This window comes from Rattus rattus, chromosome 3 (genome assembly GCF_011064425.1).
Source record: "Rattus rattus isolate New Zealand chromosome 3, Rrattus_CSIRO_v1, whole genome shotgun sequence".
In the NCBI taxonomy this organism is placed as follows: domain Eukaryota; kingdom Metazoa; phylum Chordata; class Mammalia; order Rodentia; family Muridae; genus Rattus; species Rattus rattus.
In genome coordinates, this window is record NC_046156.1 from 85,699,258 (window position 1) to 85,771,346 (window position 72,089).

The window sequence follows — 72,089 nt, forward strand, 5'->3', positions numbered from 1 at the left end:
CAACATCCATAGAGATGGCATTGACTCTTTCATTGCCATACAGGGCAGCATTGGCCTTCTGCTGCTGAACCCAGTAGATCTGAGAGAATTTCCTGTGGGTGAGGAACTTGGGAGACCTTAGCAAGGCAAAGAGGGGTAAGTCAATTCTCCAGTGTCCTGCTTGTCCACAGTTTAGTCAGGGTCCTGGGAGTGAGCAAGGCTTGGGGCAGGTTTTCCCAGTGGTTAGCATTACAATCTAGGTGGAGTTGTCATCTTTAGAGAAGGCTGTGACATTTTGTCTATCATGGGAAGCCTCTTTAATTAAATAATTTAAAACACTATATTCAGTAGAACTTCGAAGAGTTCTGAGGGCCATCTATTAAGTATATCTGTTTTAAAATAAACTTTTCTTGTTTTTAGTTTCCTGCTTCAGGCTTAACCTTGAAAACACACACAGAAAGGTAAAAAGCTTGCCCCTGTAAATAAATTACGTTTGTACTTAGTATGCCTACAAGCAAAGTCCTAAGCACATTAAAGAATTTGATCTTTACAGTTTACTAGTAGCTTTTAGTAAGATTAGGATTTTTACAGTTTTATCCCTATTAAGTTTGAGCCTTAAAAAACACATTTCTTGAGTTGAAGTTCTGTTAGTGTCACAACAAAACTTTACATTTTAAGTGTGGGTTTCAGAGAGATCGGGAACCTTATTTTCTCTATCCTTTCATATTGTACGTTATGGAATGTAAGGTTCAGTTTATATACGTAACTGGAGTTTAACAAAGGTATTAAAGACATAAAGACAACATACATTTTCAGGTCAGTTTCTGCAGCCCTAAAACGGCCTCAGGTAGGGAGAAGAGGTCTATAGGTTTTTTTTACCAGACTCTTGGGCCATTGTCTTGCTCAGAGGAGAAAGAGCTCAGTTTCTGGTGCTTATGACTGTGGCTCTAACTCTTTAGCTTCTCATCTTGCCCCTCACATGTCATCCTTTCTCATCCCAGGTCATTCACCCATTACCTTGAACTTTTGTTATCCTATATCTATGACAATTTCTGCCATCTTAGGCTAACCCCAGAGGATTCCATCTCATGACATCAAACCTCTGATGGTCATTTCAAAGTTTTATGTAAGATATATAAAGGCTGGCCTTGAACTTATGAAGATCCGCCTGCCTCTGCCTCCCATGTGCTGGGATTAAAGGTATGTGCCACCACTACCAGGCACCTAAGTTATATTTTCAATCAGAAGACCCATCTAGGGATGCTGGTCTCCGATAGTGACTGTCAGGACAGAGTCAAAACCTGGCCAGAGGCCAGGAGGTGACCTAGGCTGATTTAGTCCATGACATAGTTTCTTTCATCTCCTTTCTTACTTAATTCTGCTTCTGGCAGTATTTTCTGCCTGGGCCTGTTAAAATGGATTCCTCAGGTCTGGTTATCTGGATCTTGAGCTGATGTATTATTCTCTTAGCTCAGGTGTGTATTCTAGAAATGGTAATATTACTGGAAGAATCTTTGCAGATATAAAAGCAGTGATGTTTGCAGATAGGAGATTTTGAGGATATTCAAGGACAATCATTTTGGTTCAGTCTATGACATTGTTTTGAGACAAAGCTGATACCCAGAAGACCTGTTATTTAGTCTTAGAAAAAAAAAGCAAAGTTACTGAGCATAGCAAACAAAGCCTTATAATTGTTGCCTCGATTGAGGAATAAAAATTATTAAAGGTCTTATTTACATCTCACTCAGGCATCATATTAAAGGACACTACAAAGATAAGTGCTTATATTTCCCCAACTACAAGGTTTTTATTTTTAATTATTGTATATAAATGCATGTAGGTGAAGCCTTAATATATTATTTATCAAACATGTTATCTTTATATTCTATTTTTCATTAGTCTTGTTTTTATTCTTGGGATAAGAATTAACATCCTTCTTAATCCAGAATATCCTGGAGTGTTGTGGTTTGCCCTGAAGTTATCTGTATTTTGATGCTAATTCCACTGCCAGGAGGACAGCTGCCTAGTCTTATACTCAGAACTCAGGTGACTTCTCCAGAGCCACCTCCCCATTGAATTTGTAAAGTACAGGTGAGGGGCAGGTACAGGATAGAAGGAGGCCTGTCATTGGAGGAGAAGGAAGGGTGGGCGGGAGAGAAGTTTGAAGGAAGAGGAGGAGACTAGAAGAGAAAGGAGACTGGAGAGAGGAGAGGGTGAGAAGCCATGGCAGGTGATGTTAAGATTCTGCTCTGTGTATTTACAGGTTGTTATTAATGTTTCTAAGGGATGGATGGTACCAGGCTTTGTATTTTTAAGTGGGCAATTATATCTTTATATCTTATCAATTGGATCTAAAAAATAAATAAATAAATAAATAAAGCATAGTTGTCTTTCACCCTGCTTCCCCTGTTTCTTTGTTTGAATTCGGGAAACACATTCCAGCCGCACATTTTCCTACACTCAAACCGTCACTTAAAAGAACACACAACACAATAATCTTTGACCCAATTGATAAGATACAATTGCCCACTGAGATATCCTTAGGGGTAGGGGGTAGGACGAATGAAGCAAATGCTGTAGCTGATGTGTCCTGACTGGACCCAGCTGAAAGTCCTTGAGACCAGGATTCCAAGTAGGCACACTCTGCAAAATACAACTCTCAAGACAAAAGTTTAGAATAATCAAGATATCTTTTTGTTTGATTCTCCTGAATCTAATTTTCAGGCGGTCTACCTCGATCAAATCTGATCAGTATGACTCTGTGAGGTTTCCAGAACCTAATCACACTTTTTAAAAACACAAAGACAAAATCTTTATCCCAAAATACTGTGTTCCTTAGTCTGTAACCAGAAAAGCTTGTATCTTGCACTCTCTCCCAGAGTAATAATATAACCATAAAACTCAAAGTCATACCTATTATGAAGTAAGCTAAACAATGAGCCTGATCGGCTTTTTTACTTTGTGATATCAGGAAATTAACCCGAAATTCCCGTGGAGCCCACGTTAAGAGACTTCGAGCTTCCTGTTGTGGTAAATATCAAAGTAACCACAAACCCTCACTAGCCAGCATCAATGAGCCATATAGCCTTTAGCGGGGTAATTCATAAAACAAACCAAATACTTTCTATCAATTCCAATATCAATGAGCAACATATCAAACCAGGACTTTAGCCCAAAATATCTCAATTTGTTAAGCTCTCTACCCAGAGCCACAGATTTTTATTTAACCTTAATAACTTCTATAATATATGTCTGCATTTACTCTCCCTGGTGTTACAGACATTTATCACAACTCTCTACTTGGAGTTAGTGACCAATTTTTCCTTAAGTTCCGAACCATAGATGAAAATCACCAAGTGATTCAGGTAATCTCTTTATTCTCTTCTTTCTAAAAACAAACTCAATCACCTTTCAATAATACCTGTAATTAAGAAGTACTTGTCTAACTAGGATTTCGACCCAAAATTCCCGTGGAGCCCACGTTAAAAAGAATATGAGTATCCTGAAAGACTTTCTAAACAACTTTCTTTAAAAAGCAGCTTTTAATCTCTAACTCTCTGAGCTGCCATTATTTATCACACAGCAGGGGACCTACAGCCTGCCAGCCCAGGCGGCTTCCCAGTTTCTTTGTTTGAATTTCCTCGATTAAGATATCACATGACTTAACATGGCACCAGCCTCTTTAATTGATGGTCATCTTAACCAAGATGGTGGCGAAGTGTCAGGGTTCTTATTTAAAAACATCTATTTTTTTTAATGCAGTAAACAACTTTATTCAGAGTGTCAGACAACTTATACTCCGAGGGTTAAGAAGAATCACGCAAGTAAAGTGTACAATGACAAGGACGAGCCGCAGGTGGCAAACCCATGTTTGTCCACAGAGGCAGCAAGCGAGTCACACTAGCCAGCTGTAATGAGTAATGCAAAGTCAACTCACTCCTATCCGCTATACCTGGGAGTATCAGGAAAACACTCCCATAATAAGTCCATGTTTTGAGGAAACTGAGACCACAAGACTCTTCTCTTGTTTTCCTGAAGTTTTCTCGAAAGCTCTCAGAATTCTCATGACTCCCTTCATGGACTGTGTGCTGATATCTCCCCCCTCCTCAGTTTTTATTGAACATATTTTTTCATACAATGTATCCTGATTACAGTTTCCCATCCCTCTACTCCTCCCATTTGCTCCCTGCTTTCTCTCCCCTCTGGATCCACTCCCTGCCTCTCATTAGAAAACAAGAGGCTTCTAAGAGATAAAACCAAACATGAAAAGATAAAATAGAGTCAGATAAAGCAAAAGTTATCATTTTGAAGACAAACAAAGTCACCTAGCAGAAGGAAGAGAATCCCAAGAGCATGCACAAGAATCAGAGACCCGCTTGTTCTCAGACCCAGGAGACCCATACAAAGACTAAGACAAAAGCTCTAATGCTATGCAGAGGACCTGGTGCAGACCCGTGCTGTTCCCGGGCTTGCTGCTTCAGGCCCTGGGAGCTCAAATGCGCTTTGCCTAGTTGATTCAGAGGACTTGTTCTCCAGTGTCCTCCATTCCCTCTGGTTCTTGCTCTCTTTTCACCTCCTCTTTTGTGGGGTTCCCTCGGCTCCGAGGGAAAAGGATTTGATGGGGACATCCCGTTTAGAGATTCGTGTTCCCAGGACTCCCTAAGTAATGTCTAGATGGGTCTCCGCATCTGTCTCCATCTGCTGCAGAAGGAAGCTTCTCTGATGACTGGATAAGCACTGGTCTATGAGCAGACCTGAATATCACTGGGAGTCATTTTATTAATACATCTACTTTTAAGTCCAGTAGTGACTGGCTTTACCCTAGGTCTCTGGCCTATCTAGTTTCTGGTTCTTGCTTACCCAAGTGTCAGGTACAGGTTCTGTCTTGTGGAATGGGCTTTAAGTCAAATCAGATGTGGTTTGGCTGCTCCCAAAAGTCTCCCAAAGTCTGTGCTATCATTGCCCTAGCATATCTTGAGGGCAGGACAGACTCTAATGAAAGAGTCAGAATGGGAAAATTCCCACCTCACACCTTCCAGCACAAGGACCCCCCCCTTCCAGGAAGAAGAAACTGGTTTAGTTCCTGGAACAGCTACAAGACAAACTGTCACACAAAGCTACCCGTGGCTTCCAACTGACCCTGCCTTGGGAAAGTCTTGAACAGTACACTGAGTCCCATCTGAAAGTTGTTTTGCTCCACCAAATTGTGCAAATTCTGCCCCAATTGTTTGCGAGGTATATAACTCCCTGTTAGAATCTGCTCAGGGTTGTCTCCCCTTGAAGTGTGAAGATCCCGGCATGTCAGAATGATTAAGCTCCTCTTGCTTTTATATCCATCGCCGCCGCTGTGAATCTCATTCAAGAGATCCTGGAAGGGGTTTGGGGATTTGGCTCAGTGGTAGAGCACAAGGCCCTGGGTTCGGTCCCCACCTCCGAAAAAAAAGAATAGGAAGAAAAAAAAAGAAAAAGAGGTCCTGGAAGAGGTTCAATTCGGACCTCACAGTAGGTCAAAGGTTTTTGTGGCTGAATTGGTGTTTATATTTCTCTTTTAGTGCCTGCTGAGCATTTTCCAACACCAGTGACGCTAGAACGTAGAGGACCAACTTCTCCATGCTCAATTAGTTGTGTGGGTGTTGTCTCAGCAATAGGTCCCCACTGTCAACTTGCAGATAGTAACCCACTGTCTTAGCAAAAGCCTGGGTTGTTTAGGGATCTCCATAGGATCCCCTTGGCCAACAATTCAGCTAAATGTAACCTGGTCCTGATACTGAAGACCCACAGTAACGAGAGGTGTCCAGTTGAAACTCTGCATCCCTACTCTTAGGAGACCTCGTGACAGTCACTTTCGTATACTGTAGAATGGTTGCACTGCACTAGATTGACATATCACCTTCAAATGCTCAGTTCCAGCTGTCTCTGCTTTTTCTCCCTCTACCTCCCTCTCCCCTATCTCCCCTCCCACTTCCCGCCCGATCCTCCCATTCCTTTCCCCACCCAGTTCATCTGCAAAATCTATTCCACTTCCTCCTCTCAGGAGTATCCATGTGTTCCCCAAGGCCCTTCCTTCATATCCAACCTCTCTTAGTCTATGGATCATAAATTGGTTATCATTTACTTAACAGCTAATATCCACATATAAGTGAATACATACCATATTTATCTTTCTGGGGTCAGGGTTACCTCACTTGGGATTTTTTTTTTTTTTTTTTAGTTCCATCTATTTACCTACAACTTTCATGATGTCTTTTTTTTAATAGCTGAGTAATACGCCACTGTATAAATGTATCAAATGTTCTTTATCTATTCTTATGTTGAGGGACATCTAGGTTGTTTCCAGCTTCTGGCTATTACAAATAGAGCAGCAATGAACATGGTTGAGCAAGTGTCCTTATGGTAGGATAGTGTGTCCTTTGGGTATATGTCCAAGAGTGGAATAGGTGAATCTTGAGGCACATTGATTCCCTTTCTGAGGAACAACCATATTGATTTCCACTGTGGCTATACAAATCTGCACTCCTACCAGCAATGGAAGAGTTATCCTTATTCCACATCTTTGCTAGCACCACTTGTCTCTTGTGTCGTTGATCTTAGCCATTCTAACAGGTCTAATATGGAATCTTAGAGTAGTTTTGATTTGCATTTCCCCAGTGGCTAAGGATAGTGAACATTTCTTAAATGAGAAGTATCTATTTTCAAACAGGAGTTCGTCCCAGTTGCATATGCAGTATGATGTAGTAAGTTAAGATTACCTATGCAATCTTTTCAATTATCAACCTTTTGTTGTTAGTTTTAAGCTATCTTTTTAACCTACAGTTTTTGCAAGTTTATTAACCAAACCCAAAGAACTTAAAAATCTTGAGGTATAGAAAGTTTACATAACAGACTTACAAATCTTAAGATAAAGTGTATACTTTAGAAAACATTTTATATTTAAATAAAGCCAAAAAAAAAAAAAAAGACAATAATCCCCATTGGGAATTGTGCTTTCGTAGCTATTTTGTTTTTCCTTTCTCTGTCATAGGTTAGGTGTCCATAGCACAACTACAGAGCCAGCTTTTAATAAAGTAGACCAGCATACATAAAACAATGCTTTATACATACATAAAAACAATCCACACCTAAAAGACAGTCATGGACCAGGGGCTGGCCCCCAATGAGGTGGAAGGGCATAAGGCCAACAGCAGTCGGGTTTTTGTGCCTTTGGGATGGCATACTGGGAGTACCCGCCTTGCTCCAGCTTGGTGGTACAGAGCTGGTAGCAGGCAGAATTACAGAGAGAGCCTTGGCTAGAAATAGAGGACCCTGAAGGAGGGAGCTATGAACTAGCAGGGAGCATGCCCTGTAGTTGAGCTTGCTCTTTTATTCTCCCCAAGCTTGCTTGGTTGGGCTCCCAAGTCTGCAACAATAGGTTCACCAGAAAACAGATCATCTAACAGTAACTTACAAAGAAGAGTGTTCATGTAGTCAGAGGAGACCAGACAGACAAGCATACAATGGCTACTTTCACTCACATACTCAATAGTTCCTAACCAAGGGAACAAGAGAATATCTCTTTTTCTGCCCAGAAGCAGATTAATGATGATGTCCCATCCACCTTATGACTTCTCCATATTGTCCAGACTGTAACACAGAACAAAACAACTCACCAATTGATCTGAATTTCAGATGTCTTTGGCTGGCATTTCTAAGTTTCAATTTGCAAATTTGTGACACAGTCTGAACTCCTGACCAGATTCTGTCAAGGCCACCTGGGCTGGCTCCCATCTGAGGCCTTTTTCTGGGCTAGTGAATTAATTTGTAGCAGCCAAAGACTTAGACGTCAAAGTCCACCAGGGCTTCTCCCAGTTGCAGGTTCCCTAGGCTCCTAAGTCTTGGGATTTCTCCTGAACCCCTGGCCCTGAGTCTGGGGTCTCCTAGGGATCTTACTGGGGCCTCAAAAATGTTACAGAGGTTGAAACAGACTGCCAGAGAAAGAACCCCAAACAAAACAAAATAAAATTTAAATGTAAAAGATTTAAATTTAAGCAAGTTTGTTTTACTTACAGCAACATTGTGACAAACAGCCTTCTTTGCCATTCTGAGAACTGCTGCAAAAGGGGAAAGGCAGTGGCTAGAGTTGTTAAAGGGGCAACCACATTGACTCAACTCAGGGGAGTTTTGTTACCAGAGTCATTATCATGGTTCTTTCCTGAGCAAGCAGTGGTAAGTTGTGATAGTTGACATTACATTTAAGGTTTTAGTGACTATGCTTAAGACTATATAGATATATAGATATATAGCCTCTAGCATGTAAGCCCCCAGCTTTTACAGGTTGTATCTTATTGGCTTGCTTCCCCTTTTTCCCGACATTGAAGACTCTTCTTAAATTGACTGATTTTAACAAATTTCTTGCAAGATAATATAGGTCATAATACTAATTACTATTTCTGCTTTTTTGCAGTCAAACTTATTTACTCTGCTCCAAAAAACAATTACAAGATCCAAAATTGTAACTTTGTGGGGTTTTTGCCATTATAAACCCTGTGCTGATATGGCTAGACGCTGCTTCTTGAGTCTTGGGGGGCGCTCTCCTCTTAGTCAGTCCTGATACCTTATTAAAGTTTATTCATGTCATGGTGAATCTCTGAGTGGCCCCCAGACCCATATCAAAATGAGATTACAGAAGCAGAATGAGCATCTGGTTACTATTTTAGATAGCAGTTACACAATAAGGGGAAATGACACAGGTGCCTCTGACATCAGTGTCCTCTTTAAATTGCTGTCAAAACTCAGCTGCTGATGGGGTTGACCTTGGGTTAATGACCTAAACATCCATGGTTAACAGTTCTTAGGCTAAGCATAAAGTCCTGCTGACTCTCTGGTCTGTCTGTCTTTCTTTCCTTCCTTCCTCTCTCTTTTTCTTTCTTCCACAGTAACTTAGTTTCTAACCATGATCATGAAAGTGGCAAACAGCTGCCGAGGAGAGGAGATTCTTCCATTAAACTGATTATAATAGGGAGCTTAAGGAATCCAGCTTCTATGAGCTGTCACCCATGTTATGGTGAGCATTTTGATAACAGCTGCTTTTGAGTCACCCACACTCTTCTATGTAAACCCTCAACCATGTCCCCGTAAGTAACCCCAATAAACTCATTAGTATGTCAAATTAAACTTAAGTACAATCATTGGGGGGTGTTTTTTAGGGATACCCTGTCTGAGGTACACTGATGTACCTCATTGCTCTCATTTCTTCAGGAAACATGTAAGATGTGGCTTTCTGGTGGGGGGTGCTCATGGTGTAAGGAAAAGGATATACTTTTTTTTTTTTTTTTAAAGCACAGCCTCAAGTAGTCCAGGCTGGAACTTTTGATACAGGAGGAATAGGAAGACCTTGAATGATCCTCCTGTCTCTACTTTCTAAGTGCTGGAATTACAGGTTTGTGCCAACATTCCTACATTTTTATGGCACTGGAGATGAAATCCAAGGCAAGCATTCTACTAAATGCACCTACAGCCCAGCTCTGAGAATCCCATGGTCACATGCTGTTTTCTGAAACTCTCCAGAACGGTTTAATCTCTACTCTATACCTCTTCCCTTTACTGATTTTGCAGTCTTACAGGACACACACACACACACACACACACACACACACACACACACACACACAATTATGTCAAATGTCTTCATTTACCAAATGGCAAGGATGGTATCTATCAAATCCGGTTGATTCATTGATAATCGACGGTTGCCATGCATGTGGACGTTTGCTAATGGTTCGGTGCCAGGTCCATGTTAGTATCATTCCTGCTATTTTGTCATCTAAAAGGAGGAGGTAAGGGAGAAACTGAAGACATTGCCCGCATTTGCATAGTGCGTCGCCATCCATCAGTTCAGCAGGACAGGAGGCGCTGGAGGAAAATGCTCAAGAGAATGAAAGATGTACAAGCCAAGGAAGAAATACAAGACAGAAAGTCATCAATTAGGAGTACATCCCAGCTGCTTCTAGGAATAATAAACTGTCAGACTTTTCCATTAAGTGAAGTAAGACAGGGTTACAGTGAGAATCTGTAAAAACACATGTTGAATAATTCAACCAAGCAAGTAGCAGCAGCATTCACTGTAGATTAGAAACCTTCTCCAGAACCCATCCGGGCACGCGACACAGACGACACAGATTTAAAAACTGTTACATTTTTACCTGCAGATAAACCTAAGGTTAAAATATAATATTTTCTATAAATTCAGTCAGTTTAAACTTACAGAGAAGCATATGGCCATTAAACTCGACTGTTTGAAAAACTGCTAGGACGTTTAACCATCCCACTGGTGCAATGATATTTGGGCATGTAATGTGACCTCTTGGCGCATGCTTTTCTTCTGGAGTTTGTAGGTAATGGTGGTTTATTTGTTTTGCCTCTGCGAACTAAGCAAAAATCCCGTCTTTAAGCCTCATTAAGTCTCAGAAAGATCCCTACAAATCTAGGAACCAGGTTCCAAGTTGTGGCAGAGTGACAGTGACTTGGTTTCTTCCCTATGATAGCTCATAGAGTCTCAGAAAAGTGAGCCTCACAGTTACGACAGGTCAATTCAGTATGGGGAAAGGCTCACAAACAATGGCTAGCATTAGAGTTAAAATGTAGAGATTTGTGCCACAGTTTTAAGTTATTTAAATCTGGCAAATCTGATACCAAAGTCTCTATCCCCCTGAAAAGTCCCTTGGTTGAACATACGGTAGAATCTGCCCCTTGGTTGTGTTGTGGTGATGATACTGAACTCCCCCTCCTGAGAGAGCATCTACTCGTCTGTTTTTGGAGTGCAGAGAGAGGTCATAACTTGCTTGGATACATAAAATGTTGTACATATGACCTTGTGTGATTCCAATGGCTATGGCTTAAGAAGTTCAATTACTTTTGCCTGTCCTCCTGGCTGTGGCCATAGTCAGGTAACTTAACCCACTGGAGGATGGAAGGCTAACACTGTTCATAGCGGTGTGCGTGAGGCCACCCTGCCACCCGTGACCTTTAGCTCAGCTGATTCCTCAGTGGAGGGAACTACTACATGGCACATTGCTGGGGTGCGTGAATTAGTTTAATGGGAAATGCCCTCTTTAGCTCACACTTTTGGGATTCCTATGTATGATCAACTGGTCCCATTTCTTTGGTCAGGGAAGCACATCATTACAATGTGGAAGAGAAAGACCATTCACATCATGACTTGGAAAAAACCCACTATTAGCACAAGTGAATACCAGGCCTTTAATATACATGACAGATCCAAACCATAGCAGAAACAAAACCTAAAAATTTACTATCCAGTCCCTTAGAAATAAACTTCTCCACCCCTAGAATGTAATTTTGTTGAATGAGCCCAGACAAACCCAAATTACCCAAACAACTCTCAGAATGGAAAAGTACGAGGTGATGAGATGATGATGATGATGATGATGATGATGATGATGATGATATAGTCCTAGGAACTAAATCTAGGACCTTTATGCCTGCCTGTTGACCAATGAAACTTTCTGGGGAGAGGAAACACTCGCCTTCTCACCCCAGATAGCGATTTCACTACAGACCAAAGCACACTTTCCACCAAAATCCAACCTGGTGAATCAATGGGTTTTATTGGGGTTACTTACAGGAGCAGAAATGATTCAGAGCTACATCTCCTAGGTTCATCCCAGGATGGGTGACAGCTCACAAAAGCCAGGAACCTAGAGTACACTGCACAGCCTGCTCAATAAATAGGTTGGAGAGTCTCCTTTCCAGACAACTCTGGGCTAATCCTCCTCTAGGCAGCTCAGCTGCTGTCTTTTTCTTCACAGGTCTGGTCTTGGTCTTCCTTGCCACTGGGGTTGTTTGAAAGTCTTTGCAGTTCAACTTTCCTCCATCTGAGGAAACTCTTGACCTTTGTAGATTACTCAGGCGGGGAGGGGGGAGGGCAGGGGCTAGTGAATCTACTCAGTTTCAGGGGCTGCCTAAAGATATGTTGTTTACCTTCCTGCAGGATGGGAGGTTTCAACCTGGAAGGAAACTGTTACACAACAGGCAAATACTCTACTACTGAACTATATCAGATTAAATTAATATTTGATAGGCAACTACACTTTGGGGTGGCTTGTTCTGCAGCATAAGTAGCTGAGTCCCTCACTAATAGATGCTATATGAGCGACAACCACAAACACTGCTATGCCCACAACTGCAAGAGATCACATCTTAAAAGCTTGCGAAAGTGTTCTCACATGTTTCATTTGAGATCTTAATTCACCTGATCTTAAGTCCCTGAGTGTTTGCATTCTAGAGAGTTCTGGAAGCGAGCATATGTACTTACTAGTTATCCAAAGATCATTAAAAAACAGTTTAGAAAGAGGTGTTGTAAGTTTCCTAAAATTAAAAAGTAAAGACCTAGAGTTAATATCCTCAGGTCAAACACTGAGGTCTATCCTTTTCCTCAGTAGATTAATCTTTTACAGTGGAGCCTGGAGCCTGCTTACATTGTCATTAATAGACCACTCCTCCATGAAGTGAGCTGTCAACCCAGGTGGGTGAGGAATGGCTGTGATAAATGCATGGCAGGGTAGCCACCATTTTACCCTCTGCAATGGGCACCTATGGAGGTCAGAACTAAGAAAACAATCATGGTTATGATTTGGATCTGAATATTTACACAATGCCAACTAAGCCCTGGATTCCACTACCTGTAATTAAACTTAGTTTTCTTGTATTATTGTATTGCTACTTGTATACCTGCTGCAACTTTCAATTCATCCTTGTTTTCAGAACACTTTATTGTATCTGCTTTCCGAATTGTACCCCAGTCCTAGCCTCATCTTCTGGTGAGTGTGCTTTTACTCAGCCCCTTCGATTTGGACATGGATAGTCTTGTACTTGCTTCTGAATAATAGAATGTGCTACAGATTTTGACATGACTTGCATGAGCATGTGTTTGTATACAGGGGTGTGTGTGTGTGTGTGTGTGTGTGTGTGTGTGTGTGTGTGTTACTTGGGCACTGTCCACCTTGAGGTTTTTTGTTTTGTTTTGCTTTTTTATTTTTATTTTTGAAGCAGGGTCACTTGCTGGCCTGGAACTCACCAAATAGGTTAAACCATTTAGTCAGCAAGCCTCAGGGTTCTGCCAGTCTCTGTTTCCCTAGTTTGGGGATTTAAAGCATTTTTTCCAATGTGAGACAGGGGATCGGTCCCCTGGCTTGTACAGTGCGTTTCCCAGCTGAGCCATCTTCCTGTAGGCACATGACTCTTGGCTAGCTTTTCCCTTTTATCTTGTCTTGGACATGTAGTTCAGATCAACTGTCAATCTGCTTGCACAAGAGAAAACCACCAATATCATCCACTGATTTGGACTGAAAACCTGTTTTCTTTTGAGAGGAAGGTTTACATTGCCACCTGTGTCTGTGGAATCTTTTTGAGCGTTTCCTTGTAGGAGGGAGATGGCCATAGCAAACTTGCAGAACTCTTACTTGGCAGAATCTGAGCTTTTGAACTGATGTGTTCATACCCATTTAAGTATTTCTGACGTAAGTTGGAGCCCAGAAGATTGGAGTCAAAGATTACTTAGTTTTGATTTCTCTCCACTATTGAAATGTATATGGGAAACTTGACCTTATATGCCTTTGTTAACATACCCAGATTTTGTCAAATCTTAGAACATACATCATAAGACCCTGCAGAACATCACTGTTTTTAGTAGAAGTATTCATACTCTCAGGAAACCCAAACTGCACAAAACACAGAGCTCAGGGACTCTGAGTAAAGCTGGCATCCAACTTAATTCTGCTCTATCTACTACTTGGCTGTCTGAGGTTATGGTGCCAGACAATCTAGGGGGTAATCATATTACATATCTAGGTACATGGGCTTGTTTTCAAAGTCTCGTGATTGATGTCACAATTTCTTGTACTGAAAACTCACAGTACCAGATGCAGAGGGACAACTGATCAAAAATTAGTCTATTAATGTCAGCAGACTTTCAATGGTGTGACACTGTTCTGCTTGTTGGGACACTCCTATGATATCCCCCTACCCTGACACTTCCACAGAAAGTCTCGCTAAGAGAAATTACCCTGCGAGTGATTGAATCTTTTTTTTTCTTTCTTTCGGAGCTGGGGACCGAACCCAGGGCTCTACCACTGAGCTAAATCCCCAACCCCTGAGTGATGGAATCTTAAAGGACTTTGTCTTATTCACTGATTTGGCTCCAGTGCCTCTGGCATCGTCTTGTGTAAACGATACTCTTGACAACTGGTTTTCATGTTAAAGGCTGGTCACATGAGCTTATCTAAAGGACATGCTACCACTGGCTCCATTTGACAATCTTGGGAGTGCTATTGCCTTATCTACTCATTGGTCTTTAGTACTCTCTGTTCTCGAAGGAATTTAAAATACACTCCTCCAAAGAATTTTCAAAATCTTCATTTGACATATTACCTATTAACCACTGAAGAGAGACACTCTCCCTCTTTGTTTATAATGGAACAGTTTGGAAGAACACCTCTCCTTACTTCCATGGTATTAGCTTTGGGACAACTGAGATTGTGTTTAAGAATTTAATAGTCTCCCCCAGGGGAAACAACACTTAGAGCTCTATGGAATGTGTGAAGGAGTCCTACCATCACACCAAGCTTCTGGTTCAAGAAGCTCCCACTTAAATTACAGAGCTAAAGAGAAATTAAATCATTTGCTGGGAGGGCAAAAACATCAGACAAACAGAACTGGGTAACTTCCAAAAGTCCTGCCCTGAAAACGGGTTGTACTGCACCTATATAATTCTACAGGGACTCAAAGGGACAATATTCCAATCCTGATAAGCTCAACTTTCTAGGAAAGCAGTAGGACTTTCTTCCGTGAGCATGGTGATACTGTAGAACTCTAGTTTTTCGAAATCGATAATGCTGACCCGGCTGTGTCGAAGACGCAATCGGAAGCGTCTAGAACCGGTGGGAAAGCAATTCTTGTGAATTGTTAAAATTGTTAAAAAGTCGTTGAAATTTAGATGCATGTATTTGTTTCCTTTTCACTGGAGTGAGGCCAATCTGTTCACGGTTCTAAAGCCAAGAGACCAGCATGAGTCTTTGTTTTCGGATGACACTTTGTTTCCAGGGGCCTTTGGACTGAAAACAGGAAACTTTATTTTTGAATGGAACCACCTCCACCCACGTTCCCGGGATAAACAGAGCCAGTGTGGCAACACCCAGGGCCTCCCCCCCCCCCCCAGAGAGGCACCATTTGGGTGGAGATGACTCAGAGTGGAGTTGACCAAGTGTTCATAGCAATGGGCTGTTTCTAGAGTCAGTTAGGGGCGTTGGGTGGGGTGGGGGTGGTGTGGGGGCAGGGTACCAGGACTCCCGGGAGCCTCTGGTCCTCATACATCAAAGCTTTCCTTCCCTGCACTCCTGGAATGAGAACCAGCCTCTGAGAATGCCAAGGCTTCCTCCTTTCCCAGTCATCCCTGGGGTGAAATCTGTTGGCTACACATTTAGGTAGCTCGCCCGAAGACGGGAAGACGGCACAAGGCAAAAGCCGGAGTCGGAGTCTTACGCGAAACCTGCGACGGTGATGCTGGCGCCCGGGGCAGTGGCTGGCAACTGTAACAGCGCTGGGCTGTGGGCGCTGGGACCCCGCGCGCGCCTGCGTGGCGTGCGTGCGGTTGCGGGAGCCTGTGTTCGCGCGCAGGAAGCGAACGCGGGCCGCACCGCTGCGGGTGCCACTGGCGCGCGGGAGGTGAGTGTGGAGCGGGCGGGCGTTGCGGTGAGACGGTTGGGTGGCGGCCGAGCACCCCTCTCGTGGCGCAGCCTTCTAGGTTCGTGGGTCCGGGCTCCGAAGCCCCGGGTGCGGCTCACGCCTCTGTGGAGCGCGCCGCCTAGGAGCTGCCACGCCCTGGGCTCTGGCCTCCCCAGCTGGTCTCAGCTGGTTCTTGAGGCTCGGGACAAGGGACCCGAGAGTCTGGACTACTTGGGGGAGCGTCCTATGCGCGGACGCAGGAATCCATCCTGCCCTGCCTCCGGGGCTGTAAGTCTAGTGGGTGGCCAGGTTGTCCTCGCGGCCGAGGAGAAGCGGAGAATACGGTCCGCAAACCCGTGGACCTGCAGCAGGCCCGGAGGGAGGAACACACATTCCAGGCAGGAAAGGGCCTGCGGTCCTCAGGGTAGGAGAGAGCTTCATGGGGGAGGGATGGTCAGGAGGCTGGCCTCGGGGAAGGGAATAGGAGATTTGGAAGGAAGGAGGAGCTAAAGATTAAGGCTACATAGTGAGAGGTCTGAGTGAACGTACAAAGCATTGTAAAGGAAATATTAGATGGAGGGAGCCTCGCTATTTCAGGTTGGAAAGGATGCTGTCAGCTGCAGCATGGAGAGCTGTATTTGGTGTTTGTGACTTAAGGACTAAAAAGGCAGGCATTGCTTTTTGACCTAAGTAGACCATATTTTTTTCCACATTCCCAGCCTTTAGGAGAAGCGGCTTGCTTTGTTAGGAAACGCTACTGCCAAGGAAGGAATTGCCCAACCGTTTGTTTTCAGAGGTAGGACGGTTGGAGTTTGCAGCATTCGCCCAGAACAAATTTGTGTTTTAGCTCTGAGTGTTTGAGGCAGAAGCAGGGAGTTTGGGCTCTCTGTAGTGTTGACACCTCATACTGAACTTCCATAACTCTAGGAAGGGACCTCCCTTTTACTGAGAGAAAAGTGTGGCATTTTCTCTTTCACATTGACAGGTTTGTTTATTTAAAATGAATGGCTATAGGAGAACTGCAGCATTAAAAATACTTCATTATCAAGACTGTTCAAATTCAGTTCTTGTTATCAAATAGGACAAGTAGAGAACAGAGAAGAAAGCATCCATGCCTATCCTGAAAGGAAGACCCTGATGATGCATAACTTGTCCTAAAGCAATTTGTCAGGGAGAGATCATTGGTTTTAGCTGTGGTAGCATTAAAGTTATCATATAGTACTTCTTTAAAAAAAAAAAAGTTTTCTAACAAGAATATAGCGTGCAGACAACACACAATACACATACACACTCACAGACAGACACACATATATACACACAGACACACACACACTCACATACACATATACACACACAGACAGGCAGACAGACACACCACAGACACACACTCACAGACAGACAGACACACACATACACACACTCACAGACACACACATACACACACACTCACAGACAGACACACACATACACACACTCATAGACACACACACACACACTCACAGACAGACACACATACACACACTCACAGACAGACACACACACACACACACACACAGACACACACACACACACAGACAGACACACACACACACACACACTCACAGACAGACACACATACACACACTCACAGACAGACACACATACACACACTCACAGACAGACACACACATACACTCACACACACACACACACACAGACAGGCAGACAGACAGACACTCACAGACACAGAGACTCACAGACACAGAGACTCACAGACAGACACACAGACACACACACTCACAGACAGACACACATACACACAGACAGACACACACACACACACACACTCACAGACAGACACACATACACACAGACACACACTCACAGACACACACAGACACACATACACATACATTCGCAGACAGACACACACATACACTCACACACACATATACACACACAGACAGGCAGACAGACACACTCACACACACATACACACACTCACACACACATACACACTCACATGAAATCCTTGAGCTTTGTTGTCTGTGGGGAACCTAGCTGCACACATTTGCTTACAGTTGCCTGTGATTCCATTGTTTTAAAGAAGAATCAAGTAGCCAGATAGAGATATGACTGGCAAAGAAAATATTTACTATCTTGCCTTTTGTGGAAAACAAAACATTTGTCCATCCTTTACACAGAATATAGATAAGATTTTGAGAATTTGAATATACTTTGGGGGTGGGGACAGTGTGCAGGTTCTCTCTAGGTAGTCTTGGTTGTCCTGGAGCTCTACATGTAGACCAGGCTGGCCTCAAACTCACAAAGATCCACCTGCCACCCAAGTGCTGGGATTAAAGGCCTGTGTCCTCATGCCCAACTTGTTGACTACTGCCTTACAAGTTAGAATAAAGATTACCATTGCCTTTAAAGGCATTCATCAGCCTGCAGCCGCCGTCCGTCCCACCATGACAGTAGAGTTTCAGACAGCATCTGCAACTGTATTTGGCTACTGATTTAGTTACAGACTTTAGTTTTGAAATGCAGTTGCCCAGTTTCTTTTTATTGTGTATGCAAGTACATATTTGTGTGTGAGTGCGTGTGTGTACATGTGTGTGTGTGTGTGTGTGTGTGTGTGTAAGTGGATATCTTTATTCCTTGTTTGCTCATCACCTTACTTTTTATTTAAAGATTTACTATTGTGTGTGAGGGCACACACATGTCATAATGTATACACACACACAGACAGACACACATACACACACGCTCACAGACAGACACACACACACTCACAGACAGACAGACACAGACAGACACACATACACACACACTCACAGACACATACATGAAAGTTAGTGGACAGCTGGCAGGAGTCAGTCCTCTCTGTGCACCATGTGGCTTTAGTACATTGAAATCAGACTCTCACAGCTGGTTTGGGGGCAAGCAGCATTACCCAGTGGTCCGTCCCACTGTTTGAGACAGGGTCTCACTGAATCTGAAGCATATCGGTTTGGTTAGACTGATTGGTCAGCAAGCCCCAGAGTTCCTCTTGTATCTACCTCCCCAATGTCGGGATTACAGATGCTGCTGGACCCAGATTTTTGCATGGGTGCTGTAACCAAAACCCAGGTCCTCATGCCTGCACAGCAAGTGTTTTAGCAACTGAGCCATCTTCCCACCTCATCCCCAGGAAAAAATGATGATAGTATTAAGATGGTATTAACTAGTCCTTTATCTTAGTGTAAGCTGTGTTGCTTTGCTAGGCATCTACACAGTCAGAGTACAAGCTCAGTTCCCTACCCTGCACACTGGTTGCTGATTTGGAGGCGTTTGAACTGGGAACCTGTGCAATTTTCTCTTCATGGGTTTCAATCATGAGGTTCAGGTTAAACTTAGAGTCTTTGCCGTGCACTGTGTTGATTTGAGGGTGAGTTTGTCCTCCACATGCTGTCTTAGCCTCTAACACAAGCTGGCACAGGAGATGTGTGAATGGACTAGTGATTGAAAGACCCACAGGTGACAAAGAGCACTGACAGTTAATGACTTAGCCCAATGGAGAAGATAGATGAGAGATCTGGGCTGGTCCTGATGTAGGGCAGAGACGGGAGTGTTAGCTAGATGAAGCTTCATGGGCTTTCAGATGCATTTTGCTGATTGGCGACCTCTTAGTTCCCTTTCCCAGTCTCTCCTGCTCCCTTTCCCACTGGCTGTTGACAGCCACAGAGGGTGTGTACCCTCTCTGCTTCCACTGGCCCCTCCCTATCCAGGAATCTGGAGACTCAGTCACCTTGCTTGGGGGCTAATGGGCGCAGCATTTGATATTGAAAAGCATTGAAAAGGTTCAGGTTCTAGGTCCTTCTATTCCTGGACTGCACATTTTATAGTGTTGCAAACTGTTACTGTATAAATTGCCATAACCACAGACTTTTCTGTAAAGCCCACTTTGCCTTTTAATCTAGAGAGAGAGAGAAAGAAAAGAGAGGAAAAAATAAAGACACCCACCCCCCACAACTTAAAGCCCTAACCTCACTACAAAGTATTGACAGGAGATAAAGCGAAGGTAGGCAGATGTGAAATAAGAATTTCAGTTCCCACTGCTTTCTGCTTTTCCTATCTGCTTCTTAGCCCAAGGTCCCTGCACACCCCAGTCCCCAGTCTCGAATAAAGTCCTATCTTCAAGATTGCTTTAACTACCAGAAAACTGTCTTGGTAGACAGTATATAATGCTTGGGAACTTTTTCTTTAAAAGCCCACTTATCTTCTACCCAGCACTCGGAGGCAGAAGGCTTCCATTATCATCAGGCTTGGATGAAAGCCCCACTTCTCCCTGGCTTCTCCCTGACACAGCCAGTTGTGGTGCAGCAGCCGCCAGCTGGGACTTGAGGGGCGGAGCTGAGAAAAGGCAGGGGCACGTTTAAACTTGCTACCTGTGAGAACGTCTAGTGGTCTCAGGGAGTGGGGCTCAGCCAGTGAATAGCTCAGGTTCATTATTACGAAGTAAGCAATTAGGGCTGGAGAGGTGGCTCACTGAGTATGTGTACTGTTTTTGTAGAGGATGTGGGTTCCCAGCACCCACATCAGGTGACCCATGATCACCTGCAACCCCAATTCCAGGGAATCCAATGCATTTGACACATGCGGGTACCTGCACTCGTGTGCACATAGATACACACATACAATTTTTTTCATAAATTGAGCAATTAGAACTTTGTATGAACAGGAAACCTACGTACAATGGATCAGCCACTTTGACGCTGGCCAGCTGCTGGCCTCAGACGTGCAATTTCCATTTTGTTCATTTGTTTAAGTACCTAGATTTCAGCAAAGAAGGCAATTTTTGTGTTCTCTCAGGTTTCTCTGGACCTTGTGTGGAGGAACCCTGAAAAAACTGGACTGAGTCAGATAGGGATTCCTGGTATCTGCTTATTCCTCGTGGTCACCAATCTTGTCTGTGTCCCTAATGGCTGAAAAGTGATGTTGGGTGGGAAGGCTGTTAGAAACTGTCTTAGGAAGAATCCGGAAAGGCTGGGTGTGATGTTTACGGAAGAGAGTGGCCCACATATCCAGGTTTTCCTTTGATGTTTCTGGTTCAACTCTGACCGCTCTTCATCCCTGAGGAAAAGTAACAGTGAGGCCCCATTTGAGGAAAGCATGAAGGCCCCAGGCCAGAAGATAAGACAACTTACAAGGCTGTCACAGTGTAGTAGTTCAATTCTATTTGGACAGGAGAGGACTTAAAGTCCCAGAGCTGTACCAACAGTTCTGGGGACTCCAGTCTCCTGACCTGGAAGTGAACTGTTGTTAGCATTAGTGCTAATGCAAAAGTTACCAAAGTTGTCACACAGATAGAAATGTGAAGAAAGCCTGCCTGCTACAGTGCCAGGACCAAGCTGTCGGCAAAATGAAAAGAGGGAAAAGTGTGAAGAATGTAAAATAGAAAAGAAAGGAAGTCTTTATATTAAGTTTTGATTTGCTCTGATGGAGTAAAGTATATTTCACTTTTTAATATTGTTAAATTAAGTAAATATACCAATTGCTATCTTGAGTAAATAAAAGCCAGTTTCCCATGAATGCTTAGTGGTGCCTCAATGAGGAGACAAACATAAGTTTATCACCTGCATAGCAGGCTGGAGAGATGGCTCATGGGTTTGACATCAGGACATAATGAATAAGAGAGCTGGCTCCTACAGGTTGCTCTCTGACACCCACATGTGTGAACTGGCATGAGAGAGAACACACACACACACACACACACACACACACACTAATTGTAAGAACTATGTGAAATATAGTTCAAATAAAGTGGCTCAGGGCTCACTTCTTCCCTGGGCTTCAGATGGAAAGGTTTGTGTGTTCTGTGTTTGCCGCAAGTGTCTAAGGTAGGACTTGTAACATTGTAAGTCATGCCTAGAGAAGAAAGGAAACTCAGGGCAAGATGACTGTGGGGGTGGAGAGACCTGCAGAGCATGTTGGGAAAGGAACCAGAGCCCACCTGCTGCCGTGCTAGGAATGCCTGGGACACCACAGAGGACTGGAGCAATGGGCACTTGACCTAGAAGAACCAGAAACCTCTAGCGGGCATGCTAATTGGGTTTTATTTGCATATTTAGCCATTTTGTAGAGCATGTGGAGTCAAATCACATTTGGGAGTAGCTATAGGTTTTGTAAACAAAATACAGGCAAATAAGAGTAGAAGCCTGGAGTGTGGGTGCTAAGAGCACTCAGCTCTTGTGTGACAGCTCCACCCTAGGTGTTGGCTGGTCATGTGGTCTTCCCAGAAGAAGGCATTGCTTTCTTCTTCATAGAAATTAGCCAGTGCTTCTGGGATGAAAAGATTGGTACAAGTTGGTAACTAGAGCTCCTCAAGTTCTCTAAGTCTGTGAGTCACCAGGGGATTTTGTTAAAAAGTCCTGACTCAGGAACTCTGAGAAGAGGACTGGAGCTCTGTGATTGTCACATCCCTGGTGTGGTGACTCATCTGGGAGTTAGAACCAGCCTTCCTGCAGCCCCTCCACCCTCTGAAACCGATTTGGTTGGTGTATCCTGGCATCTGAGTTACACAACAAAGAGCCCTGGGTTCAGAGAAGGGGAGAAGAGTGGTGGTCACATGGCAGAAGTTGTGTTAGTAAGCAGAGGAGTCTATCAAAGGCATAGTACACCGTGAAGACAGCTAATGTTTAACTGAGGAATCTAGGTAAATAGTATTGGTTTACATTGCTTTGTTTATGAATTAGTGCATTTAGCTTAAGACTGCTACTTCAGAATTTCCCTCAAAGATGGATTATTGCTATGTGGAGTTCCTGCCCCTTATAATTCGACACGACTGATAATTGTCAACGAACCTAATATGTTTGGGATGCTGTCCCCTTTGTAGATTGTGTTTGCACACCGTATGGTCTGCCATTGCTTCGTTCCACACTGGGTGAGTTTCCAGATTGTTTCCCCCTCCTCTGGAAGCTCTTCCTCCAAAACTCCGTCTTGTGGGCAGATCGTGTTCCTTGGTCAGTATTTCAGACTCCTTCACAGATCAGTGCAGATGTCTGCTCCTCATGACAGGCCCCTTTATGGAATAGCCACTGAGTTGGGGGATCCCCTTTTTGGCATGCCTTATATGTATATGGGAAATATCTCCAGGAGCCAATAATCTTTTATAAGCAGACAGAGAGACAGACAGGCAGGCAGACAGACAACAAACCAAGGCTCCATTGAGTCAGAATATCTCATGCTCTACTGAATATGCTCTGGCCAAAGTGCCACCTCTACTATGGCCAGCATTGGCTCGAGGGTCGACTGACTTCCAAATTCTGAGAGGCCTTGGATTCTTCCTCTGGCACAAGGGAAGGTGCTGCAAGGCCCCTGGTTCAAGCCTTTGTCTGCCTTCTCTGCTGCTCCTCCCACTTCCACACCTTCTCTGCAGCCCACTCAACACCCACCTTTCTAAAGCTCCAGACTAAAAGGTAAACCATAAAACCACTTCTCTGGCTGGCAGAAGAGCGCCTGTTGCATAGCACCACGTCCTAGCCTCCCCTCCCCCTGGCCACTCAGCGCGGCTCTCCAGCCAGCCAGACTCAGCCCTGTGCAATCCCCTCTTCTTGAATTCTGCCCCCACCTTTACCCCACTCTCCCACCCAAGGAAGCTCTCAGCAAACTCAGCTTTTGGGCTTTCCACTGGGGGACAGCCATTGTTGGAAAGTCAGATTTAACGTGTGGGTCGTTCTAACACATCCTGTGAGTGCACACTCGGTCAACTCTGTGTCCCTAGAGAACGATCACTGCCCCCTACATTGTATTTGGGATTGGAACTAACTTCTTTGAGTCAGTGTGACCTCCTGGATTCTCCTTTACTTATTAACTGTGAGTTAGAAAATATATTTTGGTAAAAACATATTGTTTCAGATAAGGATTTATATAAAGGTCTCTAAAAGATTATTATTCTAACACAATGATAATTCCTAAATTCAAAATTCTGTAATATCAAGATAAAATGGATGGCAGATTCTCCGTTTACAACAATAAGATTTTCTTGAAGTATTGATCGGTTCTTAGTAATGCTTACAAAGCTGGTCTTAGGAAAAAGACAGAAGATTTTGTTTTAATTTTTTACTAAATGGGAGTATTTAAACCTGTGATTTGATTTCTCCAGATGTGTTGGTAGGTTTTCCCACTGAGTAAAGCTATCACTTGTTGGATGGATACTACTGTAACACCAAAAAAGAAAAAGAAGTTACAAAATGATTTCTACTTGGGACATACCTGATAAATTACATAATAATTGTAAAACTTACTTTACTGCTCAAAATCTGTTTATAAATTTGGCCTGTGGGGTTGGGGATTTAGCTCAGTGGTAGAGCGCTTGCCTAGGAAGCGCAAGGCCCTGGGTTCGGTCCCCAGCTCCGAAAAAAAGAACAAAAAAAAAAAAAAATTGGCCTGTTATATAAACTTAGGATGGGCCCGTTGTGCTGGATAGTTTTGGGTCCAGTTGACACAGGATAGAGTCTTGGGGTGGGTGGAGGCAGAACCTCAATTGAGAAATTGCCTCCACAAGACTGGGTTCTTAATTAGTAATTGATGTGGGAGGGCCCAGCTGACTGTGGGTGGTGCCATCCCTGGGCTGGTGCTTCTGGGTTCTATAAGAAAGAAGGCTGTAAGCAAGCCAGTAAGCAGCACCCCTCCGTGGCCTCTACACACTAGCTCCTGTCTCCAGGACCCTACCCTGACTTCCTTCTGCCGTGGACTATGATGTGGAATTGTAAGCCAAGTAAGCCCTCTCCTCCCCAACTTGCTTTTGGTCATGGTGTTTTTATCACAGCAGTAGTCATCCCTAACTGGGATACCTGTCAACCTCAGTCCTCTAGACTGACAGGTGAACAGCCATCAGTAATAATTAGGAAGGTTTTGACAGTAAGTCCCTGGGAAGTAAACACAACCAGTTTCATCAGTGTCTTTCCTTTTTAAAGAAGGACAGGACCACATGTTATTTTTCTCAAATCCTACTATTTTTGAGGGATGTTTTAAAAAGTTGCTTGGTTTATTTCTCAAAGGTAAAATGGTGCTGATCTTGATTCTGTTAGGACTTCAGGTAAAGACAGTATTAGGTTCCCCACATCTGATTACTTAGGCCTGCCGTACTCGGAGCACCTGGGGGTAGCTGGATTTAAACTTGGGTAGTCTCAGCTAGGGCTCCTGGCTCCTTCATGGCCGTTATGTGCTGCTTTCAAGTGGAGCGTGCGCCTGTTACGACATTGGCTACTGCTGCGTGGTGCCTGTGTTAGAACTAAAGTGAGTCTACAGCTCCACTGTCAGAATTTCAATGGCGAGTTTGCTGCTTTGAATAAGAGTGGCCCCTGGAGGCTCATATATATGGGTGCTTAGTTACCAGGAAGTGTGGCCCTGTTGGAGGAGGTATGTCACTGGGGGTCGGGCAGCATCTCTCTCTCTGCCTATCTGCCTGTTTCTGTTTCTCTCTCTCTCTCTCTCTCTCTCTCTCTCTCTCTCTCTCTCTCTCTCTCTCTCTCTCTCTCTCTCTGTGTGTGTGTGTGTGTGTGTGTGTGTGTGCATGCCCGTGCCTGCCTGCCTATAGATCAGGATTTAGCTCTCAACTACTTCTTCAGCTCCACATCTACCTGCTGCTATGATCTCTACTATGATGTAATGAAACTGTAAACACACCCCCAATTTAAAGCTTTCTCTTATAAGAGTTGCCTTGGTCATGGTGTCTCTTCACAGCAACAGAACAGTGGCTAAGACAGTGCTGTTACAGCTCCAGAGCCAAACGATCTTGGGCTGTCTGAGGCACTTGTTTTGTTTTGTTTTCCCATCTGTTATCTTCTTCAGTTTGTGACTTCTGTGACCCACACTCAGAACTATAGAATGGGATTGACTTTAAGGAGATTTGTACCTGTTAAACCTGTCTTTGTTTTCTGATGCCTTCCCCACGTCTTCCTTAACAGTGAAAAGTTGACGTCTCACAAAAACCCGTTGCTCTGTTAGCCTCTGCTGCGTCTCTTCTGTTGTTTTCTATTGAGAATCTCTGTCCTCTCAGAGCATGCTCAGGCCAAGGCCATTTGTAGCTGTGTCTCCCCACCCTACATTGTTAGGGTTATTGAGGGTAGCCCCTCAAGACCTCAGGATCTTTAGAGATCCTGAGGGTGGCCCCTAGGCTTGCCCTACTGTGAGAGTTCCAGTGGCCACTCCAGGCTTTTTCCTGTTTGTGGGATTTTTGGTATTCATTCTTGGCTTTGCTATACCATTGGAGTCCCAATGGCTCCCTCCTCCTTACTGGGTTCTTTGGCTTACTCCTGGGGTGCTGATCTCTCCTATCTGGACTCGTGGTTAGTTCTGTAATTTAAATATCCAGCAGGAAAGTATAACTCAAGATTAAAATATTTATATATGTGTGTGTTAGTGTAAACTACACTTTAATATACAATTGATCCAGGACTTAAAGGCCTCCCTGTTAAACGTGAGAAAGGGCTACTGACGAGCCAGGTACATCCTCTCCAGTGTAATCTGATTAAAGGACTTTTCCTAGCTGTAAACAAGATATTTTAAAAGTATTTTTATATTTACACATATATAAAACAAAAGACTATATTTTCCTGATGATTTTACCAGTGTCTCTCCTGCTTATACAAAGTCAGACTACAACTATGCCAAATACCACTGTCTCATTGTTGGTCCTGCATCAAAGTCCATATATCTGGGTTCCCTTGGTCATTCCTCCATTGCATAAAAGTCAGCAGGAACAGAGATTTAAGCCCTTTGGTGCTCCCATGTCAGTTGGATATAACCACAGTGATCTGATGTCCACCTCCTAAGTTATTTCAGAGTCTCAAGTATTGAAGGAAAACTATTAGGTAGCTAGCTGGCTTGGTGACCATGGAAAAGGACACCCCCTCACTGCATCTTCTTTCAAAGTTTCTGATTCCAAAGACTGCCACAGGCTTCCTGGTTAGGATATTTCCCTTGTCCAGCAGAAGATAATGACAGAAATGACAACTATACCTTCTTTTGGAGTGTCATACCAATTTAAACCTCCATGTGGGTTGACATATGACAATTACCAAACTAATTTGGTTTTCAGAACTAAGGTCACTTGTTTTACTAGATTCTCCCTCTCTACCCTGTTGACCACATGTGATGTTTATCACCTAACATTTTAAGAGAGTGTAAGGTGGTTCATTATTGATGCTATTATGAGCCTTCTATTTATTTTATGGGAGGATCCCTTAATCATGAAGGCTTGGACCCTATTTTCACATTTCTTGGTACACATTAACGTAAGTGTTCTACTAGAGTGGACTTGCTATACCACAGGGAAAATAAGCAGTCAACTTTATTGAGTCACATAAAAGTAATTGAATTAATTTTCATTTACTTCAAACTATTACTTAAAAAAATCCACAGAGGCTGTTTTAATGGGATGTCTGTAACCGTCCCAAGACCTGATGTCTCTGAGTGAGTGGTTTTCTCCCTCCTAGGGACACTGAAAGCTAATTTCTCTGAGAGGTTTTCTCTCTGCTAGAGACACTGAACGCCAAAGTAGATTCTTTGTTTCCATGACTTGATAAGTGTAGAACGCCCAGGGGAGTGTGTCAGCAGAGGGACCAAGGCTTGGATTTCAGGTAGAGAACGGATTTGACATGACAGACAGACAAAAACTCGAGGTGTGTGTTGTTGTGAAAAGCTTTACTTCTTGGCAGATTTAAGCAGTTAGAACAGGTACATCATAATTGGCAGTCATCCAGCTCTTATTCATCACCCAACCAAATGTCCCTTGTAAGGAGGAAAGCAGAACATACAGTCTAGGAAACAATTCTCAGCCTCAAACAATAGTTTAAAAAACTACAGTTATACTGCCAGATTTGTGGGCACCAGGTATGTATTCATCATTTTTCTTTGTCATAATAAAGTTTAAACTCTATATTTATGGCCCCTCAGATTAGTAAGGAAACTTTTGTAACCATAGTTAACTCTTGATAAGTTTGTTCAACTTGTTGGAACTTACCCACGATCTTTCTAAAAGAGTCACTATTATTCCGAATCATGCTAAACAAAACTTTCCCAAAAGGGGGGAAAGGCTTTTCTGGAACAGTCATGTTCTTAGTAACTACAATTAATTTCTCTCCTATTTGCTGGGAACTAATGGGTGCAGCAGTTGAATTCATCTCAGCCGTTGAGTTCATCAGGATCATGATGGTGTGAGACGTTTCCGTCTCTGAACTTTCAGTTCCTGAGACATCTAAAGGTCCATGACCATCTTCCCACACTGCTATATTCTTAAAATCAGAGATTGTTGACAGGCTTAAAGCTGCCAAGATCACCAAGGCTAGAACACAGAAGGCACCTCCACCGCAAGCACAAACCCTAGTCATCATCTATTTGTAGGGAGACTGCAGGGACCTCCAGGAGGCCAAGCCATTCCAGGCACAGGCCTCTGTTCTGAATAGAAACAAAGCACAAGAGCTTCAGGTCACACAGACCCTACTGGAGTGGGTGTGGCATTTTTCGGTTTTTTGTTTTTAAAACGAAGTTCTAGGATATCTTGCCTGTCGGTATGGAGGGACTTCAGGATCAACCTAAAAAGAATAGGGAAGATTAATAATATAACAATCACGAGCCCTAAACCCACAGCTGTGAAGATGTAATATTGAATACAATCCATAGGATTCAAAGCTGTTAAACTTTTAGTAAACGATGTTGTAAGTTTATCTACGTTTTAGGCATCTAAATGTCTCTGACTCATGGCTGTAATCTGTTCCTGTAATTGTTGTATGTCATAAGAAATATTTGTATCCTTCCAAACTCTTAGTAAATGAGCTTTAGTTCTATTTTAATTTTTTGGTTTATTATAAGGTAAAGGAGTCACACAGATATAATGAAAACTAGAATAACACCTGGTGGCTAACTTGGTTTTAATAGAATCAACATCTTGTACTAATTCTAAAATCACCTCTTTTAAGGCATTAATTCTTGTTTCTAATTTTTATCGATAAGGTGTTGTGTTGACAGAGCCACAGAAATATTTTTATGTATTTCATTAACAAAAATAGCTGTCTGTATCTCTTTAACTAAAGCTGTAGTGGATACGGCAAAGGATGTTAGAATAGCAATCAATGTCAAAATTCCTAAAATTAAGGCAGCCACAAATCTCTTAGGTCTAATTAAGTCATTAATGTTTTCTAAAGCTTGTAATCCAGAATTATCAAACCAAGGATCAGAGCCCAAATATACTGGCAGCATAACATAAGCAGGTCGTTTTATAATCAATATAACAGCAAATTTTTTTATCCAATCTAGAGGAAACACAGACAAAATACAGGCTTCACAAGTTACATGATAAGACAAGAAAAATATTAGTAGCAGTCATTTTAGAATGAGTAGATGTTATTTTTTTTTTTTTTTAAGCTGTGTCAGAGTTGGGAACTTGTTCTTCTCTGTGATCTCCTCTAGGGAAAGTCTCTGTAAGGCTGTTTGGGTTTTTTTATAGAGTCTGTTTTTGTCTGTGTCCTCTTTTCGACAGCTAAACTCAGGCTGTTGGGTGAGTCTGTATCCTGTGGAAACACACAAGTATAGCCTCGTCCCGAGGCAGTTAAAATATCGGGGCCCTTTTAGGCTCCTGAGAGTAAGTCCTTCTACAGAACCAGAGGTTTGGGAATTGTACTTCCTGTTTTAGCATGTCTTGTAACAGGAGTTATTCCTTCTTTACTTGTGTTTAAATAATTTAGAACAAACAAAGCATGAGTTAGTAAGTGGTGAGGAAAGAGATATGAATTAGCATTTTTTAATCTCTGTACTTGAGCTTTTAATGTCTGATGTGCTCTTTTCACAATTGTTTGTCCTTGAGGATTATATGGAATTTTAGTGCTATGTTTTATGTCCCATGTGGTCAAAAATTTCTTTAAGGATTTTGACATATAGGCTGGAGCATTGTCTGTCTTCAGCTTTTTGGCTCTTCCCATATAAGCAAAGGTAGCGCATAAATGTTGAATAACATCTTTTACCGCTTCCCCTGTTCTTGTTGACGTATAAATCATATGTGAATATGTGTCTACAGTGACATGTACATAGGAAAGCCTTCCAAACTCAGGCATGTGAGTAACATCCATTTGCCATAACAGTTGAGGCTTTAAGCCTCTGGGATTAACACCCATTTTCTGTACTGCCCCCACAGGCAAAGCATGTGGGTGGAGGTCTATATTTCCCACCTCCGTATGTCTGTTTTACAAAGGCGCCAAACTGTTGACCTTTCATCGCTGCAGCATAGGCCATTCCCTGTACCACTGCTGGTGAGGCGTCCATACAGGCCTTTATGTAGTCTTGAAGACTCCCTGATTTTCTTACAGGTCTGATCAAGTCCTGACATAATGAGTTGGCATTTTCCCATGTTAATTGTTTTAATAAAATGTTTGTCCCCTCACTGGGGGGCAGCATCCTACTTATTGTCTCCTCCAATCATGAGACAAATGTCTGATAAGGCTCCTCATTAGATTGTCTTATCCCTGATAAGGTAGTTCCCTTGGTCCCAGGAGGAGGAATGGCCCGCCATGCCAAGACAGCATTAGCAGTAATTTTTTTCACTCTCTTCTAATCAGGGAGAGTGAGACTTCCATCCTCAGGGAACCAGGGTGAAACCTTCATAAGAAAGTCATAAAACTCCGAGGCTGTGTCACCTGAGACTTTTAGCCCCCATTCCACCAACATGTGTTTTAGGACTGATAAAAATAATCTTTTACCTTTTGAGCCGGACTGCCCCATGATTTCACTTTGATTTCTCGCCCTTAACCAGCCTACCTTCGCTGGCAGGACTGCATTTCCCTTGGTGAGAGCCTATCCATTCTCTGAGTAAAAGAAGAGTAGGGGGGAAGAAAGAATTACCTGTCCAAGGGTCCCTGTTCGGGCGCCACTTGCCGCAGACATATATTTGAATGCACACATGAGAAATAAATGTAAAAAAGAAAGTTAGTATTGTTTATTTCAGCTCTAAGTCCTTTGCTTCCTATTGTCTAGACACCCTTTCATACCAGTACACACATGGCATCATTGCTATTCTCTTTCTGTTTATAATAGCTGTGTAAGATTCCACCGTGGATACATACGTTATACATCCTCTTTGGTGATAGTGTTGATTTTGTAGTTATTTTCTAGAGCAGTGTTGCAGTGGATTATACTGTAAAAACACATCATTTCAGACACAAGAAACTGTGGGAGATACAATTGAAACCAGTGACAAAAGGATAGACTCCATAGTTCTCTGTAGAGGTCTTACCATTTTGTACTGCATCAGAAAAGTATGTGCGGAAGGGAATCTCTAACTCTAGTTATCGTATTACTGAACTAGTCAAAACTAAACACAGGTATCTTGGCTCTCTACTCCTAAGTACACCAATGTATGGCTTTTAAAAACAAGAAATGAGATTTTAACAGCCTTATTGCTATGTCATTTATACAGTCATAAGTTTTTTCAGGTATACAGTACAGTGGCGTTACTAAGTACAGTGGCGTTACTAAGTCTAGTGCTGTATAACCATCTCCACTAGTACATTCTGAACACTGTCATCACCCCTCAATGTCCTCAAGCCCCTTTCATGTTAGTCTCTGACCCCACACTCACTGTATGAGGCTAGACATGCTGGCTAGTCTTATGTTAACTTGACACAAGCTAGACCTATCTTAAAGGAGGGAATATCATTTGAGAAGATGCTTCCATAAGATCCACCTCTAAGGCATTTTCTTTATTAGAGATTGACGGGGGAGGGACTGACCCATTTTGGGTGGTGCTATCCATGGGCTAGTCCTGGGTTCTATAAGAAAGCAGGCTGAGCAAACCATGAGGAGCAAGCTATTAAGCAGTACCCTTCCATGGCCTCTGCGTCATTTCCTGCCTCCAGGATCCTGCCCTGTGTGAGTTCCATGATAAACAGTGCTGTGGAAGTGTAAGCCAAGTAAACCCCTCCCTCCCCACTTGGTTTTTGGCCTTGGTGTTTTATTACAGCAGTAGAGCCCTAACCCTTACTTCCCATGGCTATAGACTCTTTACTTCCTGTATAGTGTATGCAAATACAGCAATATAGAATGTTGCATTTAATTAGAATATAGAATGTCCTTTTAATTAGCATTTTTGGAGTCTCATGCATGTCAGGAATTCTTACATCTAATGTTTGTAACAACACTCCACTTTATAATGGAGTAGTCACATTGTTGTTAGTACATTGTTTGTATCAAAGGATGTTTCCTTTTGTTCTGGTTGACATTAGTATGCTTAAAAATAATTACACTTCTTGACAATCTCATGCCTAGATTGTCTTTAGATTTTTCTAAGACCCAAAGCAGAACTTTATTCTTTCTTGATCTAAAGGCTGCTAGAAGGCAGCTGTTTTCCAAGTGGCCAGGAGGAGGGTCTCTTTGCCCATCCCCACGGTGATACACTTCCTCCAATAAGGCCACACCTAATAGTGCCACTCCCTGGACCAAGCTTATTCAAACCACCACAATCCACTAGACAGATTGTTTTTTCCAATTTGTTTTTCCAATTATATTTTGTAGTTAACAGAATTATGTTATGGTTAAGGAATGTTGCCTGTAATGGGAATTTCAGGATTGACAAGTAGCAAAACACCAAGACCAAAGGTGACCTGGGGAGGAAAGGGTATTCTGCTTACAAATACTGAATTACAGTCCCCTGAGGGAAGCTGGGACTCAAACCCAGCAGGAACCTAGAGACAGGAGCCTATAGGGAAGCCATAGAGGAGTGCTGCTTTCTGGATTGCTCAACCCACTTTCTTACAGCATCCAGGATCGGGTGGTGCACCCACCAGGGGCTGGGTCTTCTCACATCACTCACAAACTTAAGAACATGCCCTACAAGCTTGTGTACAGCCCAGTCTTATACAGGCAGTTTCTCAACTGAGGTTATTCCTTCTGAGATGACTCCAGTTTCAGTCAAGTTGACATAAAACTAGCCAACACAATATGTAACCTAGTATCAGCTTTAAAAAAAAAATAAATGTTCAGAACAGCCTTAAAAGGAAGCCCTTTGGTCCCTCAGTGCATGTAGGGGTGGTTCCAGGTCTGCTGCGGGCTCTGAGGTTTTCTCACACTCAAATCTTTATGTATCATGGTGTGATTCCATGCAGTCTGTGCATTCTCTAAATTAGAAAACCTAATACAGTGTTTTAAAATATGGATACATTGCTGCTTCTTGATATTTCTTAGGAAATAATTACAGAAAGTAAGTCTCTTCTGCTTAATACAGAAATACAGACATATCTTCCTTTATGGGGAGTGGTGGGTTTTGGTTTTGTTTTCAAGGGGAGAATTGTTTAGAGAGGGTTTCACCCTATAGCCCAGCCTGGCCTTGAATTCATTGTATACCTGAGAATTGTCTCAAAATCTCAATCCTCCTACCTCTAACTCCCTTTTACCTTAACTTACGCGCGTTTGCTGCCACCACCAGCATTTTCATTGCTTCCTGCAGTTGACTGAATTTGTGGGTGCAGATGGCCAACTGTATTTCTTTTCACTTTTATTGGATAAAAGGTGTTAAATATTTTTTATCAGGTCAGAATTATTGATACATCTTCAACGCAACCTTTTAATGTAAGGGTCTAAGCATTACAGAAGGGAAGGAAAGATTGCAAGAGGCAGAGGACCAGAACTGCTTTCCATATATGACAGGGAAACTGCACCCTGACATCTCAATATAGTCTCCTAAACACGACCTACAAAACACCAACACCAGCTGACAAGCCAACACACACGGGAATCTCACAAAACTCTACTCTTACATGAAGAACTATAAATTAATTACTGCTAAGAAATGTCTCCTCTGGGGTTGGGGATTTAGCTCAGTGGTAGAGTGCTTGCCTAGGAAGCGCAAGGCCCTGGGTTTGGTCCCCCGCTCCGGAAAAAAAAAAAAAAAAGAACAAAAGAAATGTCTCCTCCAAGGATAAGCCATCTTAAAGGTTATCCAGTCATACATGGGTACCCTTAAATATGTATGCAAACAGGCAACACTAAAATAGACTTAACTGTGTGTGTGTGTGTGTGTGTGTGTGTGTGTGTGTATGTATATAGTATATATATGTATAATACATATATAGTATATAGTATATATAGAAAGGTCAATTTGAGGAGTGAGTGAGGAGGACATGGGAGGAGGGGAGAGGAAGTGGTGGATATCATGTACATACAGTATTCATGTATAAATTCTCAAAGAAATTTTAAAAAAGGATTATTGGGCTAGTGAGGTAGTTTAGTGGGTAAAGGCATTTGTCACCAAGCCTGATGACATGAACTCACTCCCAGGATCCACTTTTCTACCAGCTCCAGGAAGCTGTTCTCCAGTTCCCAAGTGTGGATGTACAAACAAAACAAGCAAATAAATGGAATTTTAATATTAAAAAATTACCAGTCTAATCTGCAACATTCCATTCATCCTTACTTTCCTTTGCTACACACACACACACACACACACACACACACACACACACACACACACACACACAATTAGCTGTTTTCTGTTGCTAGAACAAAAAAATTGTGCTAGGTCACCCTTAAGAAACAGATAGGTTTAGCCCATGAGACTAGAAACAGAAAGCGTGGTGCCATGTGTTGGCTTCTCAAGAGGGTTTGTCTGCTGTTCCACATAAAGTGGAAAGAGATAAGATGTACAAAGATGTGCACAGGTGCTCATCTGCAAGAGGGGCTCACGGGACCTGCCAGGCCCGCTTCGTAACAGCTAACCTGAGGTGACTGGTCCATTTTGTTAGGAACTGTATCAATTCCTCTGTGAGGGCAGAGCCCTTTCCCCTTACTACTTCGTAAACTCCATCACATTGGGGCCCATCATGGGTTTTGGTGGGGACAAACTTCAGATCATAGCACTTAAGAGATACAGGGAAAATCTTGTGTCACCCAGAATGTGGGAGGTGGGGTGGTGTGGGATTGATTTATAAGCAGATGTTTCAGGTTTTGCTTCCATAAGGCGATGTCCTGAACCAGCAGGAGTAAGTGTCCCACATGGTGAGGTGGAAGGGGGGGGAGAAATGGAAAAAACAGAGCAGAAGCAATAATTGGGACGAGGACTTGCATAAGCTCATGACCAATGCCAAGCAAGTTTTCGTTTTTCTTTCTTTTTTATTTTGTTTTCCTTTCAAGACAGATTTTTCTCTATATTCTCTCCCAACTAGGTCTACACCGCAGTGCCCCAAGAGGTCTGCTGGATATCTTAAGTCTCAGTCAGCAAAGCCTCTCACACTGCCAAAGGCCTCTCTCTGAGCCGTCAGCAATCTCTCTACCTATCTAGTTCCCAAGGCAGAAATAGTTTCCATACCAGAAACACACATCCCAACTCTGTGGCAGCCTTGACCAGCTGCCCCACACTCCATTACACTTAAATCTATACATGAAAGAACACACAACACAATAACCTTTGACCCAATTGATAAGATATAATTGTCCACCTAAACATACAAAGTCCAGTACCATCCATCCTTTAAGAACATTAATAACAACCGGTAAATACACAGAGTGGAATCTTTTTTTTTTTTTTTAAATTTTTTATTAGATTTATTTCTTTACTTACATTTCAAATGCTATTCCCCTTCCCGGTTTCCTGTCCAGAAGCCCCCATTCCTTTCCCTCCCCCTCCCCCTCCCCCATATAGGTATCCCCCATACATCCTCCTTACTGCTTACTGCCCCCCTTATTCCCTTGCACTGGGGGTCCAACCTTGGCAGAACCAAGGGCTTCACCTTCTACTGGTGCCCAACAAGGCTATTCTCTGCTGCAAATGCATTTGGAGCCCTAGGTCAGTCCATGTGTATAGTCTTTCAGTAGTAGTTTAGTCCCTGGAAGCTCTGGTTGGTTGGCATTGTCGTTTTTATGGGGCTGCAACCTCCTTCAACTCTTTCAATACTTCCTCTAATTCCAGGAATCTTTCTTTTTCTTTTTTTTTTTTTTTTTCGGAGCTGGGGACTGAACTCAGGGCCTTGCGTTTGCTTGGCAAGCGCTGTACCACTGAGCTAAATCCCAACCCCAAATTCCCGGAATCTTAACGTCACCTTCCATGTTGTCTACGGGCTACTCTCCCTCTCTTCTTCCTCCATTCCAGTCTCCTCCTCTTCCTTCACACTCTTCTTCCGCCCATCTTTCCTTCTCATCCAATGACAGGCCTCCTTCCATCCTGTTCCTGCCCTCACCTGTATTTTACAAATTAAATGGGGAGAAGGTTCTGATAAAGTCACCAGAGTCCTGAATAGTGCCTAGGCAGCCATCCTTGAGGCAGTAGAATTAGCATCAAAATACAGATTAACTCCAGGGCAAACCACAACAGTCCTGGAACCCACTACATACTCCATGCCTCTGCTTCCAGGATGCTGGTATTAAAGGTGTGCATCACCACACCTGACTCAAGCAAGTTTATTAAGAAGCCAAGCTTCTTGTATCATATATACTATTTCCAGGAGGAAAAGTGGCCAAGGTCAGCGGAGAGCTAAGTTAGACAGTGTTGGTAAAGAGAAAGTGGAACACCTCAGACAGTTCAGGGGGAAGGGTTGAGTTCCCAGAAGCTGCAACCTTGACTCCTTCCAGGCACTGCTTCAGCCCCCAACCAGCTTTGCAGAGCCTGCTCATTGACAAGGACACAGGACTAAAGCTCCCTTTGTCCTCATCAGGACCTTTGAGAAAGTCTCTGTGGGTCTCTGATGCTAATTTTTACGATGTATCTTAATGATTGTTACATTTTTGTGTGCTTCTGTTGAACTCTGACCTTCACAGGTGCATGCAGTCATATCCACAAATGCAGGCAAACATAAAACACAGTGGTATAAGGAGATCTTTCAAAAATAGAAATCTTGCTAGCAACACGATTTTCTTTTAAATGCTACTTAATTAAAAGACATGATAGCAATGGTTAGCTATAGACGATAGTCCTAGGTAGTTGGTTGGCATTTTCCTGGTACATACTTTCCTGTTTCTTAATTTTTAAACACTTTGTGGTTTTTTTTTTTTTTTTGTTTTGTTTTGTTTTTTTTTGTTTTAGGTGTGAGCCTTCTAAGTAGCATATGGCAAAAATTTAGGCCAAGCTGTGAAGCCCCTGTGGTTAAGGTAAGTTGGCGTCCCCTAATGATGTATGTTTACAGCAGCTGTCCTTTGTGTTTTCTGTTTGTCACACATTTTCTTTGCTTTCCTTCGCTTTCTTTATCTTCCCATTAATACATGCTTTTTAACTTTATTCAACTCAGAAGGTAGAGGTCCATATCTGTTCCTCTACTGGTTATGCTAGGGGCTTATTTATTTTTAATTCTTCTTACCGAAGGGGCGTGTGTGTGTGTGTGTGTGTGTGTGTGTGTGTGTGTGTGTGTGTGTGTGGATGGCGAGCTTTCGGGTGTATGGAGACTAGAGGTCAACATCAGGACTTTCAGTTTCTCTCCATAGTTTTTGAGACATACTCTCACTGAACCTAGAGCTCACCAATGTTGTTAGACTGGGTGGCTAGCAAGTGCCAGGGTCTTTACCTGGCTATCCCCACCCCAGTGGTGTTGCAGGCACGTGCCACCATGCTTGGCATCTATGTGAGTGCTGAAAATCTGAACGTGGGTCATCTTGCTTAGCCTACCACCTTGTCATTTTACCTGGTATGTTCATTTTACTTTGTGTGTGTGTACTTGTTTATGTGAGTGTTTACAGAGAGGCAGGTGCTAGTGTATATGTGTATGAAGGCCAGAGGGTGGCATCAGGTGTCTTACTCAGTCATTTTCTACTTCATCTCCCCGAAATCTTGTTTTATTTTGATTGTAGGACAGGGGCGTGAACTTGGGCCCTTGGCGCTCAGCAGGCAATCTGCCACTGAATTACAGTATTGCCTTCTACAGTTACTCTTTGAGACTGTCTTTCACTGAGTCTGGAGCTCACTGATGGGGCAAGCCTCACCAGCCAGCAAGCTCCAGAGATGCTCCTGTGTCTGCCTTCCCAGTGACAGGATGATGGGAATATGTTACTTGAGGACCTAGCTTTTGTGAGTCCGGCTCCTGTGTGTGCATGGCAAACACTTAACCAGCTGACTTAGCCATCATCTGACTACAGCCTGTAGAGCAGCCTTCATAATGCTTTGACACCTCATGCTGTGGTGGCCCCCAACCATGACGTTATTTTTATTGCTATTTCATATCTGTAATCTTGCTGCCTTTAGAAATTGTGATGTAAAAAAACAAAAACAAAACAAACAAACAAACAAAAACAAGAAATTGTGATGTAAACATCAATGCCTGCCAATGGTCTCAGGCGACCCCTATGAAAAGTCCTTCTATTCCCAGAGAGGTCGTGACCCATGGCTCTAGCTTTACACTTTTTTTCACTGCATGGATAAACCTATTTTTGTTCTTGGCTGTCTTTTTCCTGTCTTGTAGCTGTGACTACGAGTCCACGGTTTTAATTCTCCTGCTTTACCTTGGCTGCTTACATTCCATTCCTTCTTAAATCAGTGTCCTTCATATTAAAATGGACCTCACTAGCCAGGCATGGTGGCACATGCCTCTGACCCCAGAACTCTGGAGCTGAAAGCAGAGGACAGGCAGACACAGGTGGATCTCTGTGAGTCCTAGTGCTTTTGAAAATACTCTTTGTATTTCATGTGAATTCTCTAAAATCCACTTATTGAGCCAGGCATGATGGTGAGTGTTTGCTGCAGCCCTACTGTGTGACATCTGAAGCTCCAAATGAGCTTCTCCAAGCATTCCCTGGGTTTAAATGATGCCTATTCAAATAATTTAGAATATTAACTGAGAGACTGTTCGAATTGTACTGGTCACACCTCTGGGGGAAAGCTAGGACAGGCTAACACTTAGGCTCCCAACCCCTAGCATAAGAGCCATCTCCACTTAGTGGAACTTGGCACCATGCAGGTACAAAATCCGGCTTTTTGGGTTTGTTTTTGTTTACAAAGCGAGACAGGAAATCCAAACCAATGCATTTGTAATCTAGTGACACAGAAGGTAAGAGAAAGATCTTCTGGCTACCCAAAGACATAAGCAGTGACTTAGTCAAACACATCCCTGAGGATCCCGTGCTCTGCATCTGTGCACATAGAATTCACTGGCTTTTATTACTCGTCTTTCCAGAGGAGGCACACATCATGTTCATTGCTCCAGGGAAGAAATTACGGGAAACAGAATTTCAAGTGATGAGTGCACATATCCTGTTGAATGATGGAGCTATAATTTCATCTCAAAGATTTCCTAATGATAGACTTTTAAATCATGGTGTTTTTCCTTTTTGTATTATAAAGGACCCACACAGTTTTCTGAATCATCTTTATAGGATAAATTGGTAACAGTGGTGTTGCTGGTGCTGGACAGTCTAGAAACCCTGCTTAGAATACATTCAAAGACAAGTGAGACCGGCTTACTTATTCTGCAGCATAGTAGCCAGGATACAGAATCAGTTAGAGAGGCCTAGAGCAATGCAGTAACCTGCAAGTGCAGTATTACCCACCTATCCCACGCTAGAATCCTGGCATTCGATGCAACGTAAATGGCACAAAATGAGCCAAACACAAAGACAGAGATTCCATGCCCTTACGCATTTGTGCAATGTTTTCAGCTTCCATCTTTCTTTCTTTTTTTCCCTTCCCATCTTCCTTTTTACTTTTAACTTTGAGACAGGGTCTCTCAAAGTCACCTAGGCTGGCCTTGAACTTGTGATCTTCTTGCCGAATTTTCCCAAGTAGCTACGATTTACAGTTATTCGTGTAGAATGAGAGGTGTTGTTTGAAAATGATTCCTGGTCCTGTTTTAATCCGGGTCTTGATGTGCACCTCTGGATGGTGATTTTTTTTATGTGCATTAAATATGACATCAACTGATGTGTGTTAGGGCGGTGGACACTCACACAGCCTTTGCTCCATCTTGTAGAACCTGTGCCTTCTGTACTTCTCTGCTGCTGTGGATGGCCCCGGCTGTCTTGACTGCCATTCCCAATAGGATGTCACTGAGATCCCTCAAGTGGAGCCTCCTGCTGCTGTCCCTGCTGAGCTTCCTGGTGATCTGGTACCTCAGCCTTCCCCACTACAATGTGATTGAGCGTGTGAACTGGATGTACTTCTATGAGTATGAGCCAATTTACAGACAAGACTTTCAATTCACACTCAGGGAACATTCGAACTGCTCTCAGCAAAACCCATTCCTGGTCATCCTGGTGACCTCTCGTCCCTCAGATGTGAAAGCCAGACAAGCCATTAGAGTTACATGGGGCGAGAAAAAAACCTGGTGGGGACACGAGGTTCTTACATTTTTCTTACTCGGCCAGGAGGCTGAAAGGGAAGACAAGGCATTAGCATTGTCCTTGGAGGATGAACATGCTCTCTATGGCGACATTATACGGCAAGACTTTTTAGATACCTACAATAACTTGACCTTGAAAACCATTATGGCTTTCAGGTGGGTAATTGAATTTTGCCCCAATGCCAAGTATGTCATGAAAACAGACACCGATGTTTTCATCAACACGGGCAATTTAGTCAAGTATCTTTTAAACCTAAACCAGTCGGAGAAGTTTTTCACGGGTTATCCTCTAATTGAAAACTATTCCTATAGAGGGTTTTTCCATAAAAACCACATTTCATACCAAGAGTACCCGTTCAAGGTGTTCCCTCCCTACTGCAGCGGGCTGGGCTACATCATGTCCGGCGACCTGGTGCCGAAGATCTACGAGATGATGGGCCATGTGAAACCCATCAAGTTTGAAGACGTCTATGTCGGCATCTGTCTGAATTTGTTAAAAGTGGACATTCATATTCCAGAAGACACAAATCTTTTCTTTCTGTTCAGAATACACTTGGATGTATGTCAGCTGAGACGTGTGATTGCAGCCCATGGCTTTTCCTCCAAGGAGATCATCACCTTCTGGCAGGTCATGCTGAGGAACACCACCTGCCACTACTAAGCCCTTACGGCATCCGGCAGGGAGGGAGGAAGGCACTGTGCAGAAAGGGTCAGAGTTAGCACTGCAGAAAACTCTGGAAGCTACGTGTGCTGGCTTGCCTGGACGTCACTCACGGAGCCTACCTAGACTGGAGCGCCAAGGCCTGAACTTACAGTATTTGTTTTCACAGAGTTTAACTTGGATCCTTTAAAAGTGATGATCAGGAGTCAAACATCAAGCAAATGAATGGTTTTGCTAATAAAATCAAACGGTCAGACAGTCTGGATGACTCAGGCTGTAGATTAGAATTTCTTAAGATTTCCCTGAAAGAAAAACTAACCATTCCACAGCCAGAAGATAGTGTGGAGTTGTACTTATTAGATAGTCTAGTCACAATGGTTCAGTGCGTATCTTAGGTGGTTATTATTAAAAGATATATACATACATATTTCTTGTAAAAAGCTTTACTGAAGTTATATTGAAAAAATTCATTTGTATTGTTTCCTTTGCAAGGTACTGAATGATGTGGACTGCAGAGGTACCAAGTCAAATATTATTTAATGTTATTTCAACTTTCTAAGTGTTTAAATGTTATGATGGTTTCAGTCTATAGTGAATTGCCTTTCACATTTGAGCTTTGTTTTATTTACTGTACTGAGCAGTTTAATTCTGAAAGTCCCATTACTGTGACGTCCTAGGTTATTACTGTCAGTAGTTTGTTGAACTTTGTTGCACTGTAAACATATGGAGAATTAAAGCAAAAAAATTTGAGCTTTGTACAGTTTTTTTTTTTTTAAAACAAAACAAAACCATAGTCAGTGTTTCTAGATGTCACTTCGTCTGTCTCATTATCCTCCAAAGAATTTGGGAATAATAGAGACTGCCAGGCAGAGCAGTTGCTAAAGGTACGGAAAGCTAGGACAGTCCCAGCGTTTCCTGTTGCAGTGTGGAAGTCAGAAAGGGAAGATGGAGGGTCCAAGCTGCATCGTTAACCCGGGTACCCAGTGTGTGTTTTCCACTGAGTAATCGATTTGTCAGTAAAGGATTTTAAAAGGCAGAAACGCCATTTGTGTTGTTACCAGCTCACCATGGAGACAGGAGTCTGAAGCAGAGCCTGATTGAAGTCCGTGCTTTCCCAGTGCTGGTGCTTCCTTGTGTGAAGTTCCTAGAGTTGATTAAGAACAGGTAATCCCTTCTCAGTAATGATCTGGCAATAAGTCTTCAAACCTTCTTCAGAAAATACGACCTCAGGAGCGGCAGTCAGCTCCTGTGATGCTGATTTCTAACTGGGCGCTAACTACAGTGATGGAGGCTCCCTAGAATGAGCATGTGAGCACCTCCCTTAGTGTCATCAGTCTGTGCTCTGTACCCAACAGACAAGTGACTGGGACTGATGGAGGTGGTGATTTAAAAAAAAAAAATGTATTTGATCAGTTTTTGGAGAGGTTCGGGATGTTAAGGGATCAAAAGAAAAATTTTAAGAGAGAATTTTTAAAAATGAAATAAATTATTCTGCAGTCTAAGTCTCAGAAAATCCAGACCCAGATTGAGTCCAACTAATGATTTTTTCCTAAAGATCTGTAAAATGATTATGAAAAATGGTCAGATGAATTAAACATCTGCATGTTTCATAACTTTAAGCTTTTTGGGTGGTAATTATTAGTCCATTATATTATTAAAACCACAGCCTCTGGGCTGGTGAGATGGCTCTGCAGGTAGAAAGGAACTTGACATTGAGCCTGATGACCTGAATTTGATCCCCAGCCACCCCCGTGACAGAAGGGAGAGCTGACTCCTGCAAGTGGTTTTTTGACCTTCACGTATGGCACACATGTTCCCTGTCACCTTCTCAATAACTAGGTAGGGGCTTAAAAACCAAGACAAAAACCCACCATCTCTGCTGGCTATCTGAACCGACAGCTTTTAAAAGTTCAGCCAAAGCAAAGGTTAGTGCTGGGCCCTGCGCTTTGGCTGTCTGTCTGTCCAGTCTGTTGCAGCCCCACCATTCACGTGTTTTCGTACTCGCTGTGCTGCCTCCTTCGTTTATCTACCGGCGCTGAGTCTTTGGCTCCTAGCACACTGGTTAGCTCAGGTGAGATTATGCTGCAGTCACTCCCAAGGCTCAGAGTGGAATTGAGGACCGCTGTGTGCACTTTTAGCTTACATTGCTTGCCAGCAGTTACCTAGTACCCTGCGCCAAGTATCTTCTCATGCCAGGGCACAGGTTCAAGGGCAGTGGCCATCTGCAACACCATCGTTACAGAGAGAAGGCAAAACAAATGACTAGTGGAAACAGGCTAGGCGCAGTAAGAGGCCTCCATCAGGCAGCTCCATGGTTGGGGGAAGGGTTTCACTGTAGGTGAGTGTGACAGAATATCCAGAGCCATCTGGGGCAGTCTGCCAAAGCCACCTCTCGGGGACAGAGAGAAGACCAGAGAGAAGGCAGGGAGAGGCAGTTGCCAGGGCTATGGGAGCAGAGAAGTTGGCAATCATGGTGGGAGACCTGCCAGTTGTAAGGGTTATGCTGCCCCGGGAGGTGGCCAGGTGAGCTGGGACAGCCTGGGAACTAGCATGCAGCTCTGACCTGTTGGGGACTTGTTTTTCACAGAGAACTAGAAACTCCTTCTGGAGGCTGGAGGGCTATGAGAACTGTTAAAAAGTAATGGTTTTCTGACAAGCAGAACCCCACTTTACAAGGTTTCAGAGGAATGCTGAGTGTTTACAGGGTCAGGGTCCAGCCTGAGCTGAGCCCAGATGACAATATTGGGGTTTGGAACTTGACAGAAATACAGTGGGATACGTGTGCTCTGGCCAAAACCAATCCCAGTGTCAGGAGGGCAGAGAACTGTATTCCTGTCACCAAATGAATTAGGAGCTTTCTCCCATCGTGCAGAAATGAACTGTTCTCTATCTAGTATTGGGAATGAGTGGCTAGGTGTAGTGTAGTGATCTGCCTTACAGTGTAAAAAGGACACGTGGCTTAGGGCCTTTGGGTTCTAGTCTGGGTTGGATTGTAAATGTCTGCAAAGACCAAAGGTCTTATCTCCAGCCTGTGGTACTGGAAGGCAGGGGAGCATCTGAGAGGTGGGGCTAAATGGGAAAAAGTTAAACAATTTGAAGTTAGACCTCTGAAGGAGATACCGAGACTGCAGCCCAATCTTCGCTCTGCTTCCTGGCCAACATCAGAGGAGCACTTTTCTGAGGCGACAACTTCTAGCATCTTTGGAAAGTTAGTTATATCAAATGATGCTTTGTTAGGGCACACAAACTGTTTTCCTGAAGTAGACACAGGTGAAAGGATGTTTGGCTACAGCAGACACCTGAAAGGACTCTTGATGAAGGAGTGTAACTATGACCCCACAGACGGTGGGAGACCAGCACTGAGCTTTGGTTTGATTTCTCCGCCTATCTATTCTTCACTAAAGACGCTCATGTATTGGTTCACCATACATAGTGTAGTTGAGCTCAGCTTGTGGTAATGCCACCATTGAGAGAGGCTCGCCCAAGAACTGCTCCTGAGGTTCCTGCAGCAGCTTGCAGAGTCAGTGGCCCCGGCCCAGGCCTGTTGGCGAGCCAGGTGGTTTCTTCAGGATTGAACTGCCGCTGCCTGGTGTCTGCTTGCCTAGAGGGCTGGTCTGAAGCTGCTGAATCATATTTGGTGTTTGCTACAGGACTAAACTGCTGCCAAAGAGGATCAAGCTCGCCCCCAGAGAACACTGCTGAACAGGTCCACTTCTCCCGTGTCCTAGTAACTTCTCTCCTCCACTTCCATTGCTGGGTGGTGGACCAGATGAGAGGTTGAACCCTTATTAAAAGTAGGTTTCAAAAACTTGATGCCTACACTTTTCCTCCACCATGTGCTTCTGCTGTGATGTCTAGTCCCTCCACCATGAGCCAGAATCCTCCCTTCTTGAACTCTGATTCCGTGAGGCATTTTGTGACAGCAGCGGAAGGCTGCGTAACTCAGGTTCTGAGGCCAGCTCAGGTAAAGCAGATTGTCTGGCTCGGTGGAACTGGTGCTTTGGTCATTCTCTGAGACATCTGCAGTTTTCACTTCCCTTAACCGTGGCCTTACCTCTACGTGATACTGGCATTAATGGTGTTCCCATCTGCTTCCCAGATGCAAAATGACAAGAGAACAGCCATTTCGATAAGGACCTGCTGTGAGCATGAGGTGAGGGATAAAGCCCTTCTCCCTGAGGCCTCTCTTGCAGGCCATCACTGCAGGGAGGACTAGGAAGAGGGCTAGCTCTAACTGGGGAGAAGGGTGGATTCTGTAGTGTCCCTAGCCCCTGCTCGTGTGTTCTAGATTCTTATACCCATTGTATGCTTTAATCCCCCAGGACTTGCAATCCTCTTGCCTCCCCCAGCCTCCCAAATGCTAAGATTACAGGCTTGTGCCACCATACCTGGTAGCTTCCTTTATGCTAAAGGCCGTTCATCTTTTGAAGTTTGTGTGCTATTTAGACTTGCCTTGGTATAAAACCCAGGGCCTTGCCCATGCTAGTAGTAGCTATGTCTTCTACTATTTGAGCTTCATCCTTGCCCTCCAAATTTGCTTCAACTGTTACAGCCCATTGTAATGCCTGTGATCAGCCTATCCAGTCCTGTGAGTCTTCCAAGGCTCTAAAAACATTTTGGTAAGTAGCACACACTTGCACCAGACACACCACTGCACTGCCACAGCCTCTAAATTGCTCAGGATACGGCTGTGCACCATCGTGCCTGGCAAAGAGGTTGTATTTATATGATGGTGGTGGTGGTGGTGGTGGTGGTGGTGGTGGTGGTGGTGGTGGTGGTGGTTGTAGTGATGGTGGTGGTGGTAGTGATTGCATTAAGTGCAAAAAAAAAAAAAAAGAAGAAAAGAAGAAAGGAAAAAAAAGAAAGAAAGAAAAAAGAAAAAACCTAAAGGCAAATAATTTCATAGCCATATATTCCCAGTTTATGACTGTGGTCTGTCTATTCAGATTTTCTTTAAAATTCTTTCAGAAAAATTCTGAAACTTTTGATGTGGTTGTTTTATACAGTTTTATTTCATTAGAGTCACTCCAGGCCTTACCTTTTTAATGTTATAAATTAGATTTCTGAAAGGGATATAAACTAGTATACAGTAGGTGGCACAGAACTTAAGTGGTCAAGGACCTCAGGCAGTTTTATAAATCAGTGCGGCCACGATATGAAAAACCCAGCTCAGTTTCCAAATGCTGCTTTTCCTCAGTCCCCCAGAGCCTCATCCCATGGGAGAGCGCCACTTTCCAGTCTCTACTCTGTTAAGTCTCCTGTCAATGACTTCAGCCACTGAGTTTTGTATGTTTGACCTACTAGAATTTATTTGCAATTAAACCACTTTCTAAAGTCTGAAGTTTATTCTCAGGGCCGGAGAGGTACATCAGTGATTGAGTGCCTTTTGCACTTGACAACTGGGATCTCCACTCCAGGGGATGTGACAGCCACTTCTGGCCTCAGGGCACCCACATGTGCATCGCACACAGACACACAAGTATTTAATAAGGTATTCTTTTAGTTGACAAACTACCCATTTAGAGTGTCTGCGACTTGGGGCTGTCATGGATAAGGCTGCTGTGAGGATCGCTGTAAATGGTGTTTTGTTGACTCATGTTTTCACTTTCTTATGTAAATACAGGTGGAAGATATAATTTTATTCTAAATGTGCATTCCTGTGTTTTTTTATGGCTTGTGATTTTTGTGTCCAGCCTAACTTTACCCACCCCAACACATGGACTTTCCTTCTTTGGTTTGGTCATAGGCTCTCTGCTTAGGTCAAGTTTATATTTTATTTTTATTTTGTTCAGACAAAGTCTTTTTGTGTAGCTCAGGCTGGCTTCGAATTCAAGATCCTAGTTCCTCAGACACCAGATGCTTTCCCTGGCGAGTAGAAACACACTGTACAGGGTTTCTGAGGGATGCCAAGTCTTCATGGTGTCCTTCGGAGCCAGGCCGAGCTGAACACAGACTACCATCTTGGGTGGTCGGAATCTGACAGTGGACATGATCGATACATGTGTATGCTACAAACCTGCCTTGGGTTTAAATTGTATTGAGGCTGAGGAAGTGTTTGCAAGCCACTTTCTTCAGACAGGTATCCAGTGGTCCCAGTGACATTTTGAGAGATGACTTTTCCTGTGGGAGAAGGTTGAGTAGCATGAAACCAGTTGTCAGTACAGCTGCACCAAGTGTCGCATGTTGCCGATCAGCATCCCGCACACTGCTCAGGCCTGCCTTCTTTTGACGATTCCTCAGTGTTTGACTTAGCTTCCCTGCATCTTAGATAGATAGCTTCCATCATCGCAGTGATTTTAGTTGGCTGCTTTAAGGCACAGGTTTCCAACCATGACACTGCTGGCATCTTGGTGAGATGATTGGGTGCTTTGCCTGTATTGAGCTACCTTGTGGCTTTCTGTACTCTCAGATTCTAGATTTTCATCTCTCTTGTTTACTGAATTTGGGAAAATGTATACTATGTATCTTAATTTGTAGTTCCCCACAAATCTCTAACTTTCCGCTAATTTCCCTCCAGTGTCTCTGTCTTTTCTTCAGAATGGTTACTTTGTACTGATGATGTTCACCGTCAGGTTCCAACCCCTCAAGACAGCCATCTGGACTCAGGCTGGAACCTGCCCCCATAAACACTCAGCATTCCTCAGAAACCTTGTAAACAATGTTTCCTTTACAAGGGAAAGCCATTTTATCTGGCTCTCACTGCCCTCCAACCTCCAGAAAACGTTTTCTCTGTGAACTCAAACTGTAAAGTCCCCAACAGGTCAGAGCTGCATGCTAGCTCCCAGGCTGTCCCAGCTCACCTGGCCTCCTCCCGGGGCAGCATAACCCTTACAACTGGCAGGTCTCCCACCATGATTGCCAACTTCTCTGCTCCCATAGCCCTGGCAACTGCCAGTCTGCTTTTCTCCCAGCATTTTCTCTCAGCTCTTCTCCATCTCCAAGAAGTAGCTACGGCTGACTGCCCCAGATGTCTGTGGTCATTCTCTCTCTCTCTTCTCATCCAAAATAAAACCCTTCCCCTTACCATGGCGTGGCTTTGACAGTGATTTCTTTACTGCACTCCTTGCTTAAATTCATGGCTGCTGCTTTTCTCATTTCTTGGTTCTAATAAACAGAACAAGTATATTTTTCAAATTTAAGTTCTATTTCTACATTTATTATTGTCTTAGTTGGGGGTTCCCATTGCTGTGAAGAGACACCATGACCAAGGCAACTCTTAGAAAGGACAACATTTAATTGGGGCTGACTTACAGGTTCTGAGGTTCAGTCCGTTATCATCAAGGTGGGAGCATGGCAGCATCCACATAGATGTGGGGCTGTAGGAGCCAAAATTCTCCATCTTTTTCCAAAGGCAAACAGGAGAACACTGTTGTCTTCCAGGCAGTTAGGGTCTCAAAGCCAACCCCCAAAGTGACAACCTTCCTTCAACAAGGCCACACCTAATAGCGCCAATCTCTGGGCCAAGCTTATTCAAACCACCACAATTATGTTCTTTATCCCAACATTTCAATTTTGTTTGTTTGAGGCTGAGTCTCTCTATGCAACCCTATTTGTCCTGGACCTTGTCATGTAGACCAGGCTAGCCTTGAACTCACAGAGATATGCCACTCTGCCTCCTGAGTGCTGGGACTAAAGACATGTGTTTTAATGTTCCATCTGTATGCTGATATTCTTTTTGTTTTTCTCATTAGGACCATGGTTATTTTTAACTCCCCAAATGCATTTGCAGCTGCTCTGAGCTCTTCAAAGTGCACCTTGTAGGTGTTAGGGGTTGTTTCTTCCTGACCGGTGTTTCTTGACTATCAGTCACATTTTCCTGTTTCTTTACATGTGATGATTTACTGATGGTCATTACGTTGAACTATGGGAGCGAAGTTAAAAACACATAACTACTCTGAGCTGCTCTCTTACTCTGAGTAGTTCTCAGTGTTTCGTTCTAGGCAGTCTCTCAGTCATTCAGTGACTATTTTGAGCTTGAGGGTTCTGTTTGTTTTGATGCAGTGGAGTTTTAAGGGTTACTTATGCCAACCAGTGAAAGCCTAGGAGAATTCCTCAGGATTGTTAGGGCTCAACTTTGGAATTTTTTCTCTCCTGTAGCTCTTATCAGAGGTTAGTCTTAAGCATATGTAGACTAAGTCTGCAGTAGGCCTTAGCGTAGAGTCCATGTTTCTAAAGCATGATATCTAGACATTGGCAACAGTTTACGTGGTCTCTCCACTGTATGTGGTCAGAACTTGACAATTCTTAGCAATGCTCAACCTCTCTATTCCTCTGGTGCCCTCAGCTCTGTAGCAGCTACTTAAGGCTTTTGCTGCTTCGACAACCCCCACCCTGTGCAGTAAAGCCCTCAGCTGAAGACTCGAGACATGGGACCTGTTGACCCCTCCTCCATTTTAACTCTGCCACCTGGGATCCACAAACTGCCGTTGCATTCTCTGCACTTGGACTGCAGTCTGATGCCCTGCACTGTGATGATCATGGGACAACTTGTGAGTCCTTCCTTCCTCCCAGGAGCTCGGCCTCAGGCGTCCTAAAAACAGTTTCCCAGTGTATTTTGCTCAGATCCATTGTTGTTTACAGACTTACCTTAGCAGGCAACCAGCAGGTCCATCAGAGTTGAGTAAGAAAGCTTTCCAAATTTATCCCAACCCAAGTGAGGAAGATATCGTACTTTCCATTTCTGTTGGAAAAATGATCCTCCCACAAGATGGTGGCAGGCTGAAACTTCGGAATGCAGCTTCTACTGAGTATTATCCACTACTGAGGAGATTCTGCCAGGTCTCCGATTTGCCTTGAATTTATGGTTCTTCTGGCCCCATTTCATGACTGCTAGGATTACAAGTGAGAACCGATGTGTCTGGCTTGTGTTTTTAATGAAAGAAGAGAAAAGCAATCGAAGGCTGGCTGCCTCTTATGCTCCTTCTGCATAATTTGTTATACTCAATTCTACACTCGGCAACTCAGTGGCCGCGCTCTCTCATAACACTGGGTTATGTTCCTGTCTGAGCATTTAATCTCCAGAATACTTAAAAACAGCATCGCACATACACATGTACACACACGGTGTGTTTCAGTGTCCCTGTGCCTCTTGTGAAATCTTTGCAGATGGATATTCAGTTCTGTAATATTCTAGGTCATGCCATGCCTTGATGGCTAATGTGGATCTATCTGTAACTGATACAACCCTTATCATCTAATATTGATTATTAAACTGAAAACTGTGTTAAGAATAAGCACCAATGTTACATTTATGCATTTGAAAACTTTTATTTTTAAATGTGTCAGGCTCATTCCTGATCCAAAGTGCCACCAGCTCCTCCCTCTGGCTTCTACTATGTTTTGGTGTCCTCCACCTGTGATTTTTCTGTCACTTGAGCAGAATCCCAAGCCATCAGAACTCAAAACCACGTATCTTCCAAACAGACTTTAGAATAGAAATGAGTTTAGTTCAAGGAAAAGAAGAGTAGGAACATATATTTTAATAGCTTTAATGGGTTTACTTTTTCTCTTTTAGCTGTTCATTTTGTGTACAACATAGAATTAGTGGTTGCATGAACACAGCAGTCTCTACAATGCCAACTCTACCCTGCACATCAAAGGGACCAAATGACACGCCATGCATCTTGAGTGACTGCATTGCCACCGGCTCTGAGCTCTACCCAACCCCCCTGCAGCGCTGCGGTTTCTCACATCTCGTAGAGACAAGTGTAGACGGTGGAAATGAAACGCCCTAAGTAGTTCCAAGTGCACCGGTTTCAGCAAGGCTCTGATGTACAGATGGGTTTGGGGGACTGAGTCAGAAGCCTGGTTGATCTGTGAGATCATCATTAAACATGTCAAGAGTTTTTAAACATGGCTGATACATTATGGATCTTGGTATGTTCTGAGAAACAACCCGAGCTGATGTTTAAAGTAGAAAGGACACGCTGCCCAGGGAAAGGATTTCATGATGTCAGGTGGATATAAAGAACTTATACAAAGCCAGCACTTCCAGTGACAGCTCAGGACAAGCTCAGGACCTCTGAGCTATGCTACCATTCACAGAGACTACCACTCAGCTATGACAGCGGTCCCTTCCCTCTTTCCTCTTCCTCCTTTCTGTGTTATCCCCGCCCCCAGCCCTGTGGTCTTGATTGTGTCAGAAACTCGTGAGATTTCTTCTGCAAGTGCTGACTCCATATTACTGTGAGGTGCTTTTTTCTTGTTAGTTTATTCTGAATAAGCAGAGGAGTGTAACCCAGTGGGGCTCAAATAGCGTAGGGAAGATGGGGCTGGCAGAGGTTAAAAGCCTTTGCTTCTTTGGTTAAAAAACCCACAGCTGATATTTATGTCCCCCCCCCCACCATACAGAAAATAGATTTTGCTATTCTTGTTCAAAGTACAAAACATAAATCATGTTTAGAACGTGGAATGTGGAATGCTAAGAGACCATTTTTGTTGTTTAAAAAAATCTGACATTTCACGTTTGCTTGCATTTGAAGTTAAGTAATTGTATTCCTGAAATATGCTAGCCTTCCAAATGACAAATTTGCCATCCACATTGTTAGGAGACAGGTGATAAACATTCTTAGTCCTGGGTTTGCTCTTGGGGCATTACAATTTATCGTCTCTTAGGACCAAAAATAGAAAGAAAAAGACAAATCCACATGGTACAAGATTACCATTCCTTCCCATTCTCTCTGGAGGACAGGAAGCCTGGCTTCTACCAGACCACTGCTGAGGCCATGCATGTCCCCTGTCACATCAGGGACGACTCAGGCACATTCTCTCACAACCTCCTGTGAGAAGGCAGTGTAGATGGCAAACACAATGCTGTGCATCGTCACAGTGTTCTATTTTAGACAATCCATTGTCAAAAGGATGTTCACGCAGAAACAGAGGTAAGCCTAACAGCCAAGGACCTCGGAGAGGGACAGCACTCAGGACAACCAGACGGTAAACATGTAAACGCTAGTGACCAGAAATGTGAGTGATCAGACTTTAACCAAATGCAGGTTCCATTCCCTCCATTGGGGTGGTCCTGCCCCCCGCCCCGTCCTGGTCCCTAAATGCTCTCCATCCCAACTTTGCCTTCCTCTCTAAGGGAGGACGTAGGCAGATAGTCCCAATCTCTTTCACAAAGCCAGTTTTAAAAGAACAGAAGTTAAGAATGTTGGAGCCCTCTACTGCTCTGAAATGATGTCGTGGCAATTTCCCAACTTTGGGTTTTCAGGTAAAAGGATCCGATGAAAAACACACAGAGAAATTACTGGATGTAGCCTCGGAGCCTGTAGAGAGCATTGTCTACTGTTCCATGATTTAGATTCTCCCTGTGTGGACAGAACTGTTTGCAGTGTTCTAAGCAGTCCCTATTTGTCCTTACATAGGTTGAGGCAAATTTAAAATTTACATAGGGGGGTTGGAGATTTAGCTCAGTGGTAGAGTGCTTGCGTAGGAAGCGCAAGGCCCTGGGTTTGGTTCCCAGCTCCGAAAAAAAAAAAAAACCAAAATAAATAAATAAATAAAATAAAATTTACATAGGACATAATCCTCCCAACTTAAAGATGTCTAATACATGCTTTCTATCAGGCTAATTAAAAATTATGAGAGTAGTGTGACTTTGTATTACATAAAAAATGCTAAATTATTGCACAGTGAAATTATTTCCGTGAACCTGCCTGTTATCCACCAGGCAGTCACTGCTTTCCTTGTTGACAGCTGACATCTGGAAAATCACCAGCATGTTCAAACCATTTCATCTCCATTAGCATCTTTAAAAAGTATAAAAAGGGATATTACTTTGAAAATGCAAACATTCTAAGAAAAGCCACATCCAGGGTTTGGGCAGGAAGAGAATGAGCTGGTGCCTTGCTAGGGCCATGCTGGGTGAGCCCACACCTACCAGACCCCCTGGGGAAAAAGGGGATTGGGATTCAGTTTACAACAGTTCAATTTTGCTGTTGAACATGAGGCTTCCTTTTTAAAGAATCAGCAAATGTCTACACTAGCACCTCCTGTACGATGCTTCGTACAGGAGTTGGAAGTTTGTATCCAAAGCTGCATGTGCACAGGCATCTGGAAACCCAGGCTTGACCACTTTCACCCCAGTCCCGGACCAAGGCTTCTCCCTTTGCCTCTGTGTGAACACACTTGAGATATGAATGGGTGATTAAATGGTCTGAAAGGATGTAACTCCCCCATTTAAAGATCTGGATTGTCGGGAATGTTGTGATATGTGTGGCTGCTAGAGTTCCTCATGGGCACTCTGAGGATCAGGTAGATTTTCCTGCCCTTCCTTAAAACCTGCTAGCCCCAAGCTGCCACCAGAACCATTAAATAATGTCCTTGTGCCAAGAAGAAGGAGGCTGGTCTTTGGAAGTTTTCAAAAATGTATTTAGACGTGGCGAATGTACAAGATTCTGTGGTTAAACAATACAAGACTTTTAGAATAAATGAAAATAGGCCCCTGAATATGATCTACTCCTTTGCTCCATGCTTGCTTCTTGGTGAAATTCTGAACAGCAAACGCGCCTATGATGATTTGTGGAGATGAACAGCACACACGTGTCTCAGAGGTGACCTTAACTCAGACTGCACATGGGTGTGTAGCATGATTATAACACTGGGCTTAACAGTATGCCCCTCGGCAGTAGTAAACCGACCAAACGACGGACAGAGCAGCAGCGTTACTAAGACTGCAAACGCTTATGTATTAGGGGACATTTAGAAACGGACCTAAGGACCCCACCGTACCAACTGTCCCTGCCCTTTTCCAATCTATGGCCTAGTTTAAGGGATGCTATTCTTAGCTTTAGTTTTACTTTTTACTATTTTATATTATATAGGTGGCGTATGACCCAAAATATCAGATGCAGTTTTAAATTAGTGACTGTACCCCAGATTTATTCTATTCTGTGTTTCACCCATAGTTTTGGGTTACTTGTTACAGCTGCCTGTCCCCCCCTCCCCCAATTGATAATGGCTAGGGAGATATGGGCAAGCCTTTTAAGTTGCCAGACTTAACGGTGTGTGTGTGTGTGTGTGCGCGCGCGCGTGCTTGCACACGTGTAAAGACAGGATGACATAGGCTATGAATTTCAGGATATATGAGTTCTAGATTGCAAATTATTTCAAAGAGTCTGGTGTGAAGAGAGAAAAGATAATAGTGTGTCAATATTAACAGTTGACATTTCTATTACACATTAGTTACAATGTCAATCAAGTGTGTATTTTCCTGCTTGCTTGCTTGTTTTCTTTCCTCCCTCCCTCCCTCCCTCCCTCCCTCCCTCCCTCCCTCCTTCCTTCTTCCTTTCTTTTGTGTGTCAGTGATGAGGAAAAAACATCTTGGTTTTAATTTGGAAAGCAAAGAAAGCTGCAGAGAAACGACTGAGCGCTGAGGTAGCCCAGCCGAGAACTGCCCAGCATGGCGAAGCCCTTGCTTCTTACAGAAAAGGAGGGAGGCCTTTCAGAATGTTTCAATGTGCCTGCTGGCCTTCTGCTGTCAATGGAGACCGTTGCTTATATCAAATCATAGCATTCCAATACTGTTTCTATCCTAAGCCAGCCTTGCAGATGAACGCTCAGTGCTTCTGACTTACAAACCGTAATTCCTAGGATCCCATTGGACTGTCAGGAGGGGTTATTCAGACCTGTGATCAAGCTAATATGGAAAACAAGAAGTTTGCAGACACTGTATTGTATGTGTTTTTCTCCTCTCCTATATGATATTTAGCTTGGTTGTGAATTTATTTTGCACCATGAAGTATGGCTCCCCACCTCCTCTGACAATAAAACCATGTATCTGGAAAAACATTTCTAGTATATGTGTTCCCTGTGTTGAGGGCTGCTAGATTCCTCTGTTCCTGCAAGATGCATCCGATTTGCCCAAAGGCCTAGATAAAAATGATGTAACCAGAGCAGTTCATGGTTCATAGTTCACCTCCCCCTCCCCCAATCCCTCCCCCTGACCGCCATCTTTTCCAGAGCTGAATCAGGAGTGCTGGTTAAACAAACACAGGGTATTTTGGGTGACTATTCCAGGGAGAAGATATGTGTAATCCTGGGTCAAAGGAGGAAAAAGATCTGTGAAATCAGGAAGAGGAGGATGAGAACAAACAGGAAAATCAAAGTGCACCTGGCAAAAGAAAAAGAGGTCACTGCTTTTGTGACTCCTTCACACATTTCCAGATGCCCAAGCCAAGAGTGCAGTCAGCTCCCTAGAGCCTCCTGAGAGGATTAGAACATCAGTGCTAGCACTCCCTGCCGTCTTCTGCATCTGTGCAAACTGTCCAAATCACAGTTGCCAAGCCGGGGAAGCTGTGTACTAGAACCTTCTCTGGGTCTTGTTTTTGACAAATACCAGATTCAAGAGGCCAGTCCCTTCCATTCACAGCAAGGAGCAGAGAGTACCTGGCCACTGAGAGTGAGTGCACACGCCATGGGGTCGAACAGTGATCCAGACTGGCTTGGCTGAGCTGATCACATTTTAGAAACAGCTCTTGGGAACTAGCTTTGGACTGTTCTGGGTTTGTATAATTTATTTTTATGATTAAACAACTGCAAATGCAGTGAGTTCTTTAAAATCCTACCCCGCCCTCCCACCCTATCCCACCTGAAGAGTAGAAATTGCCAGGGAAGCAGCACAGAGGTAAGGGGCCTGGGGGGCTGGGGGCCTGGGCTGGCATCAGCTCTACTCCTAAAACACTGTAAAACTCTCCCAACTTTGGCACTGTGGGGACTATTGGCAATTAGAACTCAGGCTAGGTAGGGAGTCCGGGGAGCCTTGGGGATGGGCCCAAGGCTTTGGCAGTGCTGTTTATGGAAGTTTCACACTTACTCTCTCAAATCCGTTTCTCTTGCAGCTAGATTCACCCTTCTGAAGCCGCCAGAGAAGGGGAGTGGCCAGGATGCAGAGCCCACACCTAACTGTAGACTCGCCATGGCTGGGCACAGGTCAGGAAGGGGCATTCCAGGAGGGGGAGAAGGTAAAGGGCTACTCTGGTTTTATGTGTAACTACTTATCAAAATACTACCATTTTGCCTAGAATTTCTATCTTTAAAAAAGTCTACAAGCCATGGGAAGGGGAAGAGGCCAGAAAGGAGATATATATAATTTTTTTCCTATTTGGTTAAATAAGTTTCTTCTCCAAAGCAAAATTTACAAGATATATCCATAAACCTCGATCAGAAGGCTCTGTAGCCAGTGTGGTCAGCCATGCTGGTTTAAAAACCCTGCTTGCTCAAGGAATACCAACTGACTAATTTGATAGCAAAGTCTTTTTTTTTTTTTCTTTACGGAAACATTTGTGTCTCGAATTACTTTTCTTTCCTCTTGTTATATACTTCTGTGTTAGGCAAATACAGAAAAGAGTTGACTCTCTTCTGTCAATCTGGACCTTTAGCACTCTAGAGAAAGAGCATCCGAAGTGGACAGGCCCGTCCCAGCACTGGTTAACCCCACACCTGCCTCCTCCACTCCCCTTCCACTAGACCCATAATGCACACCGTCAGCCCGCGTCTCCACAAGCCAACGCTCCACTCTAACATGATAGAATGTATTTTGTACTAAAACATTCTGAAAAGCAGAAAAGACCCTAATTCCAATGTTGAAAACACAAGATACAAAAGTAAGTGACTTTTCTGGGAGGCCATTATTAATTCTTGATGAGGTCAGAGGAAAGCGAGTTCCCAGAGGAATCAAGACAGTGCGTCCGAGGAGTCCAAGTCTGTCATTCTCCACCTACAAGCCCTGCAGCTGAAGGACAGAAGGCTTGGCAGTGGGGAAGGGGTAGCTGAGGAGCAGGCCCTGAGAAGCCATGCTGACAAACACCCTCTGAGAGGACAAAGCCAGGCGGGCTCGGGGGCACGTCCACAACGATAACCTTGGCTCTTTGGGGCTGGTTCAATCAGCCAAAAGGACCACCTAATATGTCCTATAAATTAACTTACAAAGTATATAGACTGGGACCCCCCCCCCATAACTTTGGTGTTAGGCAGGAAGAGCAGTCATCTAGCCCCCAAATGACTCTGCTGCTTGTCTCTGAGGGTTCTCTTCCCAACCGGCTCTGCCACCAGTGCACACAGGTCCCCAGGAGCCAGTCTGCCGTTCTCCCTCCAGGTCACAGCAGACAGTTCACATTTGCCTGGGTATGGGTATTTGCAATTGAACATGAAAGGTCTTTCTCTTGCCAGGAAGCATGTCCCAGCAGTTTGCCACCAAATACCAACTTGCGGTGCTAGCTGGGAACAGCGCTTGTGGGTGATTCTAGGCTGCAGTTTCTCCCAGCACTGTTTGGGAGACAGGAAAGCTACTTGGTAGAACGGGCTCGAGAAGGGCCGTGCAGAAACCAGCGGCTGGTGAGTGTGAGCTGGTGACCCCAGGACTCCTGCCTTCCTCTCCAGGGCAGACAGCGATTCTCAAGCACATTGAGAATCATCCCACCCTATTCCTCCTTCAGGACGGAAGGGCACTGTACTGTGATGTGCTTTCTGCCCTGCTTGCTTCCCTTCCTGTGGGTTCTTGGTAAGGGGAGACAAAAACTCACGCCTCACGGGAAGCCAGCGGCCGCCTGGCTTCGATGCACTGTAAGGTGTGAGCACGGTGAGGTTACAGGAGGAGAGGCATAGGGCTGGCTAACTGCATCCTGACTCTCTTAACTAATGAAGGAAGCAGGGGAAGGGGGAGGTCTGGCGTGCAGGAAGCTTCACTGACTTTCCATGCCTCGGTCTCTAGGAGCAGGCAACACATGACTAAGGGTTGCCCGTCTCCTTGCAGGCTGCTGGAGTACTAAAGGCCAACACTCAGAAGGGGAGAGCATTTCTGAGGGAACTACTTTGAGGCAGAGGGTGTGGCTACCACATCATCACGGTGATGGACGGGCAACACCGGCTCGCCCTTCCCAGGTGCAGGAGAGGACACCAAGGCAGGTTCCTGAAGGACCAGGAAAGAGATCATGAAAAGTACATTAAGAAGGAAAATACATGGCCTGTCTTTCTTTTGCCTCACATGTGGGATCTACGGCTACCTATGTATGCATTTCAAACACTGATAGAAGGGCTGGGGGAGCACAAACCTAGCAGCCTCTCTTCTATGTCAGCCAGGGAACCCTCAGCTCAGCACTCCAAAGGGATTCAAGGCCATCAGGGAAGGGGGTTCTGTGTTGGGATGCATGATCCTAATTATAATTCCCACACTGTTTACTACATGAAGAGAACAGTATGTTGAGCGTCCTCTAGTTTGGGGCAGCTGAGATCCTGTAGGGCTCACTGCTCTTCTGTTTTGCTACTATTCCTGAACTTCACCACCATGACTGTAATATTGTCAGGGCAGCCTCTGTAAAAGGACTGCAGGACGATGCTTTTGGCCCCAAAGTGCGGCTCATCCAAGCGCTCCTTGATGAATCGAACTGCTTCTTCATTGCTAAAAGCATCCCACAGGCCATCCGACGCTAAGATCATGAACTCAGGCTGCAGCTTGTCCAGGTCAAAGGTCAAGATGTCTGGGTCTGGGATGACCACGTTGAGATTTTTCAGCGGATAATCTCCCAGGGATCGAGACATGGCTAGGATCCCCTGGACCCTCCAGGAGCCATTAAAGCTGATGAATCCACCTGGAAAGACAGAAGGAGCCTGTTAGCTTGCCCAGCTGATAATCTCCCATACTTGGTACAGTTTGAGTGTGTGTACCACAAGCTAGTCTGCTACATGAGAACTGAGCCACAAGTACTCCTCCTTCCCCTTCATCACTGCCGAGGCCAACAGCATCCTGCGGCAGGGCCTGTAGAGATGATGAGAACTTCATGCGCTCATCCTCGGCCCTGCTAATGTATGCAAGAATATGAAGGGTTGAGTATGGGCAGGGACAGAGCATCAGCTTTAATAACACCCTGTGGCAGCTTGGTGACTGACAGCAGGCAGCTCCAGCATCGGGGTTTGAAGAGAGTGGAAAGAAAATTCTGAAAAGCAGGTAGACAGGCAGGAGACGTCTCTGAAATAGTCGCTAGTGAGGTCACTCTTGGATGTGTTGGTGTGGATCTCAAGAAGAACTGGGATCAAGGAAAACCAAATGAGTATAACACCTATTCCACTGTATCGTGAGAATGTAAGACATTATTCCATACACATCCCCTAGCACAGTGTGGGATGGCACATAGTTCAGTGCTGTCCATTCTTTTCCCTCTCTCCCTTCCTCTTTGAGAGAAAACCTCTTATGGTCCAAGGTCATCTTGAACTCACTACATGGCTGAGGCTGGCCTTGCATTTCTGACTCCCCGGTTTCTACCCCCTGAGCACTGGGATTAAAGACGTGTTCCACCGCCCCCCTGGCTTTCACTAGCCTTTCTTTAAAGAAGCCATGAAACTTTCCATGAAAGTTATGTAAGCTCTAGACCTTTCCCTGACAACCCTGGAGGAGAGAGGAGCCACACATGAAAGTCACAGGCATCAAGTAGTACTCTTCTGTGACAGGTTAAACACTGCTAACCACTGAAGGGAGGCAGGGTGGAGGAATGGCTTGTGGGGGGGAACAGCATAGAGAGGTTTGCTTTAAGGGAATGGTGGACAGAACATCAGGCAATTCCTGCAAGTGTGGTGTAGTGGTCAGGGACCTGTGCTGTGTAGTTGGCCATGGTTTCAATTCTGGCATTGTCATCCACTGGCTGTATGTCTGTGGACAAAGGTCTCTCTGAAGTTCTAATTACTGGCTATAGAGTGATTTTAACACTATAGTCTTCACAGAATATATAAACGTGTATGATGTGTGTCAGGCTTGGCTCCTACACATGGTGAATGGAAGCTTACACTGATGCTGGCAGTGAAACAGCAGAGACAGAAAGGTCACCATTATATGGCCAGAAGTTCCCGTCATGCTGAGTGGGAGGAAGAGAGATGTCGTGAAGTCTATGGTCATACTAAACACAAATAAAGGTGACAAAACTCATCATTACTCATTAGGTCATTTAGGGCGATTAAAACAAGAGACTCACAAATGGTCCAGGTACACAGAACATGAGACCTGAGAGTGCTTAGCTCTAAATGGAACATCTATGTCATGCCCTCTCTGCCTAAGGTTTGGAGGTCATGGAGGTGGAGTGGGCAGCAAGAGTGTACGGGTCAGAGGTGGTGGAGGACTCCAAGGGGAACAGCAGGGTAGCTCACACATGAACTCACGACATTGTGACAGTATGCACAGTACCTGTGGAGACTCAAGTCAGACAACATTCAAGTATGGAGGTAAGAAGCGGGCATGAAGGTCCACCCCTAGCTGAGAAGCTACTGGCGCGTGACAGCTGCTGGAAGAAAGAGCCCATTTCTTCAAGGGTGTGGCCCTTGGTAGTTAGACTGTGGATGGTCTCACATGGGCAGCACGATTGGACTTGATGGGTAGGGAGAAAAGCCACAAGGTTGCATAACGATATGATCGCTAATCTTGGCTCTCAGGTTGACTCTATCTAGGACACATCCCCTAACAGCTGGGCGTGTCCGTGAGGGATTTTCTTGATTGGATTGTCTGAGGTCGATTGGGTTGGGTTGTCTAGGCTACACATTCTGGTGGCAGCCCACATGCATAAAAGGACATGGAAGAGGGAAGATTTTGCCTTTTTGCCTCCTTGTCTTCCCTCATGCCGGCAAGTTCATCTATACTGCCGCTGAGGCATTGCACAGCTGATACATCCTGTCTTGTGGACTATTCAACTGATGGACTCTTTGCCTTCTCTCATTGTGAGAGAGCCATGGTTGGACTAGCTGAACCACAGCTTTTAAGACAGTCAGATAGATCTCATAGATATTTATGATTATTTAATAATATAAACAATAATATATGTAATATATTATACATATTACACACACACACACACACACACACACACACACACACACACACACGTATCAATTCTGACCCTCTAAAGAACCCTAACAAGTACACTTAGGGGGTAGAGCTGGGCAAATTTATAGGAGGAGAATGAATATGATCAAAATACATTGTATGAAATTTTCAGAGTAAAAGTATTAAAAAAAATACACCCTTGCCTACTTTATGAAAAAAAAAAAAAACAGAGTAGGTCAGATTAATCTTGGAGACAGTGTTCAAACTTTGTTCTATAAGGAAGCGCTGCAGAGTGGCAGCCTGTCAGGTATGACAGGGAGGGGACAGAGGACACCATGCTTGTGAAATCTCAAGGACACATGCTGGACACTACCATAGAGCTTCCAGGGGCATCTGAATCTGCAAAACTTAGCCAACTGATCTTCGGTGTGGACTTATTGACCCAGGCCTGGAACTGAAGGACTTGGGAGGTGGAGGCAGGAGACTTGGGTTAGCCTGGGCTACTTGAAACCCCATCTCAAAAAATGAGTATCATCTTAGCAACTTTATGTCAACCACCCTACTTAATGTTATAGTTTCCTGCCACCCCCGTTTCTTCATCCGCGTTATGCATCTAGACAGTAGTTACTACCTTATGGTACACTATGGAACTCACTGATTTTACCTGGTGCCTGTTTACTCTATCTTCGCCCCAACCAACTTAAGAATGTAAATTTCATGAGGGCCCTGTGTGTGTGCAGGGGAGGAGGGCATGGTGAATAAACAGTGGTCTCTTCCCTTTCCACTTGGGACGGTCACCGAGTCGTGTGCCGAGGTATGGAGATAGCCAAGGTCAAGTTCTTGCCTCTCAAGAGCTCACTGCCATGTCTGCACTGGTTGGTTCCGCAGTGCTGAGCCCGGTCAGGAAGGGAAGGCAGGTAAGAGCCAGTTGTGCGTGCATTTTCACAGGGAGCCCAATGAGACGTACTGAGGATGCCAGAACAAGACAGAAGGGGCAGCCGCGCCAGCCTGTGGAAGTCTTGGCCTCCGTGGGACGTGAAAAGCTTCCAACAGGACACTCAGGAGTTGAACTTTAAGGGATGCATACTTTGAATCTTCTTGGAAGTGGGAATGACATTTGCAAAGGCACAAATATATCACTGGAGTTCACACTGGAGTTTCATGAGTCTGGCACGGCTGCAAGGGCGCAGGGGCCCAGTGATTAGGTTGAATTTTAAAACGAAAAGTTTTGCCTTTGGCAGAGAAGAGTAGCAAATTAGGTTGCCATTAATGAATAGGAAATGTACAGTTTAGGAATGTAGAGCAGTTATGGTCATGTCATTGTGACTGTGTGCTGCTGGGTGAATTTGCTCCCTCCCTCCCGGGAAACTCTCCAAGCTGGCACCTAGTTCCTCCACAGTTCCTCCATGGCGGGCGCAGGGCCACAGACTCACCAGCTCTCTTTATCCTCTTCCTCTCCTTCAGCTGGTAAGGCTTGTGATCGTGAGACAAGGGAATGGCATTGCCATCTTTGTCACACAAGACTCCTCGAGAGTCACCCACGTTGGCCACGGTGAGGTCTTTATCTGAGAGTAGAGCGATCAAACACGTTGTTCCTGCAAGACAGAAGGAAGAGGCAGGGTAGCCTGGGCAGTGCATGGATGGTCCCCTGCGTCTCCAGGCCAGCTGACTCCCGTCCTTAGAGCCTCTCTTGCCAGAGGAGCTTTACTCCAGCTACTCCGGGAATAATCACGATTCACTTCGACACCATTGATCAAATCTGACAGGCCATTTTCTTAACCGTGTTACGCTGTCACTGAAACAGGCTAGAGGAACAGTATCATTTTCCTAAATCACTTTGTTTCTGCTACTCTCAATTTAAAACACCACATTCCACCGGATTAGGGGAGAATTAGAATCAGCTCGAAGCCCTAGACAGCTGCTACGTGTGTTTTCATCTTCTCGTTGGTACCGAGTCTCTGAGAAGTCCCAGTGGCAAGTGTGAAAGCGGATAGGTGGGGGCGGGCTGGCTCCTGAGGAAAAGGCAGATGCTAACGACCATATCCTGTGGCGCTGTGACAAAACCAGTACTGTCAGGAAAGGTTGAGCTCAAATATAGAAAGTCTGAGAGCAGAGACCAGGGACTAGGGAAAGGGCCGCCGGCCCCAGGTGTGCAGGGGCAGGCTACAACAGCAGAAGCAGAGACATCTACACGGAAGATGGAAGTGTTGAGGTGGTCTGATCACGTGATGGCCTGAAGCCCACACAGGACACACAAAGACAAGCTTTCCTCAGTTCCTTCTGAAGTGAATACGAACACAGCAAGGAAATTCGAACTGTCTTTTGCCTCCCTCTGACCCCTGCCAGTCACTGTCAGTGGTCACCTGTCTATTGAAACCCAACTCACAACCCGTTCCGCTCTTGCCTCAAATTGACAGCTCCTTTATTTGTTCAAAAATACTCACTTGTCCTTCCCTAAAGGTCCCTCCCTCATTAAGAGCGCCGCACTCCATAACAAAATTATAAACTGCATCTAAATGACCTTTTCACTCTTCCTAGAACAACGACAAAAAGAGGACCCTGTTTGTAACAGAGAGAATACAGGTTGACATGAGCATGAGGTTAATTACAATAATCAGTATATTCAATTACAATTCTGCTTGAAGCTCTATTCTTTCTTAATTAGGGGAAATGATTGGCATGTGAGCAAGTTCACACTGCCTCAGACTCTGAGTTCACATGTGCACTGACCACGCTTATGTAGAGGACCTTGTTCTCCTGGCCCTCTACCTGCTCTGGCATTTCCATTCTTCCACCTCCTCATCCTCAGGGTTCCCTGGGCCCCGAGGGGAGGGATTTGATGGAGACATTCTATTTAGGGCTGAGCATTCCGAGGTCTCTCACTCTGCATACTGTCTGCCTGTGGTCTCTGTATTTGTCCCCATGGGGTATAGGAGGACGCTTCTCTGATGATAGCTGGGAAAGGCACTGACCTATGAGTAGAGCAGAATGTCACTAGGAGTCTGTTTATTGCTAGTCCTTTGGAACAGTAGTATGTGGTTTTACCCTGGGTCCCTGGGATATCTAGACTCAGGTTCTCGGTAAACAAGCAGTGTTAGGGATCAGTTCCATCTCATGGAGCAAGCCTTAAGTCAAATCTGATATTAACTGGTCATCCCTACATGCTCCGAGTCACCATGGCACTAGCATATCATGCAGGCGGGACAACAACGTAGATCAAAGGGTTTCAAGATGGCTTGGTTTTTATCGTTCTTCTTTGGTAGCATGCGGTGTACCTTCTGGTACTAAGAGCATGACCCTGTAGGGGTAAAGGCCTAGGTAGACAGCAGCCAGACTTTAGGTGCCTTGCCCTCAGTTTGTGGAGAGCAGCCTATAGACCTGACAAGAGCTTGGGTTGCTTGGGGTTCCCACGAAACCCTTTTGGCCATTAATTCAATTAGATGTAACCCATTCTCATTACTGGAAGCTTCATTTGGTGGTAAGAGATACCCAGTTGAAGCTTTGTCTCCCCCTCTCTCCCCATTTTTGGTGATTTCATTTAGGGATATACATCAACATAAGAAAGGTGGTTTACAGCAAGTCCATAGCTATGTAAATGGGGAGAAAATCAAAGCAGTTCCACTAAAATCAGGAACAAGACAAGGCTGTCTATTCCCTGCATTCCATTTCAATAGTATTTGAAGTTCGCTAGATCAATAAGACAACTGAAGGAGATCAAGGGGACACAAATTGGAAAGTAAGAAGTCTAAGTAACTTTATTTGCAGATGATGTGATAGTATACTTAAGAAACCCTAAATATTACACTGGAAAACTCCTATAGCTGATAAACACATTCAGCAAAGTAGCTGGATACAAAATTAACTCACAAAATCCAGTAGCCTTCCTTATATAGAAACGATAGAAAGACTGAGGAAAAAAAAATCAGGGAAAACAGCACTTTTCATAATGGCCTTAAATAATATAAAATTTGAGGTCACTTTAATCAAGCAAGTGAAATATTTGTATGATTAAAAACATTGAAGAAAGAACTTAACACCTCAGAAGAAAGAAGAAACACCTCATTGAAGAACACCTCAGAAGATAAAAAGATCTCACATGCTCAGAGATTAGTAGAATTAATACAGTAAAAATGGCCATCCTACCAAAAGTAATCTACAGATTCAAAGAAATCCCCATTAAGATGCTAACACAATTCTTCATAGATACCGAAGAGAATTTTCAGTTTCATACAGAAACGCAAAAAAAACAAAACAAAACATGATAGCTTAAACAATCATAAAAGAACTGAGGGAGGTATCACAGTCTCCCATCTCAAATTGTACTACAGAGCTATAATAATCAAAAATGGCACAAAACCAGGCACATTGGTTAGTGAATTAAACTAAAGACTCTACGACATAAGTCCATACACCTATGTTAACATTATTGGTAAAGAAGCCCAGAACACACCCTGAGAAAAGACATCATCTTCAACAAATGGTGCTGGTCAAACCGATGGCTGCATATAGAAGAATCAAAATAGATCCTTACCTCTCACGCTGCTTAAAACTCCAAATCTATCAAAGACCTCAACATAAAACTGAGCCTGACAGAAGAAAAGGTGAGCCTTGAACTCACTGGCACAGGGAGAGACGACTTTCTGAACCGGACACTGATAGCACAGGCATTAATAAGACCCATACAACCGAAACGCTTCTGTGGGCAAAGACACCGTCACCCAGACAAAGCAGCAGCCTACAGTATGGGAAAAGAGTTCTACCAAGTACACAACTGATAGATGGCTAATATCCAAAATATACTAAGAACTAAAAAAAATCTAGATAGTAAGAGGAAACACAAATGGTTGAGACTCATTTAAAGAAATGTTCAACATTTCTCTTTGTTATTAATACTATTTCTGTGACGAAACATCATAACCTAAAAGCTGAAGGAAATACCCTGTATTTCCTACCCTGTAGAAGGTTGTCAACAGCCCAAGGAGAAGGAAAGGGTTTATTTGACTCCTGCTTCCATATCATTGTTCATTGTTGAAGGTACTCAAGACAAGAACTCAAGCAGGGCAGGAACCTGGATGCAGGAGTGGATGCAGAGGCCATGGAAGGGTGCTGCTTACTGGCTTGCTCCCTGTGACTTGCTCAGCCTGCTTTCTCTCATTCCAGTGTCTGAGAACCCAGGACCACCAGCCCAGGGAAGGCACTAACCACACTGGACTGGGCACTCTGCCATCAATCAGTAATTAAGAAAATACCCTACAAGGTTGCCTACAGCCCAATCTTATGGAGGCATTTTCTCAATTGGATTTTTCTCTCTCAGATGACTTTAGCTAGTGTCAAGGTGACACAAAAGTCAGCACAGCATCCTTAGTCTCCAGGGACATGCAAACAAAAACTACTTTGAGATTCTGTCTTACACCCATCAGAATGGCCAAGGTCAATAAAACAAATGACATCTCATGCTGACGAGGGTGCTAAGTAAATGGAACACTCATCCATTGCTTGTGGGAGAGCAAAAGTATACAGTCACTGTGGAAAACAGTGTGCTGGTTCCTAAGGAAGCTGGGAATCGATTTACTTCAAGATCCAGCTCTACCACTGTGGGGCCGCAGGTTGTGAAAGGTACCCTGATTCCTGGTCGAGATAGGTTGAATCCCCGGAGACCCTAAAAGCGACTCCCAGTCTCTCAGGAGATCAAGGCCTCACTAGCTGCAGCCTCCCATAGACCCCAGTAAAGAGGTTTGGTAAAGCGGTTTGAGACAGACCAGTCACGTAGGGCAATGCCCCAAGCCCCTCCTCCACAGGTGAGGACATGACCACAGGTCACATAGGCTCAAGACAGATCAGTCATAGAAGCAGGACCACACCTCCAAGTATGTAGATGAGGTCTTCCCAAGCTCTCAGGCCAAACCAATAGGAAGTACTTGCTGTCAGACACTGACCCATCCAAAAGCTGTATTTAAGAATCCTGTTCAGGATTAAAGGTGTACAGGAATTATTCCATTGTCTGAGAGCTTCTGTCATAAGAGCTGTAACACTGCCGCTTGGGGAAGAGATTGGTTCTCCTGAAATTGCCACCAGGAGCTCCCCTGCACCCCTCCCTAGCTAGTCAGCCGAAGCAACCAAAGTGGCAGTGTTGGAAAGAAGAAGGACCAGCAGCAGAGGAGGTGGAAGCAGCGCCCCCTCCCTGCCTGAGTTCTCTCCCCCTCACCCAAACCCGAGCACCTCGCCGGGCCAGAGATCTCTGTGGGAAGCCCCAGGCACCACTCTTGGGCATATAACCAAAGGATGCTTCGATCCTGCTACAGAGATACTCGCTCAACCATGTTCCCTACTGCACTATTCGTAACCTGGATACGATATCCCTCCACGGATGAACTGATAAAGAAAAGGTGGTACATTTACACAACAGAATATTACTCAGTCATTAAAATAAAATGATGAAACCTACAGGTAAATGGATAGGTCTAGAAAAAAAAAAAAAAACACATCCTGAGTGAGGAAGCCCAGACCCAGAAAGACAGATAAGGTATATATTCACTTATAAGTGGATATTAGCAGATGACTATGATGTCCAAGCTATAGTCAGTGCAAGTACAGAGGTTAGGACATGGTAAGGAACTAGGGGGACAGATAGATCTCCCTGGGAAAGGGGAAGAAAGCAGATATTTATGGATGGATGCAGGGGACTAGAAAAGGAGGAGCAAGTAAGAAAGAGGGGGGGTGAGGAAAGGAATATGGGAGAGGCAGCTAAACTTAAGGTCCATTTGAGGGACTGTATGGAAACAATACAGTAGATGCGTCCTAAATATGTACACATATGAAGATGATCCAAGCAAAATCACTGAAACATTTTTAACATCCTAAAAAATAAAACAAAACAAAACAAAACAACTCAACTATCCAGAAATCAATACCCTTGAGGGGTATTAGCTGAATTTGATCTGCAACTATTTGCTTCGTTCTAAGTTTAGCTTGGCTAAACCTGTCTGATACAATCAGAGCATAAACCTTCTATGCAGCACATTAGGGCTTGAAAGGTAAAGTAGAGGGGCTGCTGTACTGGGTGTTACGTGGCCTGTGGGTGCATGCAATGGAACTGATGAAGCGCTTCTGACCTCCCCTTCTCCGTGCTCTCAGGGCAAGGACGTCCCACCAATGGCTTCCACACCATTTAAGCCTATGCCATCAGTGGACACTCAGGTTCACCTCAGCTTCTTAGCTGGTATCTCCTTCGGCCTGTATTTACAGAGATCCAGGGAAGGGTCCTCCTGTATAAGGGAAGGGAGTCTGCCTGGCTGGGTCTAGGCCCTTCCCCGGCCGCTGCAGTCAGTTCATCTGTGATTAGCTTATCAAGCTGTCAGGTAAGGAGAGAGAGTCAGGGCTGCAGCTACAACGAGCTTGTTATCCTCGCTCCGACTACGAATCGCTGCAGGGTTTCGGTACCATCGTTTCCCAGTGAGGACAGACTGAGCTAATGAGGAATTAATACAGTAATACAGTAACCACAGGGACAGAGGATGGCACATGGATTTTAAACCAGATAGAGCAGGCCCATCAGGGAGGGAGGAAGGAGAAAGGGGGTGGTTTAGAATGATGTCTCTATCTATGTGCAGAAAACTGGGTGCTCCCTGGAACTCAGGAATGTTTACTGTGAGTTTATGGGAAAGGCCTTTGCAGGTGCAGAGCAGAAAAGAACCATCTCTTTGGCTTAGAACTCAGCATTGTCCTGTGAGGTTCACAGAACAGGGGCAGCTAGTTTGCGACCGAAGGGACTGAGGGGACAATGTCAGCATCTAAGAGTAGGGACTGGGAAGCACATGGTCCCTGTCACTTCCGCCAGCATGAGAACCAGCAGTGGCAGTTCTTGCACAATCTGGCCCCAGCCCAACTGTCCAATATCATGGGCACTGCTGAGCCAGGCTGCCCTGGTGTATTTTTGTTCTGCGTGGCTGACAATAAACTTCTTTTCTGTTGGAGTCTTGAGTCAGGTTTCACATCTACCTCGGGTTACAGGGTTTAGTATGGTACTGCCTACATTAGCAAGAGAATCTTAGGCTTCACCAAATGGTGGTATGCACGTGGCAGAAACAGGGTTTTAGGTGTGTATATATATGTTCATATATATATATATATATTTCTCTCTGTCCCTGTCTCTCTCTCTCTCTCTGTTTGTCTCTGTCTCTCATACACACACACATATATATATATATATATATATATATATATATATATATATATATATATACACACACACACACACACACACACACACACACACACACACACATATATGTTAGACAGCATCAAACACAAAACAACATAGGGTGTGCACAAAGCCCAACTGACAAAAGCTTGGCATATGTGAGTAACAAAAGGGAGGCCGGAACAAGGAGATGGAGATAATAGAGTGTTGAAACGGGGCCAGGTCGCACAGGATCTGCCACTGTTGCTTCTTACATGGCGTCCTGTACACCGGCCTGAGCTCTGTGAGAGCCAGAGGACAGCGTGTGCTCTACAGGTAAGAGCACTCACGGATGCACTAGATGGCTCAACTGGGGAACAGGGAAAAACCAAGCCGGTTGCTGGAAACAGGGATATATATATATATATATATATATATATATATATATATATATATATATATATATTTCTCTCTCTCTCTCTGTCTCTGTCTCTCTGTCTCTCTCTCATATATATATATATATATATATATATATATATATATATATGTAGGAACAAGTTCAGGGTCCTCTCTACAGAAAAGTAACAACAAAGCAAACATGCCCACTTCCTTCCTACATAGGGCTGTATGGTATGGGTTTGGAGAAATAATCTGTGTAGAACCCATGCAGACTGATCAGGAAGAAGCCAGACACGGGGTACAAACAATGGATTGTTTGGGCTTTGCAGTCTCAGCCCAAGATTACAAAACTGTTTACTCAACAGCACAAACTACTCTGCTGCCAAGAATCTCCAGGAAACACCTCCAGGAGAAATGCTTGCGATCTCACTTTCTTCCGTATGCTGGAGAAAAACCTCGATATTTTGATTAATAGTTTTGATATAAATTGCTTTATTTCATTTTAATGATTAAGGAAAAATATACTCATCAAAATGCATTATTCCTTAATTTTGAACCTCAGTATGTTTTCACACTAACAATCTCATTTTCATGAGGTTGTTAATTAATTGGGATGAGATCTTGGGAACTTAACATAATAACCTCACCTTACAGATTAAAAAAAAATCTGAACAGGGTATACCTGTAATTTCAGCACTCTGGAGACAAGGAGGGATGATCGCGAGTTCAAGGATAACCAAAGACCTCGATAGTGAGTTTGAGAGTAACCTGGGCTACCAGAGACCCTGTCTCAAAGAACAACAATAACAAAATAACAAGAAACTTCTGGAAAAGTGAGTTTGCACAGTCTGGACTTCAAAGTCTAGACTGAGTGAAGCCCTCTGACCTTTGTATCTGAGAAAATGGCTACAATCCACTCAGCTACCTGAGCCAGAAGCCTAGGCAACCGGCTTGGTTTTTCTCTGTTCCCCAGTTGAGCCATCTAGTGCATCCGTGAGTGCTCTTACCTGTAGAGCACACGCTGTCCTCTGGCTCTCACAGAGCTCAGGCCAGTGTACAGGACACCATGTAAGAAGCAACAGTGGCAGATCCTGTGCGACCTGGCCCCGTTTCAACACTCTATTATCTCCATCTCCCTTGTTCCGGCCTCCCTTTTGTTACTCACATATGCCAAGCTTTTGTCAGTTGGGCTTTGTGCACACCCTATGCTGTTCTGTCCTTGATGCTGGCTAACATATCTGCTCTTGTCTGAGCTCAAGAAGGTTTTCAGAGAGCCCCTTTCTGATGATTTTATCTCCCCTGATCTTTATTGCCCCACAACACGACATTATATATTTTATTTACTTAAAGCATTGAATATCAACCTTATCCTATAATGTGTATATCTATATATCTATATCTATCTATCTATCTATCTATCTATCTATCTATCTATCTATCCTTCCCAAGGATAGTGGATATTGCTTATTTCCTTAATCTCTTGCTGCCTAGACTACTAAAGACACTCAATAATTGCTCAATAAATGGATTAAAAGACTGAATAAAGCTTACCTAACATTCTACTTACAAGCTGACACATTGTTCTGACAGGTCTGTCTAGTTCAATACCATACTGCACATGGCCTTCTAGACACTACCATTCAGGGAACCACTAGTTTTTTGTTGTTGTTGCTTTGTTTTTACCCATTGCTCAAAACATGATACCCTTCCTGTGCAGGTATAGCCATGGTCCCACGCACACTGCTGATAGATTGAGAGAATGTTCAACCCAGATGAGTCCTCCATTGATTCCTCTGGCCAGGGTCCTGGTCAAAGGAACATGGGTGGGACTCTTACTCTTACTACACACACATCAGTACCAAAGCTGTGATGTTATAGAACAATCAAGGATCATCACAGTGGCTGTTACACAGACAACCTGGGTCTACTTCTCCAGCACAACAAAAACAGGCCTGCTCTGTGTTGTCCTAAGTAAGTATTTGGTTTTCCTGCAGGAAGACACCAGTGTGAATGGCTCATTGGCCTATTCCTCCAAACTTGCATTCTTTGTTCTGAATTGACACCTGATAAGGTAAAGGGATACATGGACGGCTTTCCCACAGATGGATAAATGCTTCCACTGGATGGCATTAGGTGCTTCCTTCATTCGATGAGTTGAGTTTCAGACTGTACATCCCAATGATGGTTAAGCTCCTAACTGTAAATGTTTTTTTAGTTAAAATTCCTAAGTAAAATTTCTAACAACTCCTTACTTACTATAAACCCAATCAAGCAGCTCACAAACACCTCAGCTGGCTTTCATGCAGGGCAGTGAGGTTCTGTTCTTCCCTTTCCATGGATGAAGGGCGGACGGGAGGGAGCAAAGTGTCCTCTCCATCCTCACACTGCTCAGCTGATAAAATGATTACATGCTGTGCTCAATGTCAAACAGCCAAACCCCGGCACCCGCAGCATTGTTAGTCCACTCCTAACAATGTCCTACCCTTTTGCTTATAAACTACCACCGTATATATTTTTATAACAACTTCAGGAATGCAAAAGGAGAGAGAGAAGTGGTTGGATGGGCTGACGTCAGCACTTGTCTGTCTGAAGACTTTGTAAGCGCCAGGCCTTCAGGGACACAGGTCGGGCATAACCAAGAGACTTCTGGGAGCAGCCCTCTGGAGCAGTGTTAGCACTTCTGGTAGGACTGTGTATTCTAAAATCCTTTCCTACTCTGAGAAAGAGGGAACTTGGCAGCCCGTGTGGGGCTCTGAAGGAAGCCTGGGCCTAGTGGCATGCTGGAGAAGGGGCAGTCCTGGAGAGTGGGGGCAGCTGCCACACAGGGACACAGGCCCATGGAGACTTTCTGTCCAGCCTTTTCTGAAGAAGTCATTTTTCTAAGTTTTCCTGGTGTTTTGAGGTAGGCGACTTTTGTTTTAACAGATGCTGTAAGGCAGAAATGGCAAGGGTCAGGTTTGTCTAGGAGTAGACCATCTGGGCCCTCAGCTTTCTGTAAAGAGTTCTTGGACATACCACTGCATCACAATAGACATCAGGGAGACTTCACACTCCTGGCCCGCCTGCCCAGCTCAGAAATGTCAACAC

At 44.0% G+C, this 72,089-nt stretch overlaps 2 protein-coding genes across 3 annotated transcripts; one reads left to right on the plus strand and one right to left on the minus strand.

The window, feature by feature from the left end:
- The first annotated feature begins 15,600 nt into the window (after positions 1–15,600).
- B3galnt1 (beta-1,3-N-acetylgalactosaminyltransferase 1 (globoside blood group)) lies at positions 15,601–41,370 on the plus strand. Of its 2 annotated transcripts, XM_032898259.1 has the most exons (3): positions 15,601–15,696; positions 36,722–36,786; positions 39,591–41,370. In XM_032898259.1, the coding sequence occupies exon 3, from the start codon at positions 39,625–39,627 to the stop codon at positions 40,618–40,620; it is 996 nt and encodes a 331-aa protein (XP_032754150.1). In that variant the 5' UTR covers positions 15,601–15,696; positions 36,722–36,786; positions 39,591–39,624; the 3' UTR covers positions 40,621–41,370. The 2 variants fall into 2 exon arrangements, with proteins under 2 accessions (XP_032754150.1, XP_032754151.1); XM_032898260.1 differs by lacking the exon at positions 36,722–36,786 and having other exon boundaries at positions 15,616–15,696.
- Positions 41,371–57,309: 15,939 nt separating this feature from the next.
- Positions 57,310–62,077, minus strand: Ppm1l (protein phosphatase, Mg2+/Mn2+ dependent 1L). Its single transcript, XM_032898261.1, has 2 exons — positions 61,858–62,077; positions 57,310–58,208 (listed from the first exon to the last, which is right to left on the minus strand). The coding sequence occupies exons 1-2, from the start codon at positions 62,060–62,062 to the stop codon at positions 57,862–57,864; spliced, it is 552 nt and encodes a 183-aa protein (XP_032754152.1). The 5' UTR covers positions 62,063–62,077; the 3' UTR covers positions 57,310–57,861.
- Between the last annotated feature and the right edge of the window lie 10,012 nt (positions 62,078–72,089).

What these genes read in the sequence shown, in the direction of transcription:
- B3galnt1 (XM_032898259.1), top strand. Translation starts at nt 39,625, where the DNA reads ATGGCCCCGGCTGTCTTGACTGCCATTCCCAATAGGATGTCACTGAGA.
- Ppm1l (XM_032898261.1), bottom strand. Translation starts at nt 62,062, where the DNA reads ATGCACTGCCCAGGCTACCCTGCCTCTTCCTTCTGTCTTGCAGGAACA. An exon ending in GAAGAGGATAAAGAGAGCTG is followed by an intron (nt 58,209 to 61,857) that starts GTGAGTCTGTGG and finishes CTGTCTTTCCAG; the next exon opens with GTGGATTCATCAGCTTTAAT.